Below are 69,679 nucleotides of genomic sequence, written 5' to 3' on the forward strand. Positions count from 1 at the left end.
GCGTACGCACCAACTCTACCGGCCGATCGACGTCGGCGCATGGATCGCGGCGCCTGCCCCCCACAGCAACGGTGGCCCCGACCGCCGCGGGCGGTGTGCGCGAGGAAGGATGGCCCGGGCATGAAACGCGCGGCGCTGCCGCCGGCTTAACGACGGATGGAGCGGAGCACGCGCACACGCACGCTCTCGATCTCCGCCTCTCCGGTCGATCTCCGGCTGCTCCATCCTACGTGGCAGGTGGGGGTTTGCGTGCATGCATAACTGGGGCCCACTACTCTGCTTTTATTATATTTGATTTCTTTTTATGTGGAAACACCCACGGCCCTGCTTCGGCAACCCACTGGGCCCCGCCCGCTCTATCTAATCTCTCTCTTCTCTTATGCTTCGGATTTGGGCCATGGCCCGTTTACATTTTGCCGCCATCCCGGGACCACACCGTATACGTGCCGCACACTCCCAATCTCGACCGACACGTGGATGTATCACGACCGTCTCCGATCCTTCCGCAATGGGCGTAGCTCTGCGGGTGCGCGTACGTACGTACGAGCTCCCCACCTAGCTGTGTCGTATCGTACTCGAATATGTAGTATCTAGACTAGCTAGCGGAGTACGCACAGTAACCCGTCCGTTTATATACCATGTGTCGGTGTTGCTAATTAGATACTCTCTCTCTGTTCCAAATTATAAGTTATTCCAAGAATCTTGGAGAGTCAGAGTTTTTCAAATTTGACCAAATTTATATAACAAGATAATAACATTTATGATACCAACTAAATATCATTAGATTCTTTCTTAGCCATATTTTCATAGTATAACTATTTAATGTCATAAATTTTTGTGTTTCTCTCTATAATTTTTGTCAAATTTTGAGATAGTTTTACCCTCCAAGATTCTTGGAATGACTTATAATTTGGAACGGAGGGAGTAGGACCGTAGTGCTACGACGTCGTATGCATACGAGGCATGGCACGAGCCCATTAATACGTGCAGCTGCGAGTACCTAATTGTATACGCGTAAACAGACGATCTATAGATACGGCAGATGGGTCGATCGACCGAGTGGGTGCCCATCACCATCACCATATCACACGCACACACAAAAAGAACGGGCATGCTAAACTTGGGTAAGTCTCGAGGTGCGACATGAGAAATACGAAATAACCAATCATTGAAACGATCAAAGTCTGTAGAGAATTTATTTTCATTCGAATTATTTCTACGCGTAGCTTGTACACGTACGTACGAACGGTCCCCGTGTGCCGGGGCGACAGCTGTCTTGATCTTGGTAGCTACGCCGACCTCCTGTTATGTTCACTTAATTTGTACGTACGACGCGTGTCCTTGGGCTACCTCTCGACGACGTGTACGAACGATCCTTCATCCCATGGCGACACTACCGTCGCCGACCGGTGAGGCTTCCGGCCGGGTTCCGGCGACGGTGCTCGTGCATGGCTTAAGTTCACATGTCATGGGTGAGACATGGATGGACCTTGCATTGCATTGCTTTTACCTGGGGTCCAATCCCCAACGGAATCCAAGCCAATCCTTTGATCATCGGTGCCACTGGCAGCCAAACCGTGTAGCCGTTCACCCAATCCATCCACGAACCCATGGGTGAATAATACAAACAAGGTGACAAGGAAAGGCACAGCCCGGCCGGCTACCTCTACCTGCGTATGCATGCTAGTGTGGTCCGTGTCCATGTACACTACACACTACCAGTTGAGAGCTTCCATCAGCTAGCACACGGCCGAGATCACATCGACCAGCCATATCTACTAGTATGTAGCTACTTGAGCGGCTGGCCGGCCGGGTATTCCGAAGCGGGGGTGCATGTGAGCAGCAGACCCGTCATGAATCCGTGCATGCGGTACCGTCCAATGTATGAAGGATGGTATTTCGGTGCATATGCATGCGGGCCCCCGGGCCAAATAGCTGATTATGTACACGCACGCGTATGTACACGTGAGGTGAAAATGGCAAGAGATGTATCAATATGAGTACACGTGGCGGGTGTGTGCATATAGAGCCGATGCATGCATTGTGCGGTTTGTTGAGACTTGTACGAGATGTCACGGTACCTAGATAATAACGTGGTGCTCTTTTTTTAGACGGTCGTAATTTTTTCCTAACATTTTTTCCAACATGTTAAGCATATATATTTGCACTTGCATAGTAGTCGTGCGTTGCTACGATAATATTATAGATCTACATAATATCACCAGATTTCGATTATGATTCAATTAATTCGTTCGGGTTCCAATTAGGATTTCGATTGACGAAAGGCTAGTCGAACTCGCCTACGAGATAGCTAAGGTCCACCTGTCAATGGCACAAGACAGACCGAACCAAAATTTGAGGTGAAAATCTTACTCGCTTTAGAAATGGATATTAGATTATTCGTTGTCTTGTTGGATTGGGTAGGCATTATCTAGTGCCTGCTCGTAAAAAAACAAGTTTAAAATGTATGAAAAAGAATGAAAACGTTTCTGGCTGACCGGCTGATCCCACACCAAGTGGCGGGGGACAAGGTGGTAGAGTGTCAAGAGATCACTCGCCGGACAAATAGCCTTGCCTGTGCTAGAGGAGGCTGCCACAGGCGCTGGAGACTGGAGTTGGACCAGACTGAGGGTGTGTTTAGATCCCACAAAATTTCCAAATTTTCTAAACTTTTCATCACATCTCCTATCACATCGAAATATTAAATATAGCAAATGACCCATGTATGAAGTACTAAATGTAGTTAAATAAAAAAACTAATTGCATAGTTTTGATGTACGTTGCGAGACGAATCTTTTGAGCCTAGTTAAGTCATGGTAGGACAATATTTACCACAAACAAATAAAAAATGCTACAGTGAGCTACAATGACCGATGTGACTTTTCCTCCCACCTTTTCCAGTGATCTAAACACAGCCTGAAATGAATTGCTGTTGCTCTCGAGCAGCTGAGCTCTTCAGCCTTCCCCACCACTAGGCCTGGGCGTTCGGGCTACCCGAAAATTTCGGGTCGGATTTTTCGGGTTTTTAAAATTTCGGGTTTTGAAATCTTCAACCCGAAATTTGTTCAAAATAAACAAAACCCGACATTTCGGGTACCCGACATTTCGGGTTCGGGTTCGGGTTTACCCGAACAACCCGAGATGCAACTATGAAGGCAGCCAGCAAGTAGCAACACAAATGCAAACGAGGAAGCAGCAGATCCACGAGCAAGCAGCCGGCGTAGCAAGCAAGCAAGGATGCAAGCAGCAGGCGCAAGCAAGCAAGGATGCAAGCAGCAGGCTGCAGGCGCAGTAGCAATAGCAAGCAAGCAGCCGGCGTCGCAAGCAGCCGGCAAGCCACCTGAGTACTCAGCCCTGCCCGTCGTGTTGTGGTGCCGACCGCCGCTCCGCGGCCGCGTGTCCGTGTTGCCGCTCATCCGTTGTGCTCCTGTTGCCGCGGCCGCGGGTCATGTTGCCGCTCGCCGCCGGGCTCCGGCTGCCGCGGCCGCGTGTCGTCGTGATGCAGACACCGCTGGCCGCCCCGTCACCGCTGCTCCTCGGCATGCTCTCCACCCGCTAGCAATTTGTGGGGGCGCGGTCACACGGAGGTCTCGGAAGCGCCGCCGCCGGGGGTGAGAGGGATGGGGATTGGGCACTAGGTCTGGGAGAAGAAGACAGTAAAGAGGATAAGATTGCGTTGGAGGTGGGTAGCCATACAGGGAATGGGCTGTGGTGGGCCAAATTTGCTTCTGAGATAGATTTTGGTACGGGGCACTTCGGGTTTTCGGGTATTTCGGGTACCGGGATTTAATACCCGAATTACCCGTAATAATTTCGGGTACCGGAGTTTGCTACCCGAAATAGTGGTCGGACTTTTCGGGTTCGGGTTTTTCGGATACGGGTTCGGGTTTTTCGGGTACGGGTTTCAGGCTTCGGGTAATATGCCCAGCCATACCCACCACAGCACGGCCAGTCAGCCACCGGCACTATGCCTGGCGATGCACTGGCTCCAACTGGCGCCCCCACCTCTCGTGACTCATCTCGCACACAAAGGCCCTCAGATTTTACCCCTAAACGCAAAAAAAGTCACATCAAATATTGGGACATATACATAAATTACTAAATGAAGTCTATTTACAAATTTTTTTGCATGAATAGACTATAAATCGCGAGATGAATCTAATGAGCCTACTTAATCTATGATTTGCAACGATAATGCTACTGTAAACATCCGCAAAATTAGGTCCTGGACATTCATAAAAGATGTCTTTTGCTAGAACACATCAAAAAAATTTGTCTTTGCCCAAACACACTATAATTTTGTGGTAATTTGGTCCTGGACACTGCACTTATTATTATAATCATTTTTAATACAAAGCCACCTTCATGGTACGACTGTCGTGGTACGCGGCGGAGAAGAAGATGGTGCAAGGCGACGGCGAGGCCCAGCGTCGGGAGCGCGACGGCGGCGCCGGGAGATAGCACAGCAGCGCCTCAAGCTCGACACGGCTGTCGCATGGCTCCGCCTCGCCGCGGCCAGGATGAAGGGCGGCGTCGGGGACGACAGCGAAAGTGGCCGGCGCTCGAGGCGGACTTTAGCTGCCACTGTCAGCGGCGACGGAGCTCCAACGCCGAGGGCTCCCCCATCTCCGTTCTCTCCGACGAGCTCCTCCTTGAGTACCTCGCCAGCTCGCCTGCGTGCTCCCGCCGCCCAGGGAGGAAGAGGCCCCCGACCTCAGGACACTGGCCAAGGGAGGAGCAGCGCCGGGAGGGAGCTGGACGGAGGAAGCTGGCGGCAGCCGGCAGGCGAGCTGCAGGAGCAGCGCTGACGGAGCCACGGAGTAAGCTGGCGGCAGGCGAGCAGCAGGAGCGGCGTCGAGAGGAACAAGTCCCGATCCGTTTTGTTTTTTGTTTTTTGTTTTTTTTGCCATCCCGTTCGGCAGCAGGAGAGGGAAAGAATAGGTAGGGGGCAATTTTGTCTTTCCGCATACCTTAAACTGATTTTTATAAGAGGTGTAGTGTCCAGGACCCAATTACCAAAGAATTTTAGTGTGTTTGGGCAAAGACAAATTTTTTTGATGTGTTCTAGCAAAAGACATCTTTTTTGAATGTCCAGGACCTAATTTTGCCTTAACATAAAGCATTGCCATGGGAAAATTCAGTTCATTTCCTTCCAAGGACAAGAATAATTTACATTAGCTTTTGGCCCTTTCTAAATTTGATTTATATTTGTTTTGGGTCCTGTGGCCATGCTTTACCTCCCTCCTATTCGACTGCTATTCCTTTCCTTCCCTCTCACTTCTTCCTCTACCCCTCACTTTTTAGCTGTAGCTGGGCGCGCTCTCTCTCCCTCAGTTGGGAGAGGAGAGGAGAGCACAGCAGACCCACCTCCCATACATACATACATACATACATACATACATACACGCGCCTCACCTTCGTCTCTTCTCGGAGCGCCAACTCGCTTCTGCTGTCCTTGTTCACCAGCTGTGTACTTCTCTTGCATGCCTGCCTGCGCTTGGTCGCCGAGGGGAGTGCCGCTGCTCGTGTCGGCCGCTGCGCTGTGACCGAGCTCCGGGGATGGCTGAGGCTGACCGGATGCGCCTGCGCGCCGCGGCGCTCGCGCTCCACGACGACGAGGGCGTCAGGGACAAGCCGGACCGGAAGGCGGACGTCTTCGCGGATCTCGGCTCGCCGGTCTCGCCGCTGCGCCTGCGCCCGGCCGCGGCGACGCCGTCGTCCTCGTCCTCGTCGGCCGGGTCCGCCAAGTCGCCGGCGCCGGGCAATGCGGCTGCGGCGGCCGTGGGGAGAGGCGGCAGCCTGGGGAACCACTCGGGCGAGCTGGACGGCAGCAACCCGCCGCGCCCGCCCGGCCACCGCCGCTCCGGATCTGGCCCGCTGATTTTCTCCGGCGGCAGCAGCAGCGCGGGGAGCGTCGGGGGATGCGTCGGCGGCGGCGGGAGCACCGCGAGCTCGCCGCTCACCAATGCGCTTCCCACCGGCAACATCTGCCCGTCAGGCCGCGTCGCGGGGGCGGCGGCCGCGCCCCAGCCGCCGCGCGCTCGCCCGGTCGTGCTCGGATCCGGCATGGGGCACTACGGCCACGGCAGCATCATGCGCGGCGGCGGTGGAAGTGCCGGAGGAGCTACTCCCGCGAGAATCAGCATTGACGCGGCTCCGCTCCACAGCAGCTCGTCGAGGTCTCCGGCGAGCTGCCCGGCGCCGCCGCCGGCCAGCAGTGCTGGTCTTCAAGAAATCACTCGCACCGGGAACGAGTGGTACAAGAAGGGCCGCTACGGGGAGGCGCTGAGGCACTACGACCGTGCCGTGGCGCTGTGCCCCGACAGCGCCGCATGCCGCGGCAACCGCGCCGCCGCGCTCATCGGGCTCGGCCGACTGGCAGAAGCCTTCCGCGAGTGTGAGGAGGCCGTCCGTCTCGATCCGGCGAGCGGCCGGGCGCACGGCCGCCTCGCCGGCTTATGCGTCCGGTGAGATTTCTTTCGCTAGTGTGCGCATGCCTGCCCTTCTGCACTGGAATGAGATTGCATCCACAGATCTCGCCTCCTTGTCTCCGCTTTGCTTGCGTGCAAATCCCATATGCTGTTCCTTTTCTTGTCAGTTCCTTTCGTCATGTTATCTGATTTGGGATCATTACAGTTAAGGTGCTGATCATTACCATTTGTTCTGTTACTTGTTTTAGCAGTAAAAGCTCTGATCCTGTGATTACATGAGAAGCATGAGAAAGTTTGCATCCTTAGTTGGTAGTATGTTGTAGTGAGTTAATGGGGCCTTAACACGATGTGCATCACACAATGCAGTTGACAGGGACTGCTTACCTGCATTATCGATTGTGCTTTGACCACAACAGGCAGAATCGCATATTCGTTGAACAGTGGTCCTAGTTCTTTTTTTGATGTTTACAAGTGTACAATGACGAATGGAAATTTTACCCCACTGCACAATGATTACCGTATTGCAGGCTTGGGATGGTTGACAAGGCAAGGATGCACTTCACACTGGCTGGGAGTGTAAACCCATCTGATCATGCTGAGTGGCAGAAGCTGCATGAGGTGGAAAGCCATCAGGGGAGATGCATGGATGCAAGGAAAATCGGAGATTGGAAGAGCGCACTACGGGAAGCTGATGCGGCGATTGCCAATGGAGCGGACTCCTCTCAATTGGTAACCCCTCCTTACATTGTGCTTGAAATCATGTTGTTCTTGGTAGTTGAACCATTTACAAGGGAATTAATTTTCGCCTGCAGCTTCTTTCCTTGAGGTCAGAAGCACTTCTTCGGTTGCACAAGTTAGAGGAAGCTGATTCAACTATTACAAGTTTATTGAAATTGGACAATGCATCACTACCTTCAATACCAACCAAACTCTCAGGCATGGCATCTGATTCTTATATGCTTATTGTCCAAGCCCAGGTCAACATGGCATTCGGAAGGTACAAATATCAAACCTTGAGAATTGTGATAACTACTTTCCCTGGCTGTATGTTGTAGTGATACAATTATTGAAATTTTTTTCTGCAGGTTTGATTCAGCTGTTGCATTGGCTGAGAAGGCTAGACTTATTGATCGTGGTAACTCAGAAGTTGAAGTGATCGTAAATAATGTGAGGCTAGTTGCAATGGCTCGAACCCAGGGGAATGACCTTTTTAAGGCTGGCAAGTTTGCTGAGGCGTCCATAGCCTATGGAGAGGGGCTCAAATATGATCCCTCAAATTCGGTACTGTACTGCAATCGGGCAGCTTGCTGGTTGAAGTTAGGTTGGTGGGTTAAAGCTGTTGAGGACTGCAATGAGGCCCTAAGAGTCCAACCTAACTACACAAAGGCTTTGTTAAGACGTGCAGCATCCTATGCAAAGGTAAGAAATTTATATGCATCACTATGCCTATGATCATTCACCAATTGTCCAATGATGGTATTGACAGCTCCTTTTAACACTTTCATAGCTTGAGCGTTGGGCTGATTGTGTGCGGGACTATGAGGTGCTGCGCAAGGATCTTCCTGGTGACACAGAGGTTGCAGAATCTTTATTCCGTGCACAAGTCGCATTGAAGACAGCCCGTGGAGAGGAGGTGTCAAATATGAAGTTTGGAGGGGAAGTTGAGGCAGTTACCAGCTTAGAGCAACTCCGAGATGCTATCCATTCACCTGGTGAGTTTCTTCTCTACAAATTTACCGTTGTACCCTAGGCCCTGGCCTGTCATAGTCATTCTCACCTCCCTATTGATTCTTGTTGTGCTAACCAGTGGATAGATAACCAGGCCTGCATTTTATGTATTTTTAGAATGTTGTTTCAAGTGCATAAATAACCTGTTATTTGTGTGGCGTGTCTGCAGGTGTATGTGTTCTTTACTTCATGGCAACAATGAATCAGCAATGCGCACAGATTTCCCCATCCGTGGACTCCCTTTTCTCCGAGTGCCCTTCAGTGAATTTCCTGAAGGTATTCCACCAAATGTATCACGCTATTAGATGCTGCACTTAATTGCATTTGGTGAGAGCTCCAAAATCGCTAATCAATCATCTGTATCCAAACACGCAGGTAAATGTTGATGAGAGTCCTATGGTTGCAAGGGCAGAGAACGTGCGCGTCGTCCCAACCTTCAAGATTTACAAGGATGGCACGAGAGTGAAGGAGATGATCTGCCCTAGCTTACAGGTCTTGCGCTATTCGGTGAGGCACTATGCTGTCTCCAGCTCGTAAGGTCTGGTACTCAGTTCTTTGGTCCTGCTAGTGTCCACCTGCCAACATTTCACCAACAATTGTTCCTATTTAATATTATCACAGCCTCCACAGCATTTCACCAGATCGGTATAACCCCCTATTAGGCATGTTGAGCAAGCTTGGTATACAAAGAAGGAACCTCCTATGCATTTCCCCCTTCCATGTGTTGCTAGTCTTGTGCATTCCTCCTCTTGCAACTATTCCTACCCACCATTTGACCCAGCTTAAGCAACCCTTCCATCTCATGCATCGCTTGGCTTTGCGCCTAAATGATAATTGCACTCCTGAAGAAAGCCTCCCTGTGATGTTCCTTGGATGCATGTCGCTGTAGAGACGAGAATAGATGGCTGGCTGGTTTTCCCATTACATGTACATATAGCATATAGCAATACATTAAAACCATTGATAGATTGGTTTTCTGGTGGAGAGAAGGTGGTACCAGATTTGAGCATTTTGCGGCCGATGGAGATTGGAGAGTAGAGGTGTAGTAGTTGCCTTTGTAGAGGAGGGATAGATGAAGAAAGATATAATGTATTATTGGTATGTAGAGAGATAAAGAGGGAGGTGGCTGGTGTCGTTGATGTCATTTGCATAGATATGCCTTTCTGGTGGTCTGTGGCGCTGATATACATATATATAGTTCATGCTGACATTGGTTTCTATGAATAAAAAGATAGCTCGACATTCTTTCCCATTTTGGACTCAAGCTGGCAAACCTGCTCAATCTCCCTGCGGAGATGCTGAGCCTTCTTGTTATTCCATACTTGCAAATAAGATTCCGTTCTGCATCACACAGAAGGCCCCATGTCCACAATAGGCTTTTGCTGTTGCTGATACTGTTGTGAGCTTTACTGTTGTTGACTGTCTCTAGCATGATAATACATGTCCGCATGTCGGCATGTGGCATGAGCAGGGTTTAATTTTCCAACCGGTCCGGTTAAACCGGCGGGGTCCGGTACCGGTATACCGGACCGGTTTGGCCGGAAATCTGTGGAAACCGGTCAAATTCAAATTCAAAATTGCATGTTCAACCGGTTCCGACCGGTTTACCGACCGGTTTACTGGCCGGTTTGACTGGGTCAAATTCAATTTTTTTTCTTTTTTGGTTTAAATTCAAATGCCCGCAAAATATACTAAATAAATGTTTGCATAACATATTTTAGCCTAAATGAACCCTCCAACTCTCTTTTGTACTACTTTTACATTGTATTTGTATATTTTTATATGCACGTTTTTTTGTTTAACTTCAAATCCCCGCAAACTATACTAAATGAACGATTTTTTGAGAAAATTTGGCACCATTAGATTCGTCGCACCTTGAAGTTTTTTTAGGAATTTTTTTGGAATTTTTTCATTTTTTTTAATTTAAATTTAAATTTTGAATTTGGGCCAGTTTGGTACCGGCCCAAACCGGAACTGGGCCGGACCGGTTTGACCGGTAACCGATCAAACCGGACCGGTTCCCACCTGTTTGGTGCATCCTGGGCATGAGAGGGCCGGATCATGTAGATGTAGGGATGAAGAAGCTGTGCCGTGTGTTGCTCGCTTGTCTGCTTGGGACTCGAGACCCGTTCATCGCCTGGCTATAAGCTACTGCCACCTACCATCTCGTCAGCTAGGAGTAGCAGGCACTTGTCAGTGCTCCCAACGGAGCTTTGGAGTGACAGAAAGGGTAGGCTTTTCATCAGCTGCGATTGCTGGATCCGCCTAGATTGCATCTGCGACTGCGAGCGAGGGAGGGGGCGGCAATGATTTGGGTCCCGGTGCCGACTTCTCCAGTTCTCCTCCTGAAAGCCCTTCTTTCAAGCGCCTGAGACCGTCCACAGTGGAGAGAGCAAATGAAAGAGCAAATATATTGTTTGGCACTATAGACGCACTGTAGACAGTAAATATGTGAGGGGGCGTGAAAAACGAGGAGGAGGAGCAAATTTGCTCTTGCCGTTGTGGATAATGCGGATGCGTTGGTCGGTTGGTTGGTGCCGTTGATTGCTGGCTTGGGCACAGCATGACCGGTTCATATATGCTAGTCGGTTGGTTGGTGCCGTTGATTGGGGTCAAGCTAATTAGGGCAACTCCAACCAACCCCTTATTCACACCCCTATCCTATTTTTGAGAGTCCAAACGTCAAAAACCATCTCCAACCAATCTCTCATCCAAACCCCGACTCTCATCTGAACTCTCATCCACCCACCCGAACTCCTAGATGTAGGAGCTCCTACTCGAGCTCTCATCCATCCGCGCCACCAACTGCCGCTACTCGCGCCATGGATCGGAAACCTCCCAATCGAGGCAGCCACTGCGTTGCCGACAATATTCCACAGAGCGCCCAGCAGCAACAGCACCCGCATCGTTGCTCCCCAGGCGGACAAGCGCTTCCTCCTGCCCCCCAGCAGCTGCTTGCGCCTCTGCAGGGGCTCCGCCCCAGTCTCTCCTGCCCAAGCTAGCTTGGCGTCAGTGGCTGCTTGCCGGAGTGTGAGAGAGAGACAAGGAGGGAGAGAAAATACTAGAAGACGAGATGAGAGAGAGAGATCAGCTGGATGCGAGCTTGCCGCTAGCTGCTGTTGTTTTTATATACAATTCATCTCATCAATAAATTACTTTTGTGTTTTCTTATTATATATTTTTTAAAATCATGCTCATTTAATTCGTGCAAACTATGTATGAACAACTTATCACAAATAGTACCATTTACATATAAAATAGCTATCTTGTTAGTTACAAGATATAGATAAAATAAATGTGTGTGAGAGAAGTAGGGAGGCAAATGAGAGATTGGTTGGAGTGCACAGAGAAATAGAGAGTTGAAATGTGGATGAGAGACTCTTATATGGTAAAGTAGGGGCTCAGATTTGAGAGTTTGGTTGGAGTTGCCCTTAGCGCGCGTGCTAGGAGTGGTGGCAGCGCGCGATTTCAGACAGGAGCGTTATTTCCTTTTTTGGAAAGGTTTTTTGTCCACATTATTTTTTCTAAAAAATTATAATGTCTTAATACAATTTTTACGTATAACTTTTTACACACATCTTCTAAGAGATAAATTTGTATCATAATTTTACGATACATACAACTTTTACATATAACTTTATGACGTGAACCTGAGCTTGATGCCATGCGTTCATAACTTATGCCTGTATAACTCGTTTCTAAATTGTATAACTTATAATGCATAACTTGTGATACGCAACTTATGATGCAGGCTTATGATGCACAACTTGTGATGCAGGACTTATGATTCATAACTTGTGGAACTTATGCATAACTTGTGATACACAACTTTTGATGCGCGAATTGTCTGAAACCTTATGTATATAATTTATGTCATCGTACATAACTTACTAAAAAGTTGTATGACAAGTTTTGAACTAAAAAAACTATATGACTTATAAAGCACAAATTGTATGGTGAGAAAAAAAATGCTAGAAAAAAAATAATTACTGGTTCATATACGTTTGCACTCATGAATGTTAATATTATCTTGTGATGTTGCTAACAAGTTGAACACCTTAAAAATATTACTTTGTGATGTTTGCAATCATGAATGTTAATAATACCTTATAATATTACCTTGTGATGTTGCTAACAAGGGAAGGGGAAGGCTCACGGTTGAAGGCCCACGGGGGGAGGCCCCGGTGACCGCTTGTCGGATCGATTGCTAAAAGCACAAGTAACACGCGATGGCGCGATTGGATTCCGGCGTTGATTGCTAGCTTGGGCACAGCATGACCGGTTCATATATGCTAGTACTATTCTTTTCAAAAAAAATGCTCGTACTAACATGTCTGTACAATCATAGCGCAATGCTTAAAAGGCCACGGGCGATTCCGAATCGCTGATACTCTGTCCATGTGTTCACGAGACAAGATTGGCATTTTTTTATGAAAAAAACACAGGAGAGCTGCGTATTTTTATATTAAAAAGAAGTTTTATGGGCAATAAGCACCAAGAAGCCACTACGAATTACGAGAGAGCAAAACATAGTAAGACCGTAAGCAAATAAGATGATTACACGAATAATAAACAACCGAGAAGTTGGGCGTCAACCGAGACAAGATTGGTATGGACGCCAAACTGCCAAAGTTTTTCGAGTCCAAAATGGAGCCCCGGTACAGTACTAGTATATGTGTGTGTTCTCAGCGATGGAGTCGTATGCTCTCAAAAAAAAAGAAGCGAAGGAGTCGTACTGGATCTAGCTATAGATTATCCACAGATGCTCTGCACGCACGCCAAAGGCCCTGCAGGCGCCATCTGTCTCTCTCCTTTCGAAGAAAACGCTCCCTTGTCCGGAGCAATCTTTTTTTCTCCCCATACGTTCTGCTGCCGACAAGAGCAATTGCTTCAGGCGTTTGTTTCAGGCGTCCAATGACTATGAGGAAAGGAGCAAACAAACATAGGCCATTGCTTGCTCTTGCATGGTGTACACCTCAAGTAACCTTTGCTCTCGCTCAGGTTTCCATTCTGCGCAGGGAGTAGCAGCACGTCTAGGCGAGAGGAGAGATCTGATCTCGATCGTGCCGTTGCGCGCCGCTCGGCCACGCTGTCTGTCCGCTGTCCTAGTTAGTCGAGCTTGGCTCGCAATACGAGCAGTGCCGTCGCCTGCCCGGCCGGCCGGAACGGAACGGAATTGTTTGGCACCGTCCGTCCGTCGGCCGTCGGGGTCCGCATGCCGCCACTGCAAACTGGCCGACACCTCGCGCGTAGGCCTGCGGCGGCAGCTTTTGCGTGGGATTCAGCGACACCGTCACGCGAGCCGGCGAGCGCCCTTGGTCCACCACAGCGTCGGCTCGGCTGGCGGTCGCGCCGGGTGGGCGGCTCCGGACAACAGCTAGCGTCGCGTCGCGTGGAGGGCACGACCGCCGGCACCTGGACGCTGCTTGCCGAACAGGGCTCCGGATTGGGACTTTGCCGTGATTTTAATACGAGTAGAAAAGGTAACAGTAAAACACCATGGATCAGGCATTTCTCATTGCGATTTGGGCTGCAACAATTCTGCGTCAGTCGAGCCATCTGTGACCTGCCAGGCTTTTACAGTTTGGTCTTGTTTAGATCCCAAAACGCAAAATACAAAATTTTTATAAATTATTTGCATGGTGTACTAAATGTAGTAAAAAAATAAATCTCATTACACAAATAGACTGTAAAACGCGAGATGAATCTAATGAGCATAATTATGGCGTGATTAGACACTAAATTGCTACAGTAATACTACAGCAAACATGCTCTAATGATGGATTAATTAGGCTCATTAGATTCATCTCGTAATTTACAGACGAGATCTGTAATTAGTTTTGTGATTAGTCTACATTTAATATTTCAAATATTGAAGATTTCCTTCCAAAAACATGAAAAATGCAAAGTGATCTAAACACACCCTTAGCTGGACTACGAGTACGATCTAGATCTTGTTTAATTGCAAAATTCAAAATTCCAAAACTATCACATCGAAAAAGAATCAGACATACATGAAGTGTTAAATCTAGATCAAATAAAAAACGAATTGCATATTTTGCTTGTAAATTGTGAAACGAATCTAATGAGCCTAATTAGACTATAATTAGATACTAAATTGCTACAGTATACACGTGCCAATGAAAGATTAATTAGTCTTAATAAATTCGTCTCGTAGTTTATATACGAGTTTTGTAATTAATTTTATGTTTAGTACTTCAAATGTGCAAAGATTTTATTTCAAAAACTTTACCGCTACAACTAAACTAGGCTCTAGACACCAAAAGCTGATCAGTTCTGGTTCTCCGTCAAGTCCTCGCCTGCACTTTACAGTTGCCGGCAATGGCATTCACACATGGCACAACATGCAGCTTCAACAAAACTAGTTGATCTTTTTAGGAAAAAGAAAAAGAAAGCCAGTTGAGAGTGTGATAACAGATGAGTGATGAGCAGGGTTAAAAATCCCGACAGGAACCGATTCGGTTTTACCGGTAACCGGTCAAATCGGTCCGGACCGGTTCCGGTTCCGGCCGGTTTCAGACCGTCCCAAATTCAAAATTCAAATTTGAATTCCAAAAAATGAAAAATTCCCAAAACAAACCTAAAAATACTTCAAGTTGCGACGAATTTAATGGTGTCAATTTTTTTTCAAATATTCGTTCATTTAGTATACTTTGCGAGCATTTGAAGTTAAACAAAAAAAACATGTATACAAAAGTATACAAATACAATGTAAAAGTAGTACAAAAGAGGGTTGGAGGGTTCATCTAGGCTAAAACATGTTATATAAACATTCATTTAGTATACTTTGCGGGCATTTGAATTTAAACAAAAAAAATTTGAATTTGGCCGGTTACCACTCAAACCGACCGTTAACCGGTCAAACCGGATCGGTAAACCGGTCCAACCGGTCGGCTAGCCGATAGGAACCGGTTGAACATGAGTTTTTGGTTTGGATTTTGAATTTGGCCGGTTTTTCCGGTAACCGGTCAAACCGGTCCGGTTTACCGCTACCGGTGGGCGACGGTTTTGTCCCACCGGTCGGTAAAAAAACCCTGGTGATGACACGGCAGCTTGCTAGTTGAAACTTAAAGACTTCGTTATTGCTATGTTTATATTTTTAAACTTTTTCTATAAAGTATCTAGTACAACTCAAATACTCACATAATACTTACATAATTCACGCACACTCACCCTCTATTACACAAATTCTACTCCTATGAACATCTTAGGCACCGTGATACTTTTTTTTTACATTTTGATCTTTATTTTTTTTTGCAGATTAGCCCCGGCGAGCGGTGTTGGACCTTCTCTGTTCTCTCCCGCTCGCCGGCGGCGGCGCCGCCGCCCATCCATTGCCCGGCCGGCCGGCACGCTCGCCATGCTAGGTCATCTCTCATTTTTCTCTCGCTACTACCGCCGCGCCGTCCGCCGGTGTCTGCCTGCCTGGCATGCTCGGGCCGGGACTCGCATCGGGCCTAGGAAGCACATCCGCACCGCACATCACGCAACGGCACCGTCGTCGCTGAAGAAGGATGCTGCTTGAGCAAGTTAAATGGCCACGGATTTTTTTTCTCCTCCAGATAATAACGGCCATGGTCAATGGACCAGGCATTTCTCTTTGCAATTTGGACAAGAAAATGCCGCACCATCTGCCGTCTGCAATTTCTAAAAAAAAACCGTTTCTCCCCTCCATTTCCTTGTTTGCAATTTCGGTTTGCCAGCATTCACACAGTGTAGAACTGAAACTTTCAACAATCTTTCCTTCCAGAATGACAACTATTCCGTGTATATTTGTTTCTTGTTTCGTTTGTGGGGATCCTCTAGTGTTAATGTTAAACCTGATTCCTAGAAATACAACGAAGGCAGCCCTACAAAATTCTCTACAAAAGAGGTGGCAACTACCTTACGAAACCCTCCAACATCTAATGATTCCAAGGCTATTAACACACAAACTGACATTAGTTCTAAGTTCTACTGAAAGTAGCAGCGCTATACAGCTAAAACAAAATTCTGTCCTGATAGATGTCCAGTGAGTCGATGATCTTCTGTAGGAGCATCTTCCGGTGCAGACGGTACCTGTGCATAGAATATAAGAATGTAAACTTAACAAGCTAGTATTGAAAAGCTAAATATTTCATGACCTAATGCAGGCCCAAAGTTGAAATATAATCATTAGCATCATAACAAATAGGTTGTTGACGTACTTGATTGCAATTTCTCGCGTTTTGCTGATATGCACATCGGAATCTGGAACATTTGTCGGAATAAGTTTCAGCTCAAAGTGTAACTCAGAAACATAAAGTCGCTATGAAGAACCATGAAATAATTTACCTAAGATCTGCTGGTCATGTTCAACAGTAGTTGAGAACGAATCCAACATTTGGCGGCACTCCTGCAACACCTGAGCAGATTTTCTCTCCACACTCGGTATTGCAGGAACATCACCATCTGACCATGTTGGCAATGCTCTAGCTGCTGCTACAACGGCTCCATCCACGAAGTTAGCTTCTACTGAGGGCAATGCAGCTGAAAGCAAACACAAACAGGATGGCTTGAATTAATATTGCGGGTTTAACAAACACAGTATGATTCATAGGGAAGTATTGCAGAGTGGTTCCTACAATTGTGGTACAGCTCGTCATGCAAACCGGCAATATTGAAGACCGATAAGAAGGAATCCATGTGAATTTTCGCAGGGCTCGAGAAATTTATAAGTTCCCAAGGATTCTGCAGAATTTGTTTCACACCAGGGTAGATAGGATGTCAATTCAAAAATGGTACACCAAAAGTTGTAGAAAATGGTTTTGCAATTTTTTTACAACAGGTTATTGTAATGCTTATGAAAGCAACACAGAATATTTCAGTACTCAAGTCGTTTACTACAAGGAAGATCTTTGAATCCACAGATACAATTATATCCGAAACAATTTTCTGATACCAAACAAATGGTTAAAAAAGACTTCCCTGCATCCTTATACATAAAAAGAAGCAGTAAGAATATAGAAGTGCATGCCCATACCGTTGGTGATGAGAAACCATATCTTTCCATAAATTTGCTGTTCACCCCACTCATATAATCTATTGTCATCTGTACATGAACCAAAGACAGACATAAGGAAAAAGAACTGGCTTGAAATTTTGAAAGAATAGCCTTTGTGGGAATAGTATACTTCAACTGAGACTAAAAGAACAAGGTCGTGTGAAGATATTTCTCATATTTCTATTGCTATGTGCAGTAGTGGATTCACGAGTTCAATTTGGCTTCACTAGCAACATAAACCAAGTAATTATTTGCTCAGAAAAAAGGTAAAGATGAGCACACATCCTAAACAATACCTCATCTCCTTTCTTGATAGCATGTCCAGCCTTTATCATAACTTCGAGCATACGATCTTTAAAGCGCCAATGCAGGAAGCAATTAGCATTGGGTGAGTGGTTCAACATATCTGGAAAGAAAATGACAAGTCATAATTTAGCTTTGGTATTCCTAATCAGAAGATTGGGAAGTGTGCTAGCAGTGACCACTGACCAATATAAATTGACTTAAGGTGGATAACTATAATGTTTGGGAGAATTAAAGATGCAAAGCACTTGTGTGAAATATGACAGTAGATGTATTTATTATGGCTTTTAGCTCGAGTTATACTTTTGTGCAAGATTGGGAAGTGTGCTAGCAGTGACCACTGACCAATATAAATTGACTTAAGGTGGATAACTATAATGTTTGGGAGAATTAAAGATGCAAAGCACTTGTGTGAAATATGACAGTAGATGTATTTATTATGGCTTTTAGCTCGAGTTATACTTTTGTGCAAGTACTAGTGTTAATATAAGAGATATTATCTACTATTAGTATTTAACTTACATTTCATACTGATTCAAATGCTCGAATGCTGTATTACGCAGCAGTAAATAAACAAGTATAGCGGCATACAAAGCCACAAAACAAAGTAGGTTAAGGTCCAATGAAAGTACATGGTTAAATCCAATTATTGTGATTATCATCTCTCAGGCTCATACACTAGAGCTTTGTTGTTGATTTTAGTACCTAATACATATTATTATATTAAAAAGCTGTAAATAGGGAAACATGACAAAAAAGAAGAAGAAATACCAGCATAAGGAGCTAGGATATTTGCATCTTGGATGAAGGCTCCCATTCTCATCTTCAAGTTTACAGAGCGAGACTGAACAATACTCAGGGCCCAGAGAAATCTCTCATGGGCACGGGCAAGGTGCTTTAGCTTTAAAGGAACTGCTTTGTCCTGGACATTACTCATAAAGCTAATGTTAGAGGAGCTCAGGAAGCAAAGCTAGTAAAAGGATACAGTGTACAGAAGTGTACCCAATGCTTTTGCCAGAAGTCAATAGCTCGTTGCTGGTGTTTTAACATTTCTGAGGCAAGATCTTCATCTTCTAGTTCCATCAGATCCTCCTAGAAAGCCAGGCATGTAAATTCATTCAAACTGTAGAATCAGGTATAAGAAGCTTCTGTCTCAAAAAAAAAGGGACAAAGTAGAAGTTTACTTTTAGTTAGTTTTTGGATACCTTCGGTGCCAGCAGCAAACTAGTGCATTCATCAGGCCCTGGCAAAAAATCACCATATAACTGCCAAAAGTTGTCTTCTACATCAAATGCATAGAGAAGAAGGCAAGCTAATCTTAGATCCCAATCCATCTGCAGGAATAATACAAATCACATTAGCTTGCAGTCTGCGCCACTATTGAAGCTTGGTATCAGTGAAGGAGGAAAACATGGTTTATGTTTTTGACAATGGTGTCATTTATTCTCTTATTTAACAGTGAGGATAGTGAGTTGACAAATTCAATCATATAGATGGAATGTACAGTCGAATTGCTGTTGATTCTCAATTACCGTTCAACTGCCAGTGCTATAAGAACTAAAATATTCTACGAATACTGAAATTGCATGATATAACTGCAACTTCAACACAGAAGCATTAGAGGGCTCCAGACTTCTTTAATGATGTATTCAATTACCACACCCACACTTACTTACGTGAACAATCCATTCACCAAGCTAACTCAACTAAACATTTAAAATAAACCAGTGACAGCATTAATAGTTTGGTTAATCCATTTACCTCTGGATCTGTTGATTCAATAATGTTGAATATAGGATGACCTAGTGGAATAATGTCAGGGGAAAAACATCCAAGGTTTCTTTTGAGTTATAGTCAGCATTAGCTCTAAGGGAATCTCCATAATTACCTGAAGAAAAAAGCAAGCAGAATCAATATCCATTTAAGCATATTGTCACTGTGTACTAAAACTAAATTTATTATTTAAAAAATTGGAGCATCCTCGTCAAATTGTATCATTGTTTCTGAACAAGACCATAGTACTACAGCATTATGAAGAAGTAACATGTGGGCATTGGATTTGGCAAAGTGCGTGGGAAAAAAATTGAAGTTGCATGCCATTAACTGACTTCCACTGGTGATTATATGGAAGATACTATACATGGGCATGGAAATTGAAATATCGTGTTGGTAAAACACGCATGGACAAGAAACAAGTACCAATTTAAACCACTATGCTTCAGAACTCACTTATTGACATGGCAATGTCAATATGTCATGAACAATCACAAACTACATCCATCACACAAGAGACTAACTAATGTGGTGAATCGCATCCTGTTGCGTCGAACTGGTGGTTTGAACCTCAAATTGATTAGGAAGCTCTAGGTAGAGGTCTGAGAATCACTGAAATGTCTCACTCTAGCTCTGCGGAGAGGCTCCACGTCCCGGGAAGCATACACACCCATCCCTTCCAGCCCTTCCAGGAACTCAATCCCGTACGCGCGCATCATCCGCGCGTATCCTATCCGGTAGAAATCAGGGTCCGCGGGCTCCATCTGCACAGTGTCAACGCGCACATGAGCAATCCAAATCCCAGTACGACGGCCGAAACGGAGAGAACAGGAGCATCACAAAGCCATGAGAAGCTCATTTCCATCGGCCGCAGAACCTGAGCTTTCGCAGCAGTTTTAAACACCCAGGAGCAAGAAATTCCAGGAGTTGGAAAGGGATACGGGGACCTCGGGCGGGAAGGGGTCGTCCTCGTGCGGCGGCTCGAGCAGCCTGAGCGGAGGCGTGACGTCCTGCTCCTCGGCGACCTCCTCCGCCGGGGCAGGCGCTGGCGGCGGCGCCTGCAGGCGCGGGCGGCCAGCGCGCAGAGGCTGCGCGAGCCGCCGGATGCCCGGGGCAGCGACGTGGCGGGGCGGGGCGGGAAGCGAAGGGACGGAGGAGGGAGATGGGAGGGGAGGAGGAGAGCGTAAGCCGTGGGGGTCGCCATGGCAGGGCAGGAGGGAGGGAAGCAGAGTGTGAAGTGGACCGAGACGTTATCTATTGGGTAGCGGGCGGCGGTGCACAGCTTGAGTCCGCCTTTCAAACGGGGAGGCGTAATCCTGGGCCGTTCCGTCTAGTGGCGATTCAAAAAGGGGCAATTGCATTTTTACCCATGTTTTGAACTCCAATTGCGATTTTACCCCTATTTTTTTGACTTTGCATTTTTACCCTTACTGTTCGCAAATGAACACTCATTCTACTCCTACTCCGTGAACAGTAGTTAACGGTGTTAAAGAAGACAATTTTACCCTTGCAAATATACCCCTATTTTTATTAGAACTTTGTGAATATACCCTTGTTTTCATTATATTTCAGCAGAATTTCAATAAGAATATAAACAAGTATTTGACAGAAATTTGAACAGCAACATGACATACAAAATTAAGTTGAAACCACATGCATATATGTTGATAATAAATAGATAATATCCCATCATATATACATATCCAAAAGAGATGTAGCACCAAATCAGAACCCCCATCATACATATCCAAAAGAGAAGCACCATGAGATCACATCCCAACATAGGTGTCCAACAAAAGCGACCGGTATATTACATGATGAGAGGTGGCTGCATCACATTCATGCATCTATTCCTAACAATTGAGCCAATCGCCCTCCTGATCCTCCCCTTCTTCCTCCCCTTCTTCCTTTTCCTCTTCCTCCTCTAGCATTTTCGGTTCCAGTTTCATTTTCACTTGGATTTCCTCTTGCTCTTGCTCTTGCTCTTGCTCTTGCTCTTCCCCTCCCTCCTCTAGCAATTTCTATTTGAACTTGAGTTTCACTTAGATTTCTCCTTCCTCTTCCCCTCCCTCTCCCTTTTTCTGTTGCACTTGCACTTCACACAAAGCATAGAAAGATGTTCAATTAACAGTTTGACAACATAAAGTAGGAAAAAAACAGAAATAGCTAGAAATCCACCACTCACCCTGAGGTTTGTGAAGATGATCCATTTTGTGAAGCTGAAAGCTTCCTCTTTTGACTAGCAGTGAGACCTTCTTGGCAATGCTTGGCTATGTGGCCTAGTTAATTACATTCTGAACATGGCTTCCTCTTTTTGCTAGTGCCAGCCTCATCATATGACTTCATTCTAGATATTCTTGGTCTGCCTGATTTCCTTCTCAATTTAGGTTTCTTGATTTTGTAGCCTAAATCAACACGTGGCCAACTATCCTTAGATGTCATAGGATTGAAAGTACCTACATATGCCTTCCTAAACCTATTAACAGAGAAGTAGTCATCAATAAATTCATCCATCTTTGCATGCCTGCTAAGCCTAGCAATAAAAACTAGAGCATGAGTGCAGGGCTTTCCAGTCACTTGCCAAGCTCTACAAGTACATGTCCTTTGTTCCAAATTAACTGCATGTCTGAATATGTTCACTGTTACTTCTGCTGTTCCAGCCCCACATATCAACACCTCATGGTCCTTAATAGTCTTGGTTTTAGCATTCAGAGCATTGATGATAGCTGGGATGATGTATCCTGCCATTTTTCTACCAATTTTGGCCCTCAAAACCATTTTCTTGATGATCATCTGTCTTATCTTGTCATGCATCTCAACAATCTGAAAATCCTTGGTTTTTGACACCCAACTATTGAAACTTTCAGAAAGATTATTGTTGATGTAATCTACCTTGCAATCTTCATAGAATTTGCTTCTACTCCAAACAAATGGATGATGCTCATCCAACCACTCAAGTGCACTAGGATCTTTCTCCTCTATCTTGCCCATGAAGTAGTTGAACTTATCAATTGTGAAGCTCTTGGCAGCATACCACATATTCTTACCATAAAGCTCACTACCATACCCATTCTTCTTCATGTTCTTCCACAAGTGTCTCATACATTCTTTATGCTAATTACTTGCTGAAAATGATAGAAAAATGATGCTAATTACCTTGCAGCCAATGTATTTCGTACTAGATGATGCAAAAAACGTCCACTTGCAGCCCTGGTTGGCTCTCTTGCATTTAGCTCTAAATCTGCTCTTGTCCTTTTTCACAATCTCAAAGGCATGGTCATGCAAGATTGCATGATGGGTAACTGCAGATTTGCACTGATCCACATCTGGAAACACCACATTTACATCAATATTTGGATCAGCAACATCATATGAAAAGGAGGGAGGGTCATATTCATCATCATTGTCAACAACTTCACCATTAGGATCAAACTCAGTGCCAGAGCAATCATCATCAGAGTCAGATGATGCAGCCAAATCACTATCATAGCTGCTATCACTTAGCGCTGCAAGCGAATCAGTGTCAGAATATATGCCCTCTTCATCAACTCCTACACCATCATCATCTCCACCTTTTCCCTTATATTTGGTGCCTCTCCTTTTATTACTTGTGGATGTGACTCTCTCATTGGGGCAGCTCTCATTGATAGGTGTCTCAGTGGCTCTTTCATTGGTGGTGGTGGGTGCTTTATTTCTTACAGATGAGTGACACCTACGTTTCGTTGGCGAACACTACAATGGGCCCTCAAAATCATTGATCTGAGCATTAATCCGAACTACTCCCTTGTCTAGATTAAGTTGAAATCACTCAAACAGTTCCTCATCAGACTTTATCTCCATAGTATATTCTGACTCACGCGACAAAGTAATGTGCTGTTTCGAACCCCACATATAGTGTTCAGCTATGAAATCAACCAAGTGCAGCAAACTATAGTTATGGATGTCAATCGTTTGAGTTGGCAAAGTTCTACCCCGCATCCATGTTTTTGGTCCCCCATCAGGCAAACTGAAGAATGATCGAACCCTAATAACAAGATTCAAACTCATCTGATTTGGCCTACAAATCAGAGCAATTGAAATAAAATTAGCGCAATTGTCTAAATCCCAAGATTATTTTGTCCCACATTTGTACGATAGACAGTCAAAAATCGAAAAATAGTACCTGAGCACCAACTCCACATCCCTGACCTCTGGATCCATGGCCGCAGCGCGTGCTTCGCCCCCTCGCGGGTGGCACCTGCGCGCGCCCCCGCCTCCTGCTCAGCGCCGCTCCCCGCGGGTCTCCCGCTCGCGCCCTCCGCGCGAGGCGAGGCGTTGGCCTCCCACGTGCCCTCCGCGGGCCCCGCCTCCTGTCCTGCGCGCCCTCGCCTCCTGTGCGGCGCGGCCTCTGCACGCCCTCCGCGGGCCCCCGCTCGCGTGGCTCGCGCCCTCCGCTCGAGGAGAGGCGAGGCGAGGCGCCGGCCTCCGCGTGGCCCCCGCGGGCCCTCTCTTCCTGCGCGGCGTGGCCTCCTGCGCGTGCGCTCGGCGCCGCCCCGCCGCTCAGCCGCTCCTCGCCTGCAAAGTTAGATCTAGGGTTCGTGGGTGGCTCAGATGAATAGATAGACAACACGGTGAAAGATAAGGGATTCAAGAGATAAGGGGTATGTTGGTCTTTTAACTGTATTACGAAGAGTTTTCTTATTTTTTTTAAAACTCTTAAACTCTCAATGCAACTAACGGAGTCAACTCCAGGGGTAAACGGAAGCTTCGCAGTGGAACAGTAGGGGCAAAAATGCAAAGTAAAGAAAAAGGAGGGTAAAATCGCAATTGAGGTTCAAAATAGGGGTAAAGACGCAATAACCTCATTCAAAAAACCACGCCACGCAACGCACAAACCTGTGATATTCGTGCATTACCAAGATCGTCAGAAAATTGACTTAATGCTCCCGTAAAGATCATAGATTATCACCCGCGGAAGAGACAAGTAGACTGCACCTCTTGTGACTTTTAATATTAAGAGAGCTATAAAGCAAAGTAAAAGATTCGAAAATAAAAGAAAAGCCACTCCTTATACAGCCTATGCAACATGTCTAGCAATCTTAATAGCCAAATAAATTGAATAGCTTAGAATTTCAATAAATGTAAATACTACAGTACCAAGTTGAGATAGTAAACAAAGATGAGACCGCAAAAGGTGGCTTGCACCTGCACAGTCTTTTTCAGATATTTTCTCTTTCTCACTTTCTCAAAAACAGACTGCGGTCTTGAATAAATTTCACTTGCATCTTGAAACGAGTGGAGGAAATTTCTTCACACCCAACTAGCATTGCATTTACCACCTAGTCGTTTCCTCACCTCTAATCCATGTGAATTTGATCCATCAACCAATGGTGAGACTTAGATCAAGATCGATTCTAATTCTACTCTCTCCGTTCCAAACTGCAAGTCATTCCAACTTTTTTGAAAAGTCAAAACATTTCAAGTTTGATCAAGTTTATACAATAAAGTACTAACATTTAACATTTATGGTATCAAATAACAGCCCATTCGGATGGTGAAAAATGGCTGGACTGGCTGGGCTGATCAGCCCAGCCGTTCGGCAGCCCACCACTAGCTCCAATAGTAGTTCCTAGCAATTACTGTTCCACCGGCCGAACTATCCATTCCAGCCAGCCATCCAAACGGGGCATAAGTATCGTTAGATTATTCATTGCTATATCTATTGTGCTATAAGTCTTTTTTTAAAAAAATCTATAATTTTGATCAAATATAAAAATAGTTTGACTTCTTAAGAAAGTTGGAATGACTGGGTGTGTTTGGTTGGGCTTTTGGCTGTGGCTTTTGCCTCCAAAAGCCAACAGTCCAACCAAAAGGGTTGGTTGCCATCCAAAGCCACAACCAAAAGCAGCTTTTGTCTAGTATAAATTAGAAAGCACTTGGACCCCCTGCTTTTATTGGTTTTTGGGTCAAAAAATTACCAACCTGCCACTGGTTTTGAGGATACCGGTTCACCTTCTTTTCTTTTCTGTCGCTCTCTCCTCCCTCTCGCGACCTTCTCTGCTTCCTCCCCGGCGGCCCTCCGACGAACCTCCTCTCCGGCATGACTCACTCATGGCGGACCTCCTCTCCGGCGGGTGGGGCCACAGCCGGGCGGGGCGGCCACGGTCGGGCGGGTCGGGGCGCATGACGGCCCGCCGCAGATCCGCCGCTCTAGGGCGAGCTCCGCCGCGCGCCAGCGGCCGGCGCTAGCTCCTCCCCGAGGGCGGGCGCGGCTCCGGCGAGCCCCTCCCTGCACGGCCTGGCATTGACCAGAGGAAGAAGAAAAGACAATCTATGTATGACATGTGGGACCCACTTGTTAGTGAGGGTACTTCTTCAAAAGCCACATCAGCTTAACCAAACGGACTTCCAACCATCCCACAACAGTTTTTCCAAAATTACTTTTTATAAAGTCATAGCCAACAATAATTTTTGGTAAAGTCACAGCCCAACCAAACATACTCTTACAATATGACAATATGGAGAGCATTGTTAGTGCGCATCCAATGTCTGGTGAATAACTATTGTTTCAATTAGATACATGATTTTGAATCCTATTGCCGCACAGGCGAGCGGCTGTCACAGAACAGTCCAAATAATACCGATCAAGTCCACTAATTAACCATTTAACTTAATCCTCCGATACTGCACTTCACCAGTACACCCAGACTGCCCGCTATAACCAGGATCGATTACACGGGAACTCTCGCCAAAAGACGAGCACATGTGATTACAAGCAACAAATGTTTTCAAACTTAACTTACAACCAGAGTTAAACAAAAGTCTCCAAATTAAATTACAATAAAGTTTTATAAGCCAGGGTTACATATTATATACAGAGTTCAAACGCAGCGGAAAATACAAACAATTTGAAACAAGCTTCAAATACAGTATGGTAGATAACGTCGATGACAAAAGAAGAGCTTCACATCTTGCCCACTGATGTGAGGCTCACCTGCCTGCAGTTCACGGAGAAGACGGGACCCACTCGACCGTCCAACCTGGAGGAAGAGGCTGACCAATCCAGGACGCACCGATTTCCTCGAAGTCTTCCGGAATACAGCCTGCTCAGAAGGGTTACAACCACACCTTGAGTACTCTAATACTCAGCAAGGCTTACCCGTCTATGGGTATACTTAGCCCATTATCTAGACATGCACAGCTCTTTGGCTATGGAGTTATTTTGCTGAAAAGCTACTAGTACTAGATCCTTACTTTCAATATTTTAGCTCCAATTGTGTTGATAGCTAGAAACTAGGTTTGCCTAGTTCTTTAGAGTATACATGGTTAATCATATTATCTTTTCAAGAACAACCACATAAATCCATCTTTTCTCTTTCTGTCCTTTCAATCCTTACTACGATGCGACGTATTGACCAAGGCTCTCATATCCGCGAGTCACGGCGAATCAATCCGTTTTAACCTTGCAAGGTGGACCTAACTCACACGCCAAGTGCGACCCCGGCGGGTCACACCGAGCAATTGTTCCCACGATTACCCTGAAGCCTGAATCAAGCCCGCCAGCACCCGAATGATGAGCCCCACACGTGTGAACACCTGGTGAACCCGTGGGCCACTTCACCATCTGTCATCCCTACCCAGCACCGCAGGTCGGGACTCAGATTCCAACGCAATTTAGGTAATTAGCTTACCGGTTTCGACTACCTCCTACTCCCGGCATGCGGTTAGTGCTGTTCAATCCTCAGTCAAAGGGCCAACAACGGAACGGTCCTCAATCGACACAGGCGGAGACTCAACTTTCTTTTAATCCATAATCATGTCCAACTTTCCCTCCGCCCGGTCTCCATTTCCATTCTCATAGTATTATTTCTTACTTTCTTACTAAAGTATCACACCTATATCTCGCGGGTGATAGGAAATCACCCGTCTTCTACCGTATCCTACTTCAGCATGGCAGTACTATCGACCTATCCTGCTAGTAAAAGACCGGGTATCCTAAAGATAATGCATTTAAGGTTCCAAGTAACTCCTAGAACTTAATGCACAAGTACTTAAATAATACATTGCATAAGCTTTAAAGTAGGGGTTATGCTCCGGGGCTTGCCTTGCAAGTCAGCGGGGTTAGTGACTTCTTCGGGAGTGTGCTTGACTGCGTCCTCCTGCTGTTCTCCTGCTTGCGGCTCCTGGACCGGCTCGGCAATTAGCTCGTAGGCGACTTCGGTTTCAGCGTCTATACGAATAAAATATGCCATGCATGAGACTCAAGAAAAGATACAATGCAATGTAGTACCCACAACTAGAATTATAGACAAAACCGATAAACAGCACTCTCAAAACTACGGTCCAAAGAAATGGTGTAGTGCTGAGATGGGGTTTCGGTTGCTAATTCCTTTTAGCCTGAAGTGTTTCCTAACAAGCCAAAGTTACTAAACTCGCTTCGAAGGATTAATATAACCCTAGAACAACATGGATCAAAAAAAAACTAGGGGTTTGTTTTGTTACAAGAACACATACATGAAAGAATTAAATTGAAATTTTAAACCCCTATAATGTTTGTAATTCAACAATAAACACAGTTGAAAACTTCTTTCTCAATTTACTTCTAATTAAATATGTCTAAACAAGTCTTTAAATTTTAATTGAGATTATTTGATTCATTTTACTTAAGAAAACAAAACCTAAATTGCTTATTTATTAAATAGAGAATAATTTAAGAAATCTAACAAAATTTATTTCATAATTTTTGGAGAAGAACACAATTTTTTACACTAAAAACAAAATTAAAACAATATTTAACACAAAATCCCCTTCTCTTTCTTTCCTTCTAAACTAGGCCCTTCCTTTTGCACTTAACCCCCTCCACTTTTACTTTCTTCTTCAATCCGGTCCTCCCCTGTTTTTGGGGCTGGGCATGCGCGCAGGGCAGAGCCCTCGGCAGCTCGCCGGCGGCGGCCGGCCACCAGGAGCGCCCCGGAACCTCCTACACCCCGCGACCAAAACCCCCCAAGAAACTCCCTCACTTCCCTTGCCTACAGCCGCCTGCCATGGCCGGCACCGAGCTCAAGCTTGGGCGGCGGTGGCCGGCCACCCACGGCTCTCCCCGGCCAAATACCCCAAGCCGAGGAGCACCCCCTATACACGGTGAAGCTACCACAGCCAACTATTGGGCCCTGGAGGCGCCGGAGCAAGGGGCTCCACGGCGACCCCCGGAGGCCGCGCCCGTCCACGTCGGCGCGCGCGTTGCGGCCACCCACAACCACAAACAGGCCAGCACGTGATTTCTACACCTTCTACAACCTCTAGAACACCTCCTAGGAAACTCAAACACGACCCAAAACCACGGGAACTTAGACCTTACCGGTGACCTAGGAATTCTATGCGACGGCGAACAGAACGGGGATGGCGGCGGCGCTACAGCGGCTGTGGTCGATGGCGAAGGCTAGGAGCAGTCAAAATCTATCAAGGGGAAGCTGATGATGCGGCGTGTGCGAGGAATCGAATCAAGAACGCTTGAGGGTGACGAAATCGGCGAGGAACAGAGAGCTCGGGTTGGGGAAAAAATGAACGGGAGGATGACGATGAACCGCTGTCTGAGCAGTATTTATTCCAATGGTAGTCGGAAGAACCGATGCCATGGTACTTTGGTGCAGAATGGAGTCGAAGCCAAGTCAGCCTATAGGCACCGGTTGAACCGACGGGTCAAAAAGGGGCATCGGTGCATTGGCCGTCCTTTGTACCAGAGACGATGTCAGGTGCCCAGGAGAAGTGTCTTCAGCACCGGTTCAACAGATGGGGCATCGGTGCATACCACCGGTGTAATGACGTCAGCGTCCAGGAGAAGATTCCTTCAGCACCGGTTGAACCGGTGAGGCATCGGTGCAAAGCATCGGTTCAACCGGTGGTCTCTGCGTCAGCCGTCAGGAGTCCAACGGCTACTTCGTGTTATGAGTGACCGGATGAACCGACGCTACCCTGCCAAGAGGCATCGGTTCTTCCGGTGGTACGCAGATTTTCAGCTAACCGTTGGAGCAACGGCTACAAGACTTGGTGGCCTATATATACGCCTCACCCCGGCCATTTGAAGATTGCTGGAGTTGCTGGACATCCCACACACACCCAAGAACATCTCCAAGCCATACAAAAGCATCAAGATCATATCCTTAGCCCTTAGCACACTTTGAGAGTGTTGTGTAAAGGATTAGCTCTTAGTGAGTGAGATTGCAAGGCCTTAAGCCTTTGTGCTGTGGTTCTTTAGCGAACCAAAACAAGAGCTTGGTGCGCCGGCACCTTGGAGCGTGAAGCTCGCCGGCAACGTCATCGACCCTCCGACTTGGTGTGGAGCGGCGACGACACCTTTGTGCGGGGGACGTGGAGACCCCCATCCTTTGTGGAGAAGCTCCTTAGTGGAACCCGGGGCCAAGGTGACCGTGATTGTGTTCACGGAAGAGACTTGGTGGCCGAGTAGCAATACTCTTAGTGAGTGCTACAACAACGTGGATGTAGGTGTGCCTTTGTGGCTAACCGAACCACGGGATAAACACCCGCGTCAAGAGTTTGCTATCTCCTATCCTGCTCTTTAAGCTTCCGCATTTCATTCTAGTAATTTGTATGCCTTTACTTTCATAGAATAGATTCTTGGTAGGAAAGGCTATAGGTTGTTAAACTCTTTTGGGATAGGGGTTTTACACTAGAACAACCTAGTTGCACATATTGATAGCTTGTTTTATTTTAAGTTTTGTGCAAACTAGTTGGAGCCATAGGTCTAAGTTTTTATTAGTGCCTAATTCACCCCCTCCCCCTCTTAGGCTAGAGCACCCGATCACTTTCAGCTCTGTTATGTCCCTGTCTCAATCAATGAGAAAAACGAGGTCGAACACAGCTAAACGATTTTACCATGCGAACTCTATTAATGCTAACGATTATGATTAATCTTAATTAGTGATTAAGCACGGTATTAGCATCAACATTAACACCGGGGTGTTACAGCCTTCCCCCCTTAAAGGAATCTCGTCCCGAGATTCACGCATGAGGAAAAATATGAAAGGCGAGCAGGTTCGAAGATGTAGTACCTGGATGAACGCTTAAAAAGTCCGGATACTTGGATCTCAGAAATTCTTCTTTCTCCCAAGTAGCTTCTTCTTCGGAGTGATTACTCCATTGAACTTTGTAGAATCAAGTAGTTGTGCGACGAGTGACTCGATCCTTGCGATCAATAATCTTGATAGGATGCTCAGGATAAGTGAGATCAGACTCTAATTGAATCGAGTCACTTTCAACAACTTCAGTCGGAACTCTAAGACACTTCTTAAGTTGTGATACATGAAAGATGTTATGAATTGCCGAAAATTTTGCTGGAAGATTCAACCGGTAAGCTACAGGGCCACATCTCTCCACGATTGGGTATGGACCAATGTAGCGGGGAGCTAGTTTCCCTTTTACTCCAAATCTTTGAACGCCTTTCCAAGGTGATACTTTTAAGTATACATGGTCACCAACTTTAAAGACGAGTGGATTAGTCCTTCTGTCAGCGTAGCTCTTCTGCTGAGACTGTGCGATTTTCAAATTTCCTTGAATAAGACGGACTTGTTCTTCGGCTTCTTGAACCATGTCGGGTCCAAAAATAGTTCTTTCACCCACTTCAGACCAATTCAAAGGTGTTCGACATCGACGACCGTATAATGCTTCAAATGGTGCCATTTTGATGCTCTCTTGATAGCTATTGTTATAAGAAAACTCCGCTAATGGCAAATATTGATCCCATTTATGTGGATAGGCTAAAACACAAGCATGGAGCATATCTTCTAAAATCTGATTGATTCTTTCCGTTTGGCCATCTGTTTGAGGGTGGTAAGTAGAGCTGCGAATCACACGAGTTCCTAAGCAAGTATGCAATTGTTCCCAAAAGTGAGCAGTGAATTGGCTTCCACGATCAGAGATGATAGTCTTGGGGATACCATGCAGGCATAAGATATGCTCAACGTATAACTCAGCATATCTTTTTGTGGAATAACGAGTACTGACTGGAATAAAATGTGCTGACTTGGTTAGTCTATCAACCACAACCCAAATCGAGTCATAACCTTTTTGGGTCCGAGGTAACCCAACTATAAAATCCATACTAATATCTTCACATTTCCATTCAGGAATACTCAAAGGCTGCAGAGTTCCTGCTGGCTTGAGATGACTAGCTTTAACTCTGCGACAGATGTCACATTCGGACACATATTTAGCGACCTCTCTTTTCATTCGAGTCCACCAAAATCGTTGTTTCAGGTCCTGGTACATCTTGTTGCTACCAGGATGGATAAATAGTCGGGAAGTATGAGCTTCATCTAGAATTTGCTTTCGGAGTTCAAAATCCTTAGGTACCACTATTCGGTTCTTGAACCATAACACATTCTCACTATCTTGGTGGAAACAGTTTACTTTCGGATCTCCTTCTGATAATCTTCTCTGAATTTCCTTTACTCCTTTATCTTTCTTTTGTGCTTCGATGATCAGATCACGAAGAGTAGGAGTAAGTTCTAGATGAGCCAATGTGCCATGGGGTATAATGCTCAAGTTCAGCTTTTCCATCTCAAAACAGAGAGACTCACTCAGGGGTATAGCAGAGAGGCAATGATAGTGAGCTTTGCGACTTAACGCATCAGCAACCACATTTGCTTTTCCTGGATGATAGTGTACTTCGAGCTCATAATCTTTAATCAACTCGAGCCATCGTCTTTGATGCATGTTCAGATCAGTTTGGGTGAAAAAGATATTTGAGGCTCTTGTGATATGTATAAATGTTACACTTCGTGCCCAGAAGATAATGTCGCCAGATCTTCAAAGCATGGACTACAGCTGCTAACTCAAGATCATGTGTAGGATAGTTCTCTTCGTGACGCTTGAGTGATCGAGAAGCATAAGCAATCACCCGATTCTCTTGCATCAGAACACAGCCAATTCCGGTGCCCGAAGCATCACAATAAACATCGAATGGCTTTGTAGTATCTGGTTGAGCTAAGATTGGTGCTGAAGTAAGTAGAGTTCTTAGCTTCCGGAAAGCTGCCTCACATTGGTCACTCCAATAGAATTTGGTACCTTTCTTGAGAAGTTCAGTCATAGGTTTAGCAATTCTGGAAAATTCCGGTATGAACCGACGATAATAACCCGCTAAACCTAAGAAACTTCGGATTTCAGCCACTGAGGTTGGAGCCTTCCAGTTCAGTACATCATGTACTTTACTGGGATCAATAGAGATACCCTTAGTCGTGATAACATGACCTAGAAATGGAACTTCCTTTAGCCAAAATTCGCACTTGCTGAGTTTAGCATATAGCTGATGTTCCTTGAGACGCTAGAGTACTATATGAAGATGCTGAGCATATTCTTCTTCCGTCTTGGAATAGATTAGGGTATCATCAATGAATACCACGACGAATTTATCCAGCTCTGGCTTGAACACCGAATTCATGAGATACATGAAGTAGGCTGGAGCATTGGTTAATCCAAAGGACATGACCAAATACGCATAAAGACCATAACGAGTGGAGAATGCTATTTTTGGTATATCTGATGGCCGGATTTTGATTTGATGATAACCAGATCGAAGATCTATTTTCGAGAAGAACTTGGCACTGGCTAATTGATCAAAGAGAATATCAATGCGAGGAAGATGATATTTGTTTTTGATGGTAACCGCATTCAAAGGTCGATAGTCCACACACAATCGTAACCCATGATCTTTCTTTTTCACGAATAAAGCTAGACAACCCCATGGTGAAGTACTGGGTCGGATAAAACCCTTATCTAATAATTCTTGCAATTGGATTTTCAATTCAGCCAACTCACTAGGAGTCATTCTATATGGTCGCCGAGATATAGGTGCTGTACCAGGCTGTAGTTCAATCACGAACTCCACATCTCGATCGGGAGGCATACCTGGCAATTCTTCTGGAAACACATCAGGATACTCACTGACCACCGGAATTTCTGCTACACTTTTTCCTTTCAGGTGATAGATTGCATTGATGGGTAGTTCATGCTTAGAAAGATGAATATCCAAAATACCTTGTGTGGAAGAGTTGATTCGAACGATGCGAGATGAAGTATCAAGGGTAACACGATGTTCCTCCATCCAATTCATTCCGAGAATGATATCTATTCCTCGGTTTGGAAGAATAATGGGAGTGGTTCGAATTTTTTTTTCCATCTAGGTCAAGGGATACACCCGAAACACATTGACTGACATTTAACTGTGCACCCGGTGCATGAATAATATAGGGTCTTTTCATGTGTGTTACTTGTAAGTTGAGCCGTGCTACACATGCCTCGCTGATAAAGGTATGAGATGCTTCGGAATCAAATAACACAACAACAGGGTGCTGGTTAACGGAGAACATACCCGTCATCACTTGAGTACTGTCAATAACATCCTCCAGTGCAGTGTAGTTCACACGACCCGTTTTGATAGGTACAGTCTTCTTCTTATTATGTTGGGTACTAGAAGTTGAAATTGGTGTAGGAGGCTGGTAATTGACTTGTCGGCGTGGCATGGGACAATCACGTGCAAAATGCCTAGAAAGCCCGCAGTTATAACAAGGATAGTTGCTAGGGCGTACAAACTGTGAAGCGGAAGGTCTCTGCCCTTGCGGTGGCGCTGGGAGACGTGGCACCCACGGCTGCTGCTGTGGCGGCCTAACGACCCAACGGCCCTGCTGTGGTGGACGACTTGGAGCCCGCTAATTTCCTGTTTGTACTAGCTTGTACCTCTGGGGCGCACTGCTGGAAGATCCAACAGGTGCCTTCCTCTTTTTGTCGGCCTTATGAGCTAAGGTAGCATCTTCTTGAGTAATAGCCTTATTAACCAGTTCTGTAAAGTTGGCACAATTAGTTAGGGCCAGTTTGTCTTGCAGTTTGGTGTTCAGTCCCCTCCTGAAGCAATCCTGCCTCTTTTCATCACTATCCACATGAAAACCACCATACTGAGCTAACTGGTTGAAGGTTTGAGCATATTGAAGAATGGTGTGAGTTCCCTGCTTCAGTGCTAGAAATTCCGCCATCTTTCTCCTCATTAAGCTAGTAGGAATATGATGGGCCTTGAATGCTGCCACAAACTCATTCCAAGTGAGACACGCACCAGCGGGGAGTAGAGACTTGTGATTAACCCACCATATCTTCGCTGGGCCTCTCAGCTGTTGCGTTGCAAAGGCTGCCTTGTCTACTTCTGAGCAATTGAGGATACTGAACTTGTCCTCAATGGTGCGAATCCATGCATCGGCTTCAAGGGGATCATCTGCCTTGTAGAACAGAGGTGGTTGGGTGGCAAGAAAACCGACATAGTCAGTTTCTGCTGGTGGCGCTTGTCGACCCCTGCCGGCATTGTTTTGCACCAATTGCCTCATCAACTCGGTCTGCTCATTGCGGTCAGCGATAAGAGCCGCGATAGCTTGAGCCAAGGAGGGAGGTGGTTGTGGCTGTGCTACGTGATTCTCATTTTCATGGTTGGTAACGTGGTTATCATCCATCTGCAAAATAACCACCACTTGGTTAGCCATTCCGCTATCAGGACTAATTCATGCAAATAAAGAATGTGCATATCTAATATGAACACACGGCATGAATCATTTCCCTCGTGATATGGTTCACCAAGGGAAAAATAAACCGCTTGCTTCGGTTGAACCTCATCTACTCACTTGAACCGCACATTGGTAACTCGAGGTTGCACAACTATTAACTACGAAGCGATCAAAATAAAATTTTTGATGAGGCGCGACCGCAAACAACAAAGCGATCAACCAACTCAAATATGCCAGATGCATGCACGTTCTATGGTTTCTCACCCAAGCAAGTACCAAATATGGTATACGAAAATGACTAGTGGCACAATTACGTACTCTCCCTACATATATTAGTCGTTCCTACGATCAAGGATTTCATAACGCGCTTCACGAAGTTAGTGTTCCTGCAGACAAACCAAGACAATAGGAAAGATATAATTATTCATTTATGGACCCTTCGTGCCAGCACACACGAACGGCCCCCATGTGTCCTACGCCACACGGGTAACGCATATGCAGTTTCCCACATATTCACCCATACATTACCGTCCACTATAGAGATGGCACCCAAACGTTCGACGCTGAATGGGCAGCGCTGCATACGTCATAACAACGTATTCACTTCCCGTACACTCGCCTTACGGGACATCTAAGGGTAGACGTGTCCCAAGGGTCACGGTCATGGCCAACCGCATGACAGGTTTACATCTCGTAACATTGACTTACGAGATGGCCGTGATCACAATCACACGGTAAGAAATCCGCACTCCATATCAGGCGGTAGATAGCGACAGGCTCGTTTGAATTGAGCATTATCACCTCCTCGTATGCTCATCATATGGGACCCGCGCACGTATGAAACACGTGGGCTATTCTAAGGACTACCAGAATGCTTACCTTGCTTACCTCAGCGTAGGTGCGTCGTTACAGAATAGTAGTTGTGCACAAAAGTAAGGTTTAACGAAAAGTAAATGCTGGAAGTGCTGGAATGAATAGACACTTAGATGCCTCCTAACTTATAACACATAAATAGGGCATACGAACTATCTATCCTATTCCTTAGCGCATCTAGCGTCAACTTTTCGAAAAACCCAAAATTTTTGCAGTTAAACACTCAAGTAATCACCCCCAGTGCAATTAGCTCTGATGCCAGCTGTCACAGAACAGTCCAAATAATACCGATCAAGTGCACTAATTAACCATTTAACTTAATCCTCCGATACTGCACTTCACCAGTACACCCAGACTGCCTGCTATAACCAGGATCGATTACACGGGAACTCTCGCCAAAAGACGAGCACAGGTGATTATAAGCAACAAAAGTTTTCAAACTTAACTTACAACCAGAGTTAAACAAAAGTCTCCAAATTAAATTACAATAAAGTTTTATAAGCCAGGGTTACTTATTGTATACAAAGTTCAAACGCAGCGGAAAATACAAACAATTTGAAACAAGCTTCAAATATAGTACGGTAGATAACGTCGATGACAAAAGAAGAGCTTCACATCTTGCTCACTGATGTGAGGCTCACCTGCCTGCACTTCACGGAGAAGACGGGACCCACTCGACCGTCTAACCTGGAGGAAGAGGCTGACCAATCCAGGACACACCGATTTCCTCGAAGTCTTCCGGAATACAGCCTGCTCAGAAAGGTTACAACCACACCCTGAGTACTCTAATACTCAGCAAGGCTTACCCGTCTATGGGTATACTTAGCCCATTATCTAGACATGCACAGCTCTTTGGCTATGGAGTTATTTTGCTGAAAAGCTACTAGTACTGGATCCTTACTTTCAATATTTTAGCTCCAATTGTGTTGATAGCTAGAAACTAGGTTTGCCTAGTTCTCTAGAGCATACATGGTTAATCATATTATCTTTTCAAGAACAACCACATAAATCCATCTTTTCTCTTTCTGTCCTTTCAATCCTTACTACGATGCGACGCATTGACCAAGGCTCTCATATCCGCGAGTCACGGCGAATCGATCCGATTTAACCTTGCAAGGTGGACCTAACTCACACGCCAAGTGCGACCCCGGCGGGTCACACCGAGCAACTATTCCCACGATTACCCTGAAGCCTGAATCAAGCCCGCCAGCACCCGAATGATGAGCCCCGCACGTGCGAACACTCGGTGAACCCGTGGGCCACTTGACCATCCGTCATCCCTACCCAGCACCGCAGGTCGAGACTCAGATTCCAATGCAATTTAGGTAATTAGCTTACCGGTTTCGACTACCTCCTACTCCCGTCATGCGGTTAGTACTGTTCAATCCTCAGTCAAAGGGCCAACAAAGGAATAGTCCTCAATCGACACAGGCGGAGACTCAACTTTCTTTTAATCCATAATCATGTCCAACTTTCTCTCCGCCCGGTCTCCATTTCCATTCTCATAGTATTATTTCTTACTTTCTTACTGAAGTATCACACCTATATCTCGCGGGTGACAGGAAATCACCCGTCTTCTACCGTATCCTACTTCAGCATGGCAGTACTATCGACCTATCTTGCTAGTAAAAGACCGGGTATCCTAAAGATAATGCATTTAAGGTTCCAAGTAACATTATAGGGGTTTGTTTTGTTACAAGAACACATACATGAAAGAATTAAATTGAAATTTTAAACCCCTATAATGTTTGTAATTCAACAATAAACACAGTTGAAAACTTCTTTCTCAATTTACTTCTAATTAAATATGTCTAAACAAGTCTATAAATTTTAATTGAGATTATTTGATTCATTTTACTTAAGAAAACAAAACCTAAATTGCTTATTTATTAAATAGAGAATAATTTAAGAAATCTAACAAAATTTATTTCATAATTTTTGGAGAAGAACACAATTTTTTACACTAAAAACAAAATTAAAACAATATTTAACACAAAATCCCCTTCTCTTTCTTTCCTTCTCAACTAGGCCCTTCCTTTTGCACTTAACCCCCTCCACTTTTACTTTCTTCTTCAATCCGGTCCTCCCCTATTTTTGGGGCTGGGCATGCGCGCAGGGCAGAGCCCTCGGCAGCTCATCGGCGGCGGCCGGCCACCAGGCGCGCCCCGGAACCTCCTACTCCCCGCGACCAAAACCCCCAAGAAACTCCCTCACTTCCCTTGCCTACAGCCGCCTGCCATGGCCGGCACCGAGCTCAAGCTCGGGCGGCGGTGGCCGGCCACCCACGGCCCTCCCCGGCCAAATACCCCAAGCCGAGGAGCACCCCCTATATGCGGTGAAGCTACCACAGCCAACTATTGGGCCCTGGAGGCGCCGGAGCAAGGGGCTCCGCGGCGACCCCCGGCGGCCGCGCCTGCCCACGGCGGTGCGCGCGTTCCGGCCACCCACAACCACAATCAGGCCAGCACGTGATTTCTACACCTTCTACGACCTCTAGAACACCTCCTAGGAAACTCAAACACGACCCAAAACCACGGGAACTTAGACCTTACCGGTGACCTAGGAATTCTGCGTGGCGGCGAACAGAACGGGGATGGCGGCAGCGCTGCAGCGGCTGTGGTCGATGGCGAAGGCTAGGAGCACTCAAAATCTATCAAGGGGAAGCTGATGATGCGGCATGTGCGAGGAATCGAATCAAGAACGCTTGAGGGCGACGAAATCGGCGAGGAACAGAGAGCTCGGGTTGGGGAAAAATGAACGGGAGGATGACAATGAACCGTTGTCTGAGCAGTATTTATTCCAACTCTTATCGCTTCCGAATTATCCAGTTCTCCACCTCATGCCTGCCTGTTCGCTGCTGGCTCAAGTTTGAATCGACGCGTGTCTTGGCTAAATTTACTGCCGCCAGGTTCACTGGACCTGAGGAACTCGAGCTCTGTTATGTCCCTGTCTCAATCAAGGAGAAAAACGAGGTCGAACATAGCTAAACGATTTTACCAAGCAAACTCTATTAACGCTAACGATTGTGATTAATCTTAATTAGCGATTAAGCACGGTATTAGCGTCAAAATTAACACCGGGGTGTTACAGCGGCACCCCGAATGCTGAGCTCCTAAGCGGAAAGGAAGACGATATGTCTTCCCTCCAAGCACAAAGCGTACACGTAACACCGATTTGAGCGTAACGCGGAGGCTGCAGGACGCCTGTGCTGCCGGTCACCCGTTGCCGAGGCCGCTCACCAGTCACCACCATGTCAGCCATCTCGCTATATATCTGCCCCATCGCGCGATTATAACAAACGATAGGCTTGATCGTAAAACTTGCAAATCGTAAAGCCAATTTTAGTGGAAAGTGTCATCGTACAGTTACTAGACTGTGAACTAAATAACTGAATCAGAGAAGTGTTATGATGATAGCATTCTTCTTACAACCGATGTCACTCCTCTTCTCTCTTCTGTTATGTCAATAAATTTAATGTGCATGCACTCCTATAGCATTTTTATTAAAATTAGTCTAACACCCTACGAGTTGCAAAATGATACACAAGTTAAAAACAAACATTTCTAAAGAAAATAATCGCACTTCTCCTCTAATGCTTCTATACATTGATGAGCAGGCCATAAGTTTCTAGCAATTTATCTAAAGCCAGTATAAGTGGAGGTGTCATGAGAGTATCACTGTGACATTCCTCTCATATTTTTTGTGACTATGTGATAACATTCTCCGTTGAGACTAATCTAATGCGCATGGTTTCAATTTCAACTGACAAGCTCAGCCCACAGTCCCCCCACACAAACAGAAACTTGGGCGGTTGGGCCTTCTCCCGACATTCCTGAGATGTGGCCCATTCAGCGCATATATATATATATATATATATATATATATATATATATATATATATATATATATATATATATATATATATATTGCCCCTGTTTGGTTTATGGAGTAGCATGAGTAGCACAAATTTTAATTAATAATTAGAGGTACTAAATAAAGACAGTTTGTAAAACTAATTTCCCAATTCCTTCGCTACTTCGCGAGACGAATCTAATGAGACCTTTGACAGCACGTTAGAGAATGGTTACTGTAGCATCACGATTAATTACCGTCATTAGATTCGTCAAAAAAAATTATAACCATCTCTAAAAATATTTTATAAATAAATTTTATTTATTACTTTATGTATGTGAAATTATTTTTTCGAAAAACGTGCTAGCACAGTCCAAACACGGCGCCGGCAGCAGGCGCCGCGCAGCTAGGCCTGCTAATGGGTTGGGTTGAAATGAGTTTTATGGGGTGGGTTTTGAAATGGAGTGTGTTTGGATGATTTAAAATGGGTTGTATTAGTTAATGGGGTGGGTCGGGGCGGGTTCTATATAAATGCGGGTTGGGGTGGGTTGAAATGGATACTTTTTACAAAATAGTATAACTATATATAAATGTGGGTCCCACGTGAGAGCTGGACTCTGAAATTAAAACCACGTGTTTATATCAGAAAATTTTATCGAAATTGACTGAATTTTGTTGGAGATGACTTAGTACGACTGGCAGCTATTTTGTGCAAAGCATTGTGGGTAGAACTACCTGTGGGCCCCACATGAAAAGCCGGACCCTGTAATTAAAACCTCGCGTTCACACTATAAAATTTTATCGAAATTGACTGAAATTTGTTGGAGATGACTCAGTACGACTGGCAGCTACTCTGTGCAAAGCAGCGTGGCTAGAAGTACACGTGGGCTCCACATCAAGAGCCGGACCCTAGAATTAAAACCTCGCGTTCACACTATAAAATTTTATCGAAATTGACTGAAATTTATTGGAGATGACTCAGTACGACTGGCAGCTACTCTGTGCAAAGCAGCGTGGCTAGAACTACACGTGGGCTCCACATCAAGAGCCGGACCCTAGAATTAAAATCTCGCGTTCACACTATAAAATTTTATCGAAATTGACTGAAATTTGTTGGAGATGACTCAGTACGACTGGCAGCTACTCTGTACAAAATAGCGTGGCTAGAACTATATGTGGGCTCCACATCAAGAGCCGGACCCTGGAATTAAAACCTCGCGTTCACACTATAAAATTTTATCGAAATTGACTGAAATTTTTAGAGATGAGTCAATATAACTGACAGATACTCTGTGCAAAGTAGTGTGGCTAGACATATATGTGGTCCCCACATTAAGTGTAGAACCACTAAATTCTTCTGTATAGTAGAATCCATGGGTTTTTATGGGTTACCCGCTTATAATGGGGCGGGTTGATTAGAGTTGAGAAATTAACTAATTGGGTTGGGTGGAGTTGGGTATCTAAATATATTAATTTTGGATGGAGTTGGGTATGGTACCGGTTCCAACCCATTAGCAGGGCTACGCGCAGCCCGTCGACAACCCCGCCATGCCGCACTCTCACTTCCGACCAAATGTAAATTCTCCTGGCTCGCTTACATCTTGGCCTACGAAATCTTAGCCCCACACGTCAGTGTTCAAATAGCCACACACACACGACCAGTCGCCCGACCCCCAGGTGTTCACGCCTCCCGAGCCACGTACGCGCATTAAGGAAAATCAAATAAATTATAAAAGAAAACCGATAAATAAAATTATTTAAGAAGGGAGGGCGAGAGCATGCTCCTCTCCTCTTCTTCCCTTGCCTGGGCTTCATCTGATCTCACCTCACCTCACGCGCACACTCCCCCGCCCCGATCACTTCCCCCTTCTCCGCCTCCAGCTCACACCCACCGCCCACCCCTTCCTCCCCCCCCCCTCGCACTCAAATCCAGAGCCTCGCAGATCCACCGCCTTCCCGATCCGATCGCCTCCGCCGCCTCCCGATCGGATCCCGCAGGTGAGCTCCCGCCCCATTGCTCCAGCTCCCCGTGCGCGGTTTCCTGTTCGAATTTGAAGCTGCCTTGCATCTGAGCTCCGTGTCTGATGGTGGTGCTGCTGCTGCTAGGGTTTGGGTGTCTGCGGCGATTTAGATGGTTTACGATGGCGCCGTGAAGGACCAGGAGAGCGCGGCGAACACAGCGTCGGCGTCATCGGCGGTGTCGGAGGCATCGGGGGATTCGCCCGCGGCGTCGGAGGCGGCGGCGGCGAGCGCGAGGCCCTCGGCGAGGCCGCCGCACGATAAGAGGCTCGGCGTGCGGCACCCCTTGAAGCACCGCCGGTTCCGTGCCGGGGGGAAGATGATGGTGGAGCCAGGAGGGTTGCCGCCCGCTCAGGCTGTGGCAGAAGGGGAGGAGGAGGAAGCCAGCGAGGTGGAAGAGGAAGAGGCGGAGGAGGAGGCCTCGTCGACGGAGACGGAGATGCAGGCTGCCGATGTGGAGGTGTCATCCGCGCCGGCAGCAGGGGTACAAGAGATGGAGGTGGACGGGGGCGAAATGGATGCATCACCTGAGCCAGCGGTGGCTGTGGGGGACACAGAGTTGGAGGCCCAGCAAGAAGAGGAGGATGAGGTTTCGTCCCTCGCGGTGGCGCAGGGGGAGAGGAAGCAGGAGACCGCACCTGCAACTTCTACCGTGCTAGCTGTGGAGGCGTCCAAAGAGAAGGATCAGGATAAGGAGAGGGAGGAGAAGGAGAAGAGGGACAAGGAGAGGGAAAGGCAGAAGGAGAGGGAGAGGGTGGACGAGGTTGGCTATATGAGCGGAGGATGGAAGAGGTAACACTTGCTGCCCAATGCCCTTCATTGCAGCTTACGTCTTGAACCATTTGTTTTCATTGGCGCTCTCTTAGCTTCATTTAATATAGATCCGCCACGTAGCTCGCATACCGACAGGACAGGACTAAATGAATTAGATGTTGGCGCGTCTAGCGTTTGAAAAAGTAACGGCAGGGTGGTAGGAACTTGCTACACATAGCTTTTCGAGTGTCATTGTGTATCCAGAATTTATTTAGTTTGGTAGGTTGGCAGTTATTCTTGTTAAATTTCAGTTCGTATGAGCTAGTACACTATCAAAGTTCAACCATGACAGTGTAATGTTATTTTTCATATGGTTCCATGCAAATAAGAAAATAGATGTAACTATAGTGTACACTGCTTCCAAATTTGTCGTAATTCCATTTTTTTGTGTGGAAGGGCAGAAGTTGTTGCTAAAAATTCATCCACTGCGGGTCCTTATAAACATAAATATCACCTTGGTTTTAATATTTAGAATTGCACATAGTTCCAGTGGAACTTGACATTGAGCTTACAAACCTTTTGGGGTTGCTCATGAATTGTAAGCTCAATGGCATGGTGCAGACACATGCCACTATTGGAAAGCAGCACACATAATATTTCGTTGACAATTATAATGGATTGTGTTGTTCTGCTAGCTGGTGGTAGCTTGCTGGAGTTCATGAATTACTAGTACCCCTGTCACCAGGAACCAAATTAAATGTGAAATTACTTTTGACCTTTCGTACTAAAATTATCCTTGTGTCCTACCACATTGTGAATTTTGATATCACACTTTGCTACATAAGTCAAACCACAGGTTGATCTAATATACTCTACCAACCACTCTTCACAAAATGGAAATATTAGTAAGCTGCTTGATAAAATAGGAATAATGCTACTACAGGGTTTTGTTTATGTTGTATCTTGAGATATTCGTAAACTGTCTATGATCTTGATTGTCATAATTTCTATTAAACTTTGATGTACTACGACATGCTCAAAAGGTTTCTGACTTATCAAATTTAATTAAATAGAATGCTACATGTGTACATATCTTATGTTACATGCATGGTATCGAAATACGAATTAGAAACCACATCATAATAGTTTATGCTATGATACTTCAGATTCTGTATTAGTTAGACATATCTCATTTTCTAAATCCTGTTCTTATTGTTGTTCAGAAAGAGAATGTTGTAATTTGTATGTAAGAAATAAATGACAGTTCTCAGATTCAAGTTACCTGTCGAATTTTGTTCCCTATATCAATTAGAGCATTTAAGTTTGCTTTCTTTCAAGTAGCTAGACATTTGTTAATACCTATTGGCTATGATGTTTCCTAGAACAGAACATATACGTAGGGTTTTAAAGGCGACAAGGCGAGCTGGGTATGCCTGGACGCCTAGGCGGCCCCTGTAGAACTATGATATAAGTGATTTTCCCTTGAATATGTACAGGCGTTTTTTTGTCAATCATATTTTGACAATAAGTCCTGTGTTTGTTCGATTGTTTGCAGTGTTGATGGAAGTCTGAATTGTGGGTATTCAAGTTTTAGAGGAAAAAGGGCAAGCATGGAAGATTTCTATGATATAAAATCATCTAAAATTGATGATAAACAAATAAGTCTCTTTGGGATTTTTGACGGTCAGAGATTTGTTCTTCTGGATTTTCTGTTGTCTCTCAGTGCATCTATCTGAAACATTTATATTCTCTCAGGTCATGGTGGTTCACGTGCTGCTGAGTATTTGAAGGAGCACTTGTTTGACAACCTCATGAAACATCCGGAGTTCATGACAGATACAAAATTAGCTATAAGTATGTATTGCGCATAACATTTCCAATTGTTCATGTACCTTCAAGTAATCCAGTCATCATCTGGCAACTTGCAGGTGAAACATATAGAAAGACCGATTCAGAGTTCTTGGAAGCTGAAAGGAACTCTCATAGAGATGATGGATCAACTGCATCGACAGCAGTGTTGGTTGGTGATCATCTTTACGTGGCAAATGTTGGAGACTCAAGGGCTGTTATATCGAGGGCTGGCAAAGGTAATCTTATTTGGAAATAATGTGCTACTTAGATGAGGATGATGTGGTTGATTGAATAATTTTGAATGCAAGTATGTGGGCTCTGTGCCAGTCTGGAAGCATGTTTAATCTGCTATACCAGAGATTTATAAGACATGAATTATGGTTACGGCATATTTAGTATTGTTAGTGACAATTGACTGTATTTGTTGATAGATAATGATTCTAAATAGTATTATGAACTGGTTGGTGTGTAAAAACTGGACAATTTGTGAGGAACATGTTCTTTCAGTATATCACCTTTGATATAACATTACAATTGATATCAAAATGACTCAAGATGTCATGGGTAGGAAGTACTGTTCACGCCGTGAACGGTAATAGGGTCCAGATATTAGGAAATGTTAGATTAGATTGGTTTGTTATTTCCTTAAATTTAGGGATTGGTTTCTTAAGGGTTAAGTCAGGGTTTCTTAAGGGTCAAGTCAGCCCATCTATATAAGGATGGGATTGTATCTCTTTTAATCAAGCAATGAAGAAAGAACAAATAATCCAAATCCCCCAAATACTCTAGTCTTCCCCCACGCCAACTTTGCCTGGCCATCTTCCTGGCACTGGTTATCCTCCCTATCCCCAAATGAACTAAGGTTCATAACACAAGAGGTTGGATGAATTAACCCAAACTGATTTCGGAGAACAAAACTTAGTGAGTACTGCTGTAATTATAAAAAAATGTTATTTCTCCGATCATCTTTCTTTATTGGGTAAATTGTATAGTTGTTAGCTTTTTTGATGAATTGCTTGCTAGGCATGCACCAAGTTATTTGTTAGCTTTTTAGATGAATTGCTTGCTAGGCATGCACCAAGTTATTTGAACAACATGAGATGGATTTATTAGACTCAATTGATGGTGGGAACATTAGTTCTCCTTTTCTGGTATCCGAGGGATGTCTGCATTGATGCTTAGGCAGGTCTTATGGGGTCTATAATCCAGATGTATTTGCCTGTTACATTGTTTGTAAAATATCTCGTTTACCTCCTGCAGCTATTGCGCTATCTGAAGATCACAAGCCGAACAGAAGTGATGAGAGGAAGCGAATTGAGAGTGCTGGTGGGATAGTTATGTGGGCTGGTAAGCCCTGCACTAATCACGCCAAGTACACTTACATGATTGCATGTTTTAGCCGAAGTTCCTTGCCATGATCTTGCTCATAGTGCCAATGTGCTTTTACAGGAACATGGAGGGTAGGTGGGGTACTTGCGATGTCTCGGGCATTTGGCAACCGTCTGCTAAAGCAATTTGTTATTGCAGAGCCTGAGATTCAGGTAACTTGATCACTGCTTATCCTAACATTGATGTTTTGTGGCTTTACATGTGATTTGTGGTTTGTAGACCTAATTTGTTCACTCTATTAGGAGTATAGAGTCCTCTTACATATAAGTTAGTAGAGTCCTTTTTGTGTACTCATGTTCTCATATTATTATTGAATACAAGTGCTATGCATAACACACTTGAACCTTTTCTCTTTTTATTTTTTGTGTGTCAGGAACAAGAAATAAATGATGAATTGGAGTTTCTGATTATAGCTAGTGATGGGCTGTGGGATGTGGTTCCGAATGAGGTTAGTTTACCATCTACATCCTTGACTTGTTTCGGGTTGCAGATATCCCTTTGTTTACTGTTCTTCCTGGGCATTTGTGTAGTTGAGTAATTCAAACTTTTTATTGAGCCTTTGGAGCTTATGTGGATTTTTGGTTCATACATTTGTGCATTAAAAAACTATAAGAGTACAAATAATTGGGAATTGCATGTGATACCATGATAAGAGCCATATGCGTTAGGCAACATAAGAGAAGTCATAGAAATACCAAAAACAAAGAATTTACCCAAAACTAGAATATTATGATTTATTAATTGACAACCTGTGTGAATTATATGGAATTTCTAGCATCTTCTTCACTATTTCGGTATTTCCCCTCCCTTCTCTGCTTCTTCACTGGATAATAATCATGTCCAGGTATATTTGTAGGTATCTAATGTGCTACATAGCATTGTCTAATTTAGTAATTAGTAAATTTCTATGATTGCAGTTGGCATTGTATCTCGAGTGTTTTCAGAATAATGGCCTTTGATGTTATTTTGGATTGCTGGGCATTGAGGTCTTGTGTCCGTTGCATGGGATGCTTACCCATAGAAGGATTTTTCCTGACATTATCCTCATTGAGCCTCTTGCTAATGGTGCACTAAATCCGGCCTTGGCTGCGTGGCGTGACTCATTCTCATCTTCACGCAGGATGTGGTTTCACTTGTGAAGATGGAGGAGGAACCCGAGGCAGCAGCCCGGAAGCTGATAGAGACTGCATTCGCCCGCGGGAGCGGTGATAACATCACGTGCATAGTTGTGAAATTCCAGCACGACAAGCCGAGCGGCGATTCTCCCTCGCCTTCGGGCGACAAGAGTTGATTCCATTTGTTGGTTATACATGTTGTCGGCCCTTTCACCTTAAGCCGGATTTTCCTGGCCCCCCATCCATGGCGGTCCCCTTATAGCGGCACGGCTGGTACTTAAAGGAGTCGGTTCATGTTCGTTGCTTGTCTATATATCCCCCCTAATTTTGGTCCTCCGGTGGGTTACAGATCGCAGTGCTATTTACAGATACGTTCGCTACTGGTTCATTCTATACTGCATTGCTGTTAGTAGTTGCTGTTGTATTAATGACTGTTAGGAAGGGAAGTTCGAGCCAGAACTGAGGCTTTTTCACGCATCTGATTCTGCAGCTAATCACTGCCCTCCATCACCTAGTCCATTTTTCCCATATTGAGGACGAACCTCAACCTGGGCTCGAGAGATACCCGGCTTCTCCCTTGTGGAGATGATGGATGAGTCGTTACTCGTTCGTCAGGGGAAACAGTGGCTTGCCCGCCGCAGCTGCTGCAGCATGGTGACCCCAGCAGCCCATCGCTTGCATCGTTCTGCATTTACAAGATTAATCCATGCGCAGCCCAAGGAGGTCGAAGGGAGGAAGGGGCTACGCCATTACGGTGGTGGTGATGGTGCTCGCTGGCTCGCTGCCGAGTGCCGAAAAGCCTCTTACGGCGCGAGGCATGTGCAGCTACAGGGGCTTTGCAGCTGCAGCCAAGATCTGCTAGCTGATGATGCAGCTGCTGGCTGCAGCGTCGGAGTAGTAGGGAGCACATGATCTACCTGTTTTCGTGGAGTGCGGATCGATGAACGCACAGATGTTCATGGCCCTACGCCCTACCTCCGAGTGCTTTTGACAGACAGAGCTTCTGGTTAAGCACAGCCTGGCGAGATCAGATCGTCGTTCTGGCCTCTGCTAGGCCTTGGCAAAGTCTTCAAGATTGACGGGGGCAATGGCAATTTGGTATGGACCAGGACGAATTTACTTCCCAGGCTCCCAGCGGATGAGTGTGGGAACCAATCCTGGTCGTTAAAGCAGACGCTTGGCTTGCCGGTAAGGTAACATTGGCTTCGAGAGATTTATAGGCATACCTGCTCCCAAGCACATGGTGCGGGTAGCAGGTGAGTTAATCGCTTCGCTTAGCTGGGCAACCATTGCGAGCGTCCGGGCAGGCAGCAGCACGGCGGATTTGGTTTCCGTAATGGCGTTGAATAGTGACAGCAGGTGGGTTGGAACAAGAATGACTAGGAGTATATTTGAGTTTTGGACCACATGTACCGTAGTCACACACTCATACCCGCCCGTATTTATATGTAGTATAGGAGTCACTGCACTTGCCAAAGAAACAGGTGGTAGTGCATGCCTAATCAAATCACCGAGAGCATCCTACTAAAAAAAGGTTTCATGTAATAAAAAGTCTAGGAAAATGTTAGATCATTCCATTTTTATACATCTAGAATTTCTTTTTACAGCTTGGCCTACATGTTTTTCTTATTTTTCCTGGACTGCATCCATGTGAGACTCACTGCCTCACTGGGACTGGGAGTGGGTGCTGACGACTGGTGTCTGAGTTCTACAGGAGTGATGGGGCCTAGGCCAGCTCACACCGACCCTCCTCTTCCTGCCGCGTCTGGCGCCTGCCGACGCTGCCGTGCCACCCTGAAGCACGACTGCGGACTGCTCAGTAGCCGTTCCAAACGGCAAGGGACCGACCGACCAACCAGGTGTGTTTAGATCGTTTGAAAGGTTGGGAGAAAAAGTCACATCGTACACTATAGCACACTGTAATATTTTTCGTTTGTTTATGGTAAATATTGTCCTACTATGACCTAACTAGGCTCAAAAGATTTGTCTCGCAACGTACATCAAAACTATGCAATTAGTTTTTTTTATTTATCTACATTTAGTACTCCATATATAAATCATTTGTTATATTTAATGTTTCGATGTGATTTTGATGTGATAGAAAGTTTGGAATGGGGATCTAAACACACCCCAAACCAAATCCATGGCGATCACTAGCAGGCAAAACAACAACTGCGTTTAGAGCACAGTCACATCGACGTCGCGCGTACATCCAGCCACAAGACGGGGACGCACCAGCTTTTCCGCCTTGTACTCTCCTGATCGTCACCCCGCCAGCCCGCCTCACTTTACTCCGCTTCAGTAGTCAGCACTTCACTGCACGGCACCGCAGTTACCCACTGCTGCTGCGCGGCGCGCGCCAAGAAGGAAGGATGCCGACGCCGCCGCTGTGCCTGCTCGCGGCGGCGGTGCTGCTGCTGCTGCTGCCGCCGCCGGCCGGGGCGCAGGAGACGTGCTCGGGGGCCGCGCCGGCCCCGCCGCGGCGCGGGGCGTGGATGTCCGTGGCGAGCTTCGGTGCCGTCGGGGACGGTCGGACGCTCAACACGGCGGCGTTCGCGCGCGCCGTGGCGCGCATCGAGCGCCGCCGCGGCGCGCGCGGAGGCACGCTGCTGTACGTGCCGCCCGGGGTGTGGCTGACGGGGCCTTTCAACCTCACCTCGCACATGACGCTCTTCCTCGCACGCGGCGCCGTCATCCGTGCCACCCAGGTAGGCCGCTTCTCGAGCTCTGCCTGTCCATGGTCGTTGGCTTCCTCCTCGTCTCTGGGACGGCCATACCTTGCCGTGGCACCCACGAGCAGTCCTACGAGCTAAGCTTGCTCATCCTTGGAGCAGGATACGTCGAGCTGGCCGCTGGTCGATCCGTTGCCGTCGTACGGAAGAGGGCGCGAGCTGCCTGGTGGGAGATACATGAGCTTGATCCATGGCAATGGTCTCCAAGACGTCTTCATCACAGGTTCTTGCTCTGCGCAGATTGCTTACTGCCAGTCAGCCACCCCTTCCCTCGCCGGTTATGCAATGTATCCGTATGGCTTGTCTCTAGAGCACTAGGGAACTCGGTACTTGAGTGATTCACACTGAAAGCTCGGCATTTTGGAGCAGGTGAGAATGGCACCATTGATGGGCAAGGTAGCGTGTGGTGGGACATGTGGAAGAAGCGCACGCTGCCCTTCACAAGGCCGCACCTGCTGGAGCTCGTGTACTCCACCGACGTGATCGTATCCAATGTCGTCTTCCAGGACTCGCCGTTCTGGAACATTCACCCAGTTTACTGCAGGTGAGCACCCAAAGGATTCGCCTGTTGTTACACAGAGGGAGCCACATTTTTTTCAGTCCAATTGGTTTGCTTAGTTTGCCTGTTCGTCAGAGCTACAGCTTGCACCTGGACAGGTTCCAGGCCTTGTTACGAGGTTGCAATGTAGTTTCAGGAACAAGTATTGAGCAATAAAATAGCATGAAAATTGATACACAAAGACATCTGATTAACTGAACATTGATGTTGAGTCCAATGTATGCTACCTTTCTGTCAGACAGTTCAAGGGTCACAATCATAATCACATTCTGAATGAGCGTTACTTATGCATATGCAGCAATGTAGTAATAGCAAACGTGACTGTGTTGGCACCACATGACTCCCCAAACACTGATGGAATCGATCTAGGTAAATGGATGCTTCACTCGCTTAGTAAATCTGAGCAAAATTTGTGTGTGCATAAAAATGAAGTCCCATCTGCATCTTGTACTGCAGATTCAAGCAGTAATGTCTGCATCGAAGACTCCTATATTTCCGCAGGAGATGACTTGATTTCCATCAAGAGTGGCTGGGATGAGTATGGCATTGCTTTTGCTCGTCCAAGCTCTGGCATCACCATCCGGAGGATAACAGGGTCCAGCCCCTTTGCTGGCTTTGCAGTTGGAAGCGAAACCTCTGGTGGCGTGGAGAACGTCTTTGTGGAGCACCTGAATTTCTTTAGCATGGGTGTTGGGATCCATATCAAGACCAACTCAGGAAGGGGAGGATTCATCCGGAACATTACCATCTCCGAAGTGACCTTGAATGGAGCTCGATATGGTTTGAGGATTGCCGGTGATGTTGGGGGCCACCCTGATACATCCTACAACCCGAATGTGCTTCCTGTTGTCGACAGTGTGACGATTAAGAATGTTTGGGGTCAGAACATACGGCAAGCTGGGCTGATAAGGGGCATTAGGAACTCAGTTTTCAGTCGCATATGCCTCTCAAATGTAAAGCTCTATGGCAGTGCATCTATCGGGCCATGGAAATGCCGAGATGTCAGTGGCGGTGCACTTGATGTGCAACCATCGCCATGTACAGAACTGGCTAGTACATCTGAGACAGGTTTCTGTACAACTTAGATCTGATTCTCCAAAGTGAATGTTGTTGCTCTCAGTTCCGGTTAGGCATACAAGTTCTCCTGAGAAATAGCAATAAAGCTGTCAGCATTACTGTTTTTTGTTTGGCAGAAATGTTTGCTGATTAACAATGTTCAAAAAGGCGCTAGGCGCTATCTAGGCGGTGACCCACCGCCTAGAGCCTAAGCGGGATTAGGCGGGACTAGGCGTTTCAAGGCGTTTTTCTAGGCGGTGCTATATACATACATATATCTTGCAATAGACATCATATATCTCTTAAAGAAAAGAAAAAGAGAGAACCAGTAAATCTTGAGTCGAAAAGAAAGCCCAAAAAACCCATCAAACCAGCCCAAAACCAGCCCAACGGCCCACCTCCCACCTTTATCTCCTCACTCCTCCCGTTCCCGACACCTCACACCTCTCTCGACCGAAGCCGCCGCCCCTGCCTCCTCCGCCAGACCGCCACCGCACACCCGCCCCTGCCTCCTCCCCGCCGCGCTCCCGCACCTGCCTCCTCCGCCGGTCCCCTGCCTCCTCCTCCTCCGCCAGCACCCGTCCCCTGCCTCCTCCTCCGCCGCCGCCGCCGCCGCCCGTCCCCTACTTCCTCCTCCTCCACCGGCGCCCATCCCCTGCTTCCTCCGCCGCCGCCGCCCACCCCTGCCTCCGCCGCGCCCATCCCTGCCTCCGCCTGCTGCCTCCTGGCCGCGCCGGCGGCCCACCTCCTCCCAGCGGCGCCTATCCTCCGCCTACCCCCCTAGGCGAGGCGGCACCCCTCCGCCTAGCGCATAAGCGCGCCTGGGCGAGCGCCTAGTAGCGCCTTTTTGAACACTGCTGATTAACTGGAACATGTAACTGAACAATGACCTGTGACTATCCATCAGTCATTACCTTGTTCACAGGGGCATTCAGTCCTCCCTTTGTTTCTCTGAAGGATCTCCTGCAGTTCACAGCCCTCATGCCTGATTGAATGGAATTACTTTCTTAAATATGCTCTTCACAGTGGATAATCCAACCTTTTACATGATATACCATTCATTATTCACCAGCAGTCATTGCAAGAGCATTTTCCACCTGTAAAATGATGAAACCTATCGGCATCTCGAAGAATAATCTGCCGGTCACATAGAGCAGAGATATGCTTGGCCACCTCGTGGCAGTCATTGCACATCCTAGTGTTCTTGATCACCCTGATGGGTACCCTGCTTGCATCTGAATGGATCAACCCATAAGTGATCGCTAGCTTCTCAGTGTGGCTGAGCAGTAGGTTCTCCTTCTCTTCTTCTGGAACGTTATATACTATGCAGCTGGTGTCTGGCACATATCCTGCCTTTCTGATCTGAAAAATCAAACCAATCAGCTCTTCATATATCTCTGCAGTATCCGGATGTGGCTTCCCCTCGACTTCAAATACATGGATACTTAGTTCAATCTGTATCCAGCTCCACCCAGGTCGACTATCCAGTGCTCTTGCTTTCATTGCATACTTCAGGCTCTCAGCTTCATCAAACATCTGTTCATGTTCGTACAAACTCACCATCTGCAAGTAGTTGGCTGAATTGTACGGCTCTAGTTTGAACAATTTTCTCGCAGCTACTTCGGCAAGAGCAAGATTCCCATGTACTGTGCAACCTGTTAGAAGGGCTCCCCATAAGCTTGCCGCTGACTTGAATGGTGACTTCTTAATGAAGTCCAATGCTTCATCCAGGTAACCACACCTTGACAACAGGTCAACCATGCAGGCATAGTTCTCGACTGTAGGTGTCACACCATATCTGCTTTCCATGCTATCAAAATACTCCCACCCTTCAGTAATCAACTCCATTGATCTGCAACCAGTAAGCAGAGCTGTGAAGGTTATACTGTCTGGCTTCAATCCCGAATTACACATGTCGTGGAACAGCGCTATTGCCTCACGGCCTTGCCCATGGACCGCCAGCCCAGTCAACATTGCATTGCATGACACCAAATTATTCTTCTGAATCCTTTCAAATATCCGCTTTGCACTCGTTAAGCTTCCTGCCTTTGAGTACATGTCAATTAGCGCTGTTCTAACAACCATGTCATGATCGTATGCTCTTCGCAGCGCAAAACAGTGCAGCTCCTTGCCTTTCTTTAGCAGAGCGAGCCCTGCACAAGCCCGCAGCAACACAGACATGGTAACTAAGCTGGGCTGGACATCATCCTTCTGCATCTCATTGAAGAAGTAGAACGAATCTTCATAGTCCCCATTGTGGCAGCTCCCAGAGATCAATGAAGTCCAAGAAACCACATTGGGAGTCAACCCGATTGCTTTGATTTGCCGGAGCAGCAGCACCGCCTGCGAACTCAGTCCGTTCATTGAGTAACCGATGATCAGGCCATTCCAAGTGGTTATATCTGGATCAAGCCTATTCATCTTCATCTCCTCCACAAGCTTCAGTGCATTGTCAAACTGACCAGCATTTGCGTACCCTGAAACCAGCGAGTTCCATGTGGTCATGTTTCTAAGCTCCAGCGCATCGAACACCTTTTGGGCATAATCAAGCCGGCCACATTTCGCGTACATGTCAACGAACGCTGTCCCAGTGTACACGTCTGGCTCGAGTTGGTGCCTCAGAAAGAAGCAATGGGCTTCCATGCCATGCGCAAGCTGCCCCAAATTGGCCGCAGACTTAAGAAGGCTCGACATCGTGCTGGAGTCCGGCAGCAGCCCTTGCTCCAGCATGCTCCGAACAACGCCAAATGCTTCCCGGTCGCGTCCGTGCCGCGAGCAGCCGGATACCACGGTGTTCCATGTCGCCAAGCTGGGCTCCTGCCCCGACCACGCCATGCGCTCCGCGAGCTCCAGCGCGTCGTCCACGAGCCCGAGCCTCGCGCAGCAGGAGAGCACCGCGTTCCACGCGACCGCTGCGGCCTTCGTCGTCTCGAGCACCCGCGTGGCCGCGGCCACGTCCGCGTTCTCGGCGTACATGCCGGCGAGGAACCCGGGCACGAGCGGGTGCGCGTCGACGTGCCCCGCCTTGACCACGTGCGCGTGCACGGCCCTCCCCTTGCGCAGCGCCCCCGCGCGGCCGCACGCGTGGAGCACCCGCGCGCACGCGTACCCGTCGGCGGCCACCCCTCGAGCCTGCATCTCCCCGAACACGGCGATCGCCTCGCCCCACTCCTCCGCCTCGGCGAGCATGGCGACGTGCTTGTTCCACAGCACCGCGTCCTTGCCGTCCTCCGCATCCGACGCCTCCTCGAGCAGCCGGCGGCCCGACGCCCCGCGACCCAGCCGCGCGAGGAGGTCCGCGAGCGCGCACGCGACGTGCGGGTCCCGCGCTCGCCCCGCACGGACGGTCAGCGAGTGCAGCTGCGGCGCGAGCCGCCGGGCTACGGAGACGCATTCGGCGTCATGGACGCCGCGGAGGAGCTCGGCGCACTGTCGCAGAAGGGAGACCAGGAGCCGCCCGTCGCGGAAGGAATCCACGCCTCGCAGCTCCTCGGAGAGGGAGCTGACCTTGAGGAGGTGAGGCGGCGGAGCGCGGGCGTGCTGGAGCGGCGGAGGCGGAGGTTTCACATGGTGTGGTGGGGCGTGGTGGTGGTGGTGGTGGGTTGGCGGCGTGGGGAGCGAGAGGGAGATGGCTTGCGCGGCCATTGCAGCCTGCCTGCCTTGCTCCTCGGAAGGGGGAATGGGGAAAAGGAACACGATTAATTTGCTGTGCAGTGCGGATAAGGGGTTAAATAAAATATCTGAGAAAGGCGATGTAATCTCAAATGGGCCGGCCCATATGGCTCGGCCTGTCCGGGCCGCTTCTTGCTCGATGTTTCAAAGGCTCGAAGCTGAAGATGCACACAAGTAACACTTAATGATAAATATCTCGGACTGCCGGCGCTTGTGGGTGCAGAGTGCAGACCGAAGTGATAGTTTTAGTCATTTGATAGATAATAAGGTGAATTCTAGAATAGCTGGCTGGGAAGAGAAGTTACTCAGTATAATAGGGAAGAAGATCCTAATTAAATCGATCGCTCAAGCTGTACCAGCATATGCGATGATGGTCTTCAAAATTCTAAAAAAAATATTCAAGGGAATAAGGAATGTCATCTCGCAATTCTGGTGGGGTGATGACGATGAACACAAATGGATTCACTGGCAAGAATGGTGGAAGATGTGTGTGCCGAAGGGCAAAGGAGGGATGTGGTTCAGAGATTTGCATTCTTTCAACTTGGCCATGCTAGCAAAATAAGCTTGGAGACTACTTAGTGACCCTAATTCGCTCTGTGCTAAAGTTCTTAGGGCTCGTTACTACCCTGATGGCAAGTTGTTAAAGGCAAGGATGAAAAGTGGGAGTTCATACACATGGCAAAGTGTGTTTGCTGGAATCCAGTGCTTCAAGCAAGGTTATATCTGGAGGGTTGGTGATGGGACTCAGATTAATATTTGGGAGGATAATTGGATACCAGGAAGCCACAATTTAAAGATACAAACGACCAGAGGAAATAATATGATAACAACTGTGACGAACTTATCAATCTAGCTACATTAACATGGGATGTATATTTAGTGAAGTCAATCTTTTGGCCGACTGATGTAAGCCGAATTCTGCAAATATCGCTCACATCGGGCAGAGATGATTGTGTAGCATGGCACTACAACAGGAACGGTTTGTTTCTCGGTGCGGCCTGCATACCACTGTCAATGGGAGAGGAAATTTGGTTCCAGAACTCGTAGTGTGCAGGCAAGTGGCGCAAACATATGCTCTGCATGGAAGAGGCTATGGAAACTGAAGATACCAAGCAAGATGAAGATTTTTGGGTGGCGTGCCCTCAAAGGTTTCATCCCATGTAAGGCTATACTCGCTAATCGGCATATAGGTAGCACTGGTGGATGCCCAGTATGCCAAAATGGAGCGGAGGATATAAAACATATAATATTTACTTGTGATCGGGCAAAGGAAGTTTGGAAATCGATTGGCTTATGGGAGACAATTATTCAATTATTCGGTACTAATCGATCTGGGTCTATTGTTCCAGAAGAAGTACTCAGAAGAAATGACCGAGTCCGACATCTTGAGTTAGGACTGATGGAGCTGGTGTTCACAGGAGGTTGGTATCTCTGGTTGGAGAGAAGAAAATCGTTCATGGAGAAAGGACCCAGCGCCCATCAAGGTCGGGTTTATCCATTGCCGCTTTTACAAAGAATTATACACTAGCTGTAGAGAAGGGGACGATAAAGCACCAGGGTTGGCAGAAACCTCCGGAAGGCAAAATTATGCTTAACGTTGATACTTCTTTTGATGAGACTACAGGTTGTGGGAGTAGGGGGCTATAATCAGAGATTCTTCAGGGAGTATGATAGCACTGTCAAATAGCTTCGTCCCCCATTTGGTCGACACTGCTATGGCTGAAGCATTTGCACTAAAAGAGGGATTAATGCTTGCACAATATGTTGATTGCAACCGGCTAATTGTCCAATCGGATTGTATGGAGGTTGTAGAAACAATGAGAAATGGAGGATTTTTGGCTAATTCAACTGCGGCAGTATATGATGATTGTAGTATCATTTGGAGCGGATTTGAAGATATTACCATTGAGCATTGCGATAGAGAATCAAACCAGGCGGCACATGTGTTGGCCAGGCAGGCTATGCAAACTAAAGAAAATTGTATTTGGGACGATGAGCCCCCTAGCTTTATTATTGAGACTATCATGAAGGATGTAAGAGCATCTCCAAGAGCTCTTGTATCTTGGGTGAGTTAGCTAAAAAAAAGCAAAGTAAGATAAAAAATTCCTATCCAACAGAAATTCTATCTACCTCGTCTTCTATCATCGTTTTCTATCCAGAGTGTGCCGCTGGGCATCTTTGCCTAACGCTAAATGCTAGCCATTTCTTTTTGGATTTTGGAGAAGCTGTTGGATTTCATTCCTTTTTCGCTAGCTATTTCGTTTTATATAAGTTATATCAGAATTTTAGCTATCCATAGATACAAGAGCTCTTGGAGATGCTCTAACTATTCTCAATCAATAAAGATGCCGACTGGTTTATCAAAAAAAAACATCCGCACCTTTCTTTATTGGAAAAAGTCTAAACCCCTCAACTATTGATGGTGGACTACTTCATCCCTAAATTATAAAATCAGATATTCTACCTATGAAACTTTTTAAAATCGATCAAATAACCCCAAGTGATTTTAGACAGTGGTTTTGCTACAATAGCACGGTTTTATTTTTTCCATTTTTATTTATTTTTCTTGAATCTTTAAAAAATCATAGTAGATAGTAGAACAATCATTTGTTGGACACCGTACACTTGTTTTTTTAACAAAATGAACCCTGAAACGACATTTGTATGAAACGGAGAGAGTATCTAATACAATTTCCTGAGCTCATCTAAAAAAACTGTACTGACACCGTATGCCATATCATGCTTGACAAAGTTCGTCCAGATGAAAATGACTAATAGTATTACACAGGCCTACGAACGAGTTCAACACCACCCAGAAAGTTAAGCAGAATAATTTTCAAAAAAGAAAGTTAAGAAAATGACCCAGAACTACAAATGCCAACACGGGGCCCAAACAATTTATTTGGCTCGTTTTTGTTTTATTACCTTTTTATACAGCACGGGGGAAAAAGTTGTTTACGGGTTACGGCCCTGACAGACCGCCGCTAGCGCTAGGCTAGGCTGAGTGTCTGACGCAATGGTTTGGCGACGAGCGGCGGCGCGGCGCGCGCGTGACGGTGGTGAGGATCACCGGAGCTCGGCGGGCAGCGCCCTCCTCCTGTCGACCTCCTCCCAGTTGAGCGGCACGCGACCCTCGCGGTCGCGGCTGAGCCGCTCCTGCGCGCCGCCGCGGAGCTTCTCCAGCCGCAGCGCGTCGCTCTGGTGCATCATGAACACCTTATGCACGTTGAGCAACGCCGCCGCCAGCCACAGCAGGCTCCCCACCAGGCACAGCCACGCCCAGCTCCGGCCCTGCGCCCAACGCAAACGCACACGGCACGATCAGTCACGCGCGGCCGTCGGCACGGCACCCGCACGCGTGGGCGCGGTCGGATCAGGCGGCTTACCACTAGGACGACCGGCTCGCGGCGCCAGCTGTCGGAGACGCGGCGGCGGTTCACGACGGCGGCGACCAGGAAGAGCAGGCTCCCCAGGAGCAGGGGCACCTGCACGCTCGACTGCAGCAGCTGCGCCCGGCCGTCGGCGCGCTCGTACACCTGGCACGAGTTGAGCACCGAGCCCAGCAGCCACAGCAGCGCCGCGGCGAGCAGCATGTTCGCCGCGTGCACCTGCCGCCCGAAGCTGTATCCCGCGCCCTCGCCCTGCGTGTTCGGCCAGCGTTCATCGACGGGACAGAGGACCAATCGCCATGCTCGATGCCGGAAAGAATCGCTCGTGCGTGTACCTGGGAGACCAGCAAGGCCAAGCCGGCGACGGCGAGGACGCACCCCGCGGCGTGCAGCGCCGGCACGAGGAACTCCACGAGCCCGAGCTGGGCGTCGTAGCGCGCCAGCCCCACGCGCCAGTCGACACCGGCGAGGTGCGCCGCGAGGTCGTGCGCGTTCACGGCCGCGACGGCCGCCAGCGCCACGGCGGCCACGGCGAGCCCCGCCCTGCTGGCCCCGCCGCCCGCGGACAGCGCCGCGAGGCCCGCCGCCAGGAGCAGCGCGGCGAACGCGTACGCCCCCGCGTTGACGTACTCCCACCGGCGCACCGCCAGCGCCGGCCCGTACAGGCGCGCCTCCCTGGCCGTGGCAAGCTTCACCATGGCCGGTGCCGGACCCCGGGTCGGTCGCTGGGTTGCGATGTGAAATGGGAAAGCAAAGCTTCTTCTGGTGTGGCGCTGCAGTCCAGACCGAAGCGGTTGCGCGATGGGTTAATGCGGCGCGGCTTCATGGGAGAGGGTGGAGGTGGGTGCGGAGACGGGGCACCACTAGTCACCGGTGCTCGCGTACGTGGCGGCGTGCATGGCGCCGCGAGGTCTGCGCTCAGACGAGAAGTTGGGACTTGCAAGCTTGGCGTTTTGTGTCGCCGGACGAACATTTTGCAGCACGCGGGCGTGGTCCGTTACGTCTGGCATGCCCGCGGCTGCGCGTTCCTGCGTCATTCTGGATAGGTTTGCCAGTCCTTGTTCAAGTGTTCAGCGAGACAAAGATGGATGGCTAGTTGTGGCATGGTTCAGAAACTGGATCAACACCAGATCCATAGAAATGCATTATAAAAAAGATACACAGAAATGAATTTAAAGGTTCAGAGTTGAGAAGCTGCTGGATGTAAGATGAAATTTCTGGACCAACATCAATTCCGTGGAAATGAGTTTTCTGGATGCTCGACTTTCTTAGTTTCTTGCGTCATGTACCATATCCATAGAGTACAATATAAGATTACATGCGAGGTCTGCAATACAACCTCACTCGAATGAACTCACTTCTCATCAGGACTCCCCCACACACCGTTCCTGTGTAAGTGTATATGTACATGTCTTCTTCTATTACAACACGGACAGATTTCCCTTCAGTGTAGTGATGGATGGATTCTGTAGCCTATAGCGTGCACAGTGCAGTGCAGAGTAGCGGAGGGGTAGAAATTATATACAGCAGAGTAACCACTCTGATTTTTCTTGTAGAACATGCTCTACACCTGATGCTATGGTGGTGGCACGGTCCGAATGCTGAGCTCACATGTACCTGCGCAGGTAGTCCACCCGCGTGGGGTGCTTGAGCTTCATCAGGGCCTTGAGCTCGTACTTGCGGACCATCTCCCGAGAGATGTTGAGGTTGCCGGCGATCTCGCTGAGCGTGCGCTTCCCCCGGCCGTCGAGCCCGAACCGCTGCCGGATCACCAGGCTCTCCTTGGGCTTCAGCGAGTCCAGCTGCAGGCACCAGCATTGATTATTACTAATAATGTTCGATACCCATCCTGAATGATCCATGTTCAGACAGAAAGAGGACTCACGAGGTCGTCGATGGCCAGGCGGAGCAGCGTGTTGTGCTTGCCGGCGTCGACCCCGATGGCGTCGTCGTCGGTGACCTCGTTGATGAGCTCCTCCTGCGTCACGCGGTTCCGCGAGTGCAGCGAGTAGGTGGGCCGCGTCATCCTCAGCACGTCGCGGTACCTCTCCTGGGAGATCCCCACCCTCCCGATCACCTCCTCGTCCGTGGGCGCCCTCCCGAGCTCGAACGCCAGCTCCTCCCGAGCCTTGTTGATCTCCTGCCTCTCCTGCATCCACACACCGCTCGTTGCGATTACTATTCAGAAGAATCTCCTATGCTCTGATCTGGATCCACGATCTCCCGCAGCGCACCCATCGTTGATCTGGATCCGCAGCTCAAGATTGCATTGCAGACTTGGTGATCATCTTACCGACTCCATGGCGAACGGGAAGCGCGTGAAGTTGGAAAGCGTCATGGCGCGGACGATGGAGTGGCGGATCCAGAAGAGCGCGTAGGTCGAGATGCGGAAGCCGCGCTTGGGCTCGAAGCGGTCGATGGCGGTGATGAGGCCGTTGGCGCCGGCCTGGCAAAGGTCGTCGAACCTCTCGTCGCTGGCCATGTCCGGGTAGTACTTGTTGATGGCGTACAGCACCAGCCGGAGGTTGTGCTGCAGCAATGCGACCCATCGGTGATCGGTCAGTGTGCTGTGCGGTGCCCCTATCTAATACTAGCACTACTACTACTGTCGAATCTGAAGCTAGTTCAGTCTCAGTTCCAGAGGAGGTTGTGGATCAGTGTACAGATAAACTACCAAGCGTGTCTCGTGCTTCAGACATTCAGTTCAAGTGTTCAACTATCGGTGCAAGTCGAACGGCAACAAAGAGAGTGCCATGCCTCTGTGTGTTACCTTGATGAGCTTGTTCCTGGCGGCCCGGCCGACGTCGAGGCGGCGGCGCAGCTGCTGGACGGTCATGCCGGTGGCCTCCGCGAGCTCGGCGTCGGTCGGGTCCTTCTGCAAGTCCTCCCGCAAGCTCTTTTGCACTTCGAAGATCGCCTGGGACGGTGATCATTTCACTCATCAGCCTCTAATTTCACTTCCATAGATTAAACGAAGAACGACGGCACGGTAATTTGGGTAGATCAGGTATACTATTAGAGGCTAAGCACTAGTACTCACCTTCATGGGCTGCGTGGTCTTAAAGAGGCGCACGCTCTGCGCGGAGCTGAGCACCGGCGGGATCTTCGTGCGCTTCCAGTCGAGGCTGCCCATGTCCGTGGACACCGAGTGCTCCCGGAGCAGCATCTCCTCGAACTCCCGCTCCTCGTCCTGCCGGCCGCCGCCGGCGTCGCCCTCCATGCTCTTCATCTCCACCCTCTTCCCCAGGTCCATCCTCCTCCCGCGCCTCCTCCGCCGGCTCCTCACGATCACCGTGCTCCTGCCCTGCACGCAAAGGTGATTGATTGGTTGGTTCAGACGCCGAAACAATGAATTACAAGAGGAAGAGGACCGAGCAGATGGCGCGGCGGCTCCTCACCACTCCGCCCTTCCTCTTCTTCCTGTTCTTCCTCTTGCCCTCGTCGTCGCCGTGCTTCTCCTCGACCACGGCGGGGCTGAGCTTGTAGATGCTCTCCAGCGCGGCCGCCACCTCGTTGTAGTCCGTCCTCTCCCCTTCCTCCTTCTCCGCCGCCGCCGCGGCCCTCGACGGCCGCTGCGGCGGGGGGAGCTTGGCCGCCGCGCGCCGCTTCTCGGGCGACGCGACCGCCGAGCAGCTCGTGGACGGCGCCCGCCGCCGCGGGCCCTTGAGCGAGAGCACGGCGGGGCCGGACCGCCGCGGCCCGGCCGCGCGCCGGCACCCGGCGGCGAGCGGCCGGCTGGGCGTGGTCACGGTGGACGTCATGGTGCGCGCCGGCCTAGCTGCTGCCTCGATGTAGAGTAGAGAAGCTTCTTGTGGCGCACAGGCGCTCAGCTCGGGTCGTCGTTGCTAGCTGGACCGTGCCGGCCGCGCGAGCGATGCAATGGCGTGGACGGATCGGAATCTTGAGCCGGGTGCGCGGCGCCACGCCATATAAGCGGCGGCGTGCAACGGCCGCCAAGAGCCCGCGGCGCGCCATCCGACGGCCGGCAGGCCTCGAGGCGACGGATCTGGCGGCGGCGAGGGCGGATGCGTGGCGCGGAGGGGAGCAGGAGCGTGGCGGGAGATATGCGTGTGGGGCGCTGGGGCCGGGGGGAGCTGCGTGGATGAGGCGGCCGCCACGCGGACGCTCGCCATAAGCCGCGTGATATTTCTTCGGCGATCTCCCGATGTGGGGGGTTGGGCGCGTGGGCGCCACCCACCAGCGGGTGGGCCTGGGACGTGGTGGAGCCGCCCGGTGCACGAGGAACCCAGAAAACTCCGCGTACTGGGAACCCACGGGCCACGGCCCCGTCAGTTTTGGCCACGGGAAAATTCGCTACAAAAGAAGCACGGGGCAAAATTGAGTAGAGAGGAGTGGAGAGAATTCGTCTCGGTTCCTCCGTTCACGGTGGCCCCAGCCCACAGGGAAATTTTGCTACGGGAAGGGGAAATTACGTCAAAAATTTATGTCGGCTTGTTGCATGTAACGTACGAGTTGGGCTGAAATCTGCGCAGGCTCACATACTTTTTGGAGGAAACACGGAGTAGACGGGCCGGAGCCCCCGATGGTGCTTCTTTGAAAATTTCACCTCCGAACTATCATAGTTTTGAAAAGCTGCGAAAAAAAATCCATTAAGCACGAATTAAATTCACATGTAATCAGCCACCAGTTTGTACACAAGACATGAATCAATGTACACGTTAAACCCTACAATTTCTCACTGCTAAGATGCAGCAAAATTACTGCATTGGTCACACAGTAAAACATTTGAGAACAGAGATTGAACCAGCAGCCGTCTAAAAAGATCCTTCAAAGCCATATAGATACTAACAGTTCTACCCGAGTAACACAACCATGTACTACTCGGTTCATCCTAAATTGTAGGCAGCTTTGGGTCATCCTAAATGTTGATACATGTATGATCCATTGTTGCATCAAGTTTAAGAAAATGTTGTAGCGTGTTGGAGGCAGGTGGATGGTTGGTGAGCTGCACTATAGGTCAGGATGAAGGTTTTGTTGGGTTGACCCAATTACACAATACCCAGAAAATGAAAAATGGTGTAATTACCCTATAGAGAGTCCACCCAATAATTTTTTGGTTCACACTGGGTTCCAACCGCGTGGGTTAACTGGGTAACCCAAAACAAATGTAGTCTCTCTGTGGAAACTCGCTCATCCACTCGTGGGGCTTGCTGACGAGTTGTGCATAGAGCGGAGTAGCCAGCAGTGGCAGCCTCAGTTTTCGTTGCCGTTGGCGAGTGCAGCTGCGACGCAGGTGCCGACAGGCTGTCGACAGCTTCAACGACAAGGTGCCGACGCTTGAGAGCATCGATGGCGCGCGGCGGGCCGAGATCTGCGCGCGTGGCGGCGGCGTGAGGACCACGACACCTCCAGGTGACACGATGTGGACGCTGAGCTCGTCGGCGAGATGACGTACATGGCGAGCGAGTTCTTCACGCTGCGGGCCAAGGAGAAGCCTCCCTTTGACATATTTGGCGGGAAGAAAGGCAACTTCACCGTCTTCGGCTACATCTAAGAAACCAGTAATAGTATTTTTTTGGATAATCCACTAGCTTTTGGATAATCTTATACTTAATTTTTGGTCGACCCATTACTTATTCTTTTGATATTGGGTTGAATAGGTTGGACACTGGTTTGGCCCAAAACTGACCCGCTTGCATCCTGAACTATAGGCTAAAGGTAGCCGCAAATAGAGTTAAAGTTTTGTACTAACTGAAACATAAGTGATGAAAGTCACTCCTCTTTATAATACTTATAAGAGGATGCGAAATACAGCTTTTCCATATGAATATAAGTCGCGTAGCACTACTAAATAATTTTAGAGAGTAAGGGGTCAATTGTAATTTTCTCCCTTTGACTTTCTTCTGTTCTAATAAGAGCATCTCCAAGAGACTCTTTATATCTTCTCTAATTTATAGAAATAGAGATTTTGATAAAAATTTAGCCTCCAACAGGCTCTTCAAATGAATATCCAAATATAGATATCCTCTATTCCGGATTTCATAGTAGTCAAAGATGGAGAGTAAGGATGACTCTCTAGACTACAAATAAGATATAGAAGAGCTGTTGGAAAAGACAAAGATATGAAAAATGATTTTCACTCAAATGACTCTCCAAATGATAATTTAGACAATAGATTTTAGAAAAGCTGTTAGAGATGCTCTAAGCGATTTTACTTTTATTTTAGGAAGGAAAAAATTGTGCTTTGGGGAATTTCCGAATCAAGAGGGAGACGTGCCTTCTACGTGGAATAAAAAGCGGTTGGCCTCTTGCGTCTGTTTCTCGATCCGTGTCCGATCACATTCCCACCTAATAACTCATCGCCAGTAGCTCGGCCCCAGCGGTGGAGACCGGATCCGTGGATCTCGCGTTCTGTTCGCCGACGACGCCTCCCAGTTTGTTGGAGGCTTCAGAGATTGCGTCTGATCGCCGCAATCAGGTTGCCGCCTGCCTCTCCGTGTCGGGGAGGTGAGGTCACGCGCCCATCTATATGTGGCGACCTCTGTGCGTCGACGCGGCAGTTCTTTCCGGTCAGGGCGCCGGCGGCGGCTTCAGCAGCAGCAGTAGCGTGTGAGAGGAGGTGAAGAGATGGAATCGGGCAGAGGAATCGACGCTCTGTGCCACAACGCTCTGGTGGACATCTTCGTCCGCCTGTCGTCGGAGTCCGTGCTCCGCTGCCGCGCCGTCTGCAAGAGCTGGCGCCGCATCACCACCGACCGCCCTTCCTCGCCGCCCACGCCGCCCGAAGCCCGCGCGAGATGATCGTCCTTACCCGATCCCTCACGGTCAGCGCCATGCCGCTTTCCCTCGACCGGCCCGATGGCTTCATGGAGCGGCGGTGGTTCCTCTGCGACCCAACCCTGCAAGCCAAGAACCGAACCATAGTCACATAGTTCCCGGGTCGACATGGTCGGGATCGAGGTTCGAGGGTCGAAGGTGTATAAAACCACGGGTCGAAGGGAGTAATTTGGAACGAATGACCCCGATTAATTCGGGTCGACCCTCCGGGTCGATGACACATGTCACGTAGATCTCATATGTCATACAATTAGAAATGTGAGGTAATATGCATATACAATACAAAAGAAATGAAAGCAAAATTCAAAAAGAAAGAAAGAAAATATCAACTCGGCTCCGGAATGCTGGCCGGACAAAGATTTAAAAGCAAAAATGAGAGAAAAGAATACTTGGGCTGCCTATGTTGGCCCAAATAGTCCATCACTCATCTAACATAACTTTATCTTTGAGTCACTGGCCGCTGCAGTCGCATGCTGCAGCCACAGCCGTCATCTCTTTCCTCCCCGTTCTCCCTCTGCTTTGCGCCGCCGGCACCAATATGGTAGCTGTCTGCAGCACCTAGCCGTGTGCGCTCCGGTGATGAATCGGGACATGAACCTGCTGGAATTGGGTCGACGACCCTGGTCGTCCCCGACCCTCTATTCGGGACGGCATTCCCGGGTCGAGGAACGTGAGGTCGACCCCGACTATGAACCGAACCGCGACCTAGCACCCCCTGCTGTACTCTCTCCATGGCCTGCTCGTGCTCCAGCAGCGTCCGGGCCATTACATCATCTGTAACCCTGTCACCAGGCAGTGGACCAACCTGTCGGTGCTGGCTCCGGAGCCGTGCTTCACCGCGTTCCCGTGCGGCTTCTACTTCCACAGCTCGTCTTGCGAGTACCGCCTCCTGTGCCACGGTGACGAAGCAGCCTGGGGCGCCGTCGTTCCGCCGGGATGGAAGGACTACTACGTCCTCGCCGCCGGTGCCACCCAACCTCGACGGCTGTCGCGCGCTCCGACAGACCGCCCCGCTATCATGGGGTGCCAGCACTCCGTGGCTTACGGCGAGACCCTATACTGGTCCACCTTGCACTCTGAAGCCATCTGCACCGGCAAGATTCTAGCATTCCGCACAGCTTCTGAGACATTCCGGCTGATGTCCAGGCCGTCTGGTGTCGAGCTGCTGGCACTGCTGGAGCTAGACGGGTCGCTCTGTGCCCTGAACATGGCGCGCGCGACGCGGCTCGACATACTCCGTATGGGTGCTGCAAGATCACGAGGCGGAGCGCTGGATCCTGCGCGGCCGCGCCTTCGGATGGAGGTGCCACCACCTCCTCCGAAATGCATCGCCAGCAAGGCGATCTTTGCTGGGGACGACAGCATCCTCATTGGGGACCCCTACAGTCCTGTGGTGAGGCTGTGCGATCTCAAAGGGAAGAGGGTGCGCAAGGTGCATTTTCCCTCGAGGCTAACGTTCCTGGTATTCAGGGAGAGCTTGGTGTCGCATGATTTCTTTCAGTTGCCTCGATGCCCTGAGCTGATAGAGTTAAAGTTTCCCGACTCAACATGTGGCTAGATAATCTGGGATCATAAGAGCAGTCCCAATCCTCCAACTCAATTGATTTTCATAGTTTTAAATATATTGTCATATAAGCAAAAAACTGAGGTGGCAGAAAAATTAATAAGAAGAGATGGTAAAATAAGAAAAAAAATAGATCTCATGTAAAAAACCATGTCTACATGAAAATCAAGACAAAAAGATATGATTAGAGAGGAATAAGAAAGAGAAGTGATATCATTGGATACCAATTTATTTGAAGAAACTATATATTGGGGATATAGTTTCTATGGCCAGTCTCAGTGCAAGTGTCATAAGAGTGTCATAGACATTAAAAGCTATGACACATCAGCAGGCAGCAGAGTTAAGAGCAGAGAGATGACCTAGACCATCACATGACCCTCTCATGGCACGGTTGCCAAGTCATGACACGGGGATGATACTCCCCACTGAGGCTGGTCTTCGTTGAGTCATGCCATATTTGATCACACAACTATTGCACTATTTAATACTGTAAGTTGTCTGTGAAATTGTGCCATGACACTGTGCACTGAGAGTGACTATATCATTCTAGGGTCAAATTGATGTGGCACTTTTGGCAACTGTGCCATGACACTTTCCACTGAGACTGATCTGAGTAATGTCTATATGACATGGCAGTATAGAAACTACTAGTGATGTTTTATGTTGGGATTGGCCTAACTATAAGCTGGCTGGGCCTCGATCAAGACGTGAAATGGGGTTCTACGGTGTTCTTATCTTTTTTCCATTCTTCCTTATTTTTCACAGTTTTTTCGGAGCTTTTGACCATGAAAAATTCCAACAGGAGTATGTCGCATGCAAAGTAGAGGAAACACAACGTCAGAATGCCAGACTCCATCCTTGAGAAAAGAAAGGAATGACGGAATCCAATCCCGCGCTTTCCGTCTCGACTGCAATGAGGTTGAACTCCATATCCGCAAAGCCAATCCCGATTTGTACAAGGTCTCCACCATCTACATATGACTGCGTGTAGCTGGGAATAGTGTTCATGGGGCGTCAGTGGTTCATAAGGTAAGAAATTAATTACATCCGGGATGCAAAATGACATATGAAGGGCAACGAATCAACTGCCACTTCCGATTGACCTTAGGATTGAGCCAATTTCAGAAAAGGCTGCCTGAGATGTATCTCTCCAAATCTCAACAATAATATGCACTTCGTTTGAATCAACTTGTTTCGGCAACATGAAGTCCACAACTGAATGAGATCGCGCCGTCTCAAAGAATGAGGTGGTTGTGGAACAATAATCTGCAATTCGTCTGAATCAACTTGTAGTTTCGCCAACATGAAATCCACAACTGAATGGGATCGCGCCGTCTCAAAGAATGAGGTGTGTCGGTACCCTAGGACTGGGGTACCCCCTCTTGCTGTGTCCAGGCAAGGATCTTGTAGTTATCCTTAACTACATCCAAACAGCCGGACCCCTGCGGTCCGGAGTCCTGTTCTCCCAGCAGCGGCCAGGACCGTTCCACAGTTGGGAAAGGTCCGGAGACACCACGTGTCCCGGAAGAGACAGGAACTCGTGCGCAAACAGCCGGGGCTCCGGACCTCCCAAGGAGACCGGACCCCCGCAGGGTCCCGGACCCCTCATGGGGTCCCGGACCCCCTGTATAGTAACCGGACCCCTCACTAAGGGAAGAAATCGGCACCCCGCGTCGGGGTGGTCTGGGGACGCCACGTGTCTGCAAGATATGGCCGTTTGGGTTTCCTTACTAACGTTCACCCACTATTGCATTCATTGCGGTTGGTGGACGTCTGCATTGATATGACAGAAGCTGAGGCGTTTCATTGACCAGGGGACACTGTTGATCGCGTATTACCAAGGCAGTGAAGCCGCTGGCGCCGCCCATACCGCATCTGCCAGCCTGCCGTGACAGATGGATACGACGGCTCGGCCTCGCCCATTATGACACTACATAATAGCCTCAGCAGGCCATGCCACAAGCTACGCTACTCCAACGGGCGCCTAGCTGACGGGACAAGAAAAGACCCCCCTGAGTCAGAAGGGCAGCAGTGTGCATATCAGAGGAAAGATTCGCGACCACTGTAGCCACAGTCACGTTGGGCCCACTTGTCGGGGCACCAACGTTCTATGTATCCGCTCCCCCTTGATCTATAAAGGGGGGGCGCCGCTAGAAAACCTCAGGCTGGGCAAGAGCCAAGGCCAGCAGAGGATATGTTCATACACACCACCAAGAACAATACATCTCCCAGTGGACGTAGGGTATTACGCTCCGGCGGCCCGAACCACTCTAAATCGTGTGTTCTTGAGTCTTTTTCTCAGCGTAGATCCAGCCCCATCGCCTAGTACTTCCCCGAGTACTCCCTCACTGGGAATAGGCGGGTGTGTTCCGCCACCCGGCTGTGGGTACCCCTAGAACCCCACAACATTTTGGCGCCGTCCGTGGGGAGGAACAGGCGCTGATTGGATCTTCAGGCTTCTGGGGCCGTGTTCATCCTCTGCAACGACGAACAAGAAGATGAAGGAAGGCAGGGCGTCACCCACGCCGCATGCTGTGGCACTGGGGCGCCAGCGCCCTCTGTGCGACGGTGCACGGCAGCTGCGCCTGTTGTGCGTCGCCACCGCGACGCCTCAGAGCCGGCACGTTGGTGCGCGGGGGCGACGCCTGTCGCGTGCCGCCCCGCGCCATCCCAGTGTCGGCTCAAGGTTTTCTCTCAAGCAACGGCCACGCTTCCCCTGCGGTGGCATGGTGTCGGCTCAAGGCTTTCTCTCAACATGGAGCCTGGAGCCGACGGCCATCCCGGAGGAAGTTGGCCGTGTCGTCGTGTCCGGCGCCGCCTGAGGTTCTTGGTGCTGTTACAGACAGCACCAAGGACAAGCCGGCGAACGACCGCACCCCTTCGCGCTCCACGTCCGGTCCATCTGCTGCGCAAGGGCGTCTGGCTTCCATCGGCAGACGACGACGACGGCTGGGGGCCTCTCCCATTCAAAGCCAAAGAATTTGTCTCATGCCATGTAAGCATGTGACATCTCTTAAGGCAAGGAGGGGTCCCCCGAGCTCCCGAGGTGATGCTGGATGATGCGGTTCAGGCACGTCCAGGGCGCCTTCACCTCCGAAGAACACGCTGTATAGCATGCAGCCGTAGGTTACTCCTAAGAAAAGACTAAGAGAATTCCTCCTTTGTAATAACGTGGCGCCTACGTGTGTGTCCAGAGCGGTCAAGGTCCGACCTTGTAAACCCGACCTCTGGCCCTATCAC

General features: G+C 48.0%; 6 protein-coding genes and 1 pseudogene across 9 annotated transcripts; 3 read left to right on the top strand and 4 right to left on the bottom strand.

The window, feature by feature from the left end:
* Positions 1-5,288: 5,288 nt before the first annotated feature.
* LOC120664469 (TPR repeat-containing thioredoxin TTL1-like) lies at positions 5,289-9,399 on the top strand. The gene is made up of 7 exons (XM_039943714.1): positions 5,289-6,467; positions 6,959-7,160; positions 7,244-7,428; positions 7,517-7,850; positions 7,939-8,143; positions 8,329-8,435; positions 8,535-9,399. The coding sequence occupies exons 1-7, from the start codon at positions 5,560-5,562 to the stop codon at positions 8,694-8,696; spliced, it is 2,103 nt and encodes a 700-aa protein (XP_039799648.1). The 5' UTR covers positions 5,289-5,559; the 3' UTR covers positions 8,697-9,399.
* Positions 9,400-15,896: 6,497 nt separating this feature from the next.
* Positions 15,897-20,482, bottom strand: LOC120664470 (annotated as a pseudogene).
* A 20,868-nt stretch (positions 20,483-41,350) lies between these two features.
* LOC120664472 (probable protein phosphatase 2C 52) lies at positions 41,351-47,146 on the top strand. Its single transcript, XM_039943717.1, has 9 exons — positions 41,351-41,540; positions 41,649-42,353; positions 43,870-43,997; positions 44,070-44,168; positions 44,243-44,401; positions 45,426-45,512; positions 45,615-45,706; positions 45,928-46,002; positions 46,675-47,146. The coding sequence occupies exons 2-9, from the start codon at positions 41,674-41,676 to the stop codon at positions 46,843-46,845; spliced, it is 1,491 nt and encodes a 496-aa protein (XP_039799651.1). The 5' UTR covers positions 41,351-41,540; positions 41,649-41,673; the 3' UTR covers positions 46,846-47,146.
* Positions 47,147-48,799: 1,653 nt separating this feature from the next.
* On the top strand, positions 48,800-51,328 carry LOC120664473 (probable polygalacturonase). 4 transcript variants are annotated; one of them, XM_039943720.1, is made up of 5 exons: positions 48,819-49,377; positions 49,504-49,678; positions 49,771-49,945; positions 50,259-50,329; positions 50,417-51,328. In XM_039943720.1, exons 1-5 carry the CDS (start codon positions 49,042-49,044, stop codon positions 51,043-51,045), a joined length of 1,386 nt encoding a protein of 461 aa, XP_039799654.1. In that variant the 5' UTR covers positions 48,819-49,041; the 3' UTR covers positions 51,046-51,328. The 4 variants fall into 4 exon arrangements, with proteins under 4 accessions (XP_039799652.1, XP_039799654.1, XP_039799653.1 ...); XM_039943721.1 differs by having other exon boundaries at positions 48,832-49,377; positions 49,504-49,624; XM_039943718.1 differs by having other exon boundaries at positions 48,800-49,377; positions 50,259-51,328.
* Positions 50,119-54,715, bottom strand: LOC120664471 (pentatricopeptide repeat-containing protein At4g01030, mitochondrial-like). The gene is made up of 2 exons (XM_039943716.1): positions 51,931-54,715; positions 50,119-51,104 (listed from the first exon to the last, which is right to left on the bottom strand). Exon 1 carries the CDS (start codon positions 54,659-54,661, stop codon positions 52,082-52,084), a length of 2,580 nt encoding a protein of 859 aa, XP_039799650.1. The 5' UTR covers positions 54,662-54,715; the 3' UTR covers positions 50,119-51,104; positions 51,931-52,081.
* A 2,714-nt stretch (positions 54,716-57,429) lies between these two features.
* On the bottom strand, positions 57,430-59,187 carry LOC120664475. The gene is made up of 3 exons (XM_039943723.1): positions 58,413-59,187; positions 58,075-58,329; positions 57,430-57,979 (listed from the first exon to the last, which is right to left on the bottom strand). The coding sequence occupies exons 1-3, from the start codon at positions 58,773-58,775 to the stop codon at positions 57,755-57,757; spliced, it is 843 nt and encodes a 280-aa protein (XP_039799657.1). The 5' UTR covers positions 58,776-59,187; the 3' UTR covers positions 57,430-57,754.
* A 122-nt stretch (positions 59,188-59,309) lies between these two features.
* On the bottom strand, positions 59,310-61,984 carry LOC120664474 (RNA polymerase sigma factor sigE, chloroplastic/mitochondrial-like). The gene is made up of 6 exons (XM_039943722.1): positions 61,476-61,984; positions 61,118-61,381; positions 60,848-60,994; positions 60,371-60,607; positions 59,963-60,226; positions 59,310-59,879 (listed from the first exon to the last, which is right to left on the bottom strand). The coding sequence occupies exons 1-6, from the start codon at positions 61,836-61,838 to the stop codon at positions 59,685-59,687; spliced, it is 1,470 nt and encodes a 489-aa protein (XP_039799656.1). The 5' UTR covers positions 61,839-61,984; the 3' UTR covers positions 59,310-59,684.
* Positions 61,985-69,679: the final 7,695 nt, after the last annotated feature.

This window comes from Panicum virgatum, chromosome 3N, assembly GCF_016808335.1.
Source record: "Panicum virgatum strain AP13 chromosome 3N, P.virgatum_v5, whole genome shotgun sequence".
Classification (NCBI taxonomy): domain Eukaryota; kingdom Viridiplantae; phylum Streptophyta; class Magnoliopsida; order Poales; family Poaceae; genus Panicum; species Panicum virgatum.

Coding starts and splice junctions, on each gene's coding strand:
- LOC120664474 (XM_039943722.1), bottom strand. CDS start 61,838: ATGACGTCCACCGTGACCACGCCCAGCCGGCCGCTCGCCGCCGGGTGC. Junction 61,382..61,475: donor AGAAGAGGAAGGGCGGAGTG/GTGAGGAGCCGC, acceptor CTTTGCGTGCAG/GGCAGGAGCACGGTGATCGT. Junction 60,608..60,847: donor CCAGGAACAAGCTCATCAAG/GTAACACACAGA, acceptor GCATTGCTGCAG/CACAACCTCCGGCTGGTGCT.
- LOC120664475 (XM_039943723.1), bottom strand. CDS start 58,775: ATGGTGAAGCTTGCCACGGCCAGGGAGGCGCGCCTGTACGGGCCGGCG. Junction 58,330..58,412: donor TGGCCTTGCTGGTCTCCCAG/GTACACGCACGA, acceptor CCGAACACGCAG/GGCGAGGGCGCGGGATACAG. Junction 57,980..58,074: donor GCGAGCCGGTCGTCCTAGTG/GTAAGCCGCCTG, acceptor CGTTGGGCGCAG/GGCCGGAGCTGGGCGTGGCT.
- LOC120664469 (XM_039943714.1), top strand. CDS start 5,560: ATGGCTGAGGCTGACCGGATGCGCCTGCGCGCCGCGGCGCTCGCGCTC. Junction 7,429..7,516: donor GTCAACATGGCATTCGGAAG/GTACAAATATCA, acceptor TTTTTTCTGCAG/GTTTGATTCAGCTGTTGCAT. Junction 7,851..7,938: donor GTGCAGCATCCTATGCAAAG/GTAAGAAATTTA, acceptor ACACTTTCATAG/CTTGAGCGTTGGGCTGATTG.
- LOC120664471 (XM_039943716.1), bottom strand. CDS start 54,661: ATGGCCGCGCAAGCCATCTCCCTCTCGCTCCCCACGCCGCCAACCCAC.
- LOC120664472 (XM_039943717.1), top strand. CDS start 41,674: ATGGTTTACGATGGCGCCGTGAAGGACCAGGAGAGCGCGGCGAACACA. Junction 44,169..44,242: donor AGATACAAAATTAGCTATAA/GTATGTATTGCG, acceptor GGCAACTTGCAG/GTGAAACATATAGAAAGACC. Junction 44,402..45,425: donor TATATCGAGGGCTGGCAAAG/GTAATCTTATTT, acceptor TACCTCCTGCAG/CTATTGCGCTATCTGAAGAT.
- LOC120664473 (XM_039943718.1), top strand. CDS start 49,042: ATGCCGACGCCGCCGCTGTGCCTGCTCGCGGCGGCGGTGCTGCTGCTG. Junction 49,679..49,770: donor AGCCACCCCTTCCCTCGCCG/GTTATGCAATGT, acceptor ATTTTGGAGCAG/GTGAGAATGGCACCATTGAT. Junction 49,946..50,258: donor ATTCACCCAGTTTACTGCAG/GTGAGCACCCAA, acceptor ATGCATATGCAG/CAATGTAGTAATAGCAAACG.